This window comes from Natrix helvetica, assembly GCF_964273705.1.
Source record: "Natrix helvetica genome assembly, chromosome: 5".
Lineage (NCBI taxonomy): Eukaryota > Metazoa > Chordata > Lepidosauria > Squamata > Natricidae > Natrix > Natrix helvetica.
In genome coordinates this window covers 106,474,198-106,545,826 of record NC_138551.1, presented here as the reverse complement: position 1 = coordinate 106,545,826, position 71,629 = coordinate 106,474,198, and the positions used below count along the sequence as shown (strand labels likewise).

Below are 71,629 nucleotides of genomic sequence, written 5' to 3'. Positions count from 1 at the left end.
CCAAGGGAGAACACATGACTACAGTATATGGCCCTTTCCATTTAGCTTTTAGAGGTTCATTTTTCCAATGCTTTACCCATACTCTGCCCCCTGGCTTAAAGGGATGGCATTTGGTAGCAAGTAAAGGTGGTGTTTGTTCTCCTACATATTTCTTTATGACCTCTAGTTGCGTATTCAAACCCTGCAATTGTTTGATTAATTCCCTATTACCTATTCCCCCCTTACGGGATAATTCCGGAATATATAGGAACTGGTGTTTCAGAACAGTATTCCCTAATTGACATATCGTGGGCTTAAGAATTGTTCTCCCTAAAAACCCTTCCTGAGACCCCTTGGATTTGAATTTGTCTGCCCATTGGCGGTGCAATTGGCTTATTCACCACCAAATGGCTAGCCCCTGTATCTAAAAGGAAGGTTGTTTCTGTATTCTCCACCCATATCTTAACCAAGGGCTCAGGGGGTGGGTCCTCTGAGCCCTGTCCCCTTCAGTCAGACCAATTCATCTCCGCTAATCCTATTATCTCTCCTCCCTCCTGCGGTAGCATTCCTCTTCTGTCTGTCTCATATTGTCCCCTTCCTCTGAATCCACGTCCACTAAATCCTCAACCCCTAGAGCCGGGGGGAGGCAACGCCCTGCCTCTTCCCCTGAACGACCCGCGATTCCGGGATCCCAAATGCCGAGGGCATTCCCATTGCCAATGTCCCTCTTCTTTACAGAGAGCACATTGATTGGATCCGAGTGTGACCCCTCCTATGGCTGCTGCTAAAAGTTCCACTTTTTTTTGATGGAAAGGCATTGAGAGAAACAGCAGAAGGATTACTTCAGTGGCTCCCAGAGAGCTTTCAACCATGAAGGTCTAGCAACCAGGGCACAATTTCTGGAAAGAAATTTACAATATCCGATGTAAATTACATGGAACATGACATTCCCACTGCCTCTATGATTGAAACACTTTTGCAGTAAAGGGACAACAACTTGTGTTGCAAACAAACAAACAAAATATCATAGGGTAGAGCACCTTGACTCATAAGCATCTAAAAATGCACTCAAGCATAAAAGAGGGAGGGAAGAATAACAGCTTTAAAAAAATTGCAATTAAAAAAAGAGGTACTTTGAGTCAACACTCCAAAATATCAGATTCCATTCAGATGGAAGCAAATTCTCATTAAGTATGTGAAAACATTTACAAATGTAAACAAAATATCTCAAAATCATTTCTTTTTATAGGTTTAATTAAACATTTTAAACCTCAAAAATTTCCAGAAGAAAAAAAAATCAAAATTGTATTCAGAGCAGACAAAGAACTGTAACTGCATAATTTTTATATGCATATGAAAAGATCACAACAGTGAAAGGTAAAGGTGCAGGAGCAGGTCACCCATTTACTCCAAATTTCTCAGAAGAGAGAGAAAAAAGTGGTTAAAGTGAGCAGAAAAACCCGCCTTTAATGACCCAAAAGGAAGAAGGGAAAGAAGGGGGGATGCAGAGAGGCATTCACAGGTATCACTGGGGGCATCTCATACATACACTCATGGTAAAAATGAGCAAACACTCATTCTCCCCGCCTTTCCTGCTTCCCTCCAAAGAATGATCCAGAAGGAAGAGGGTGGGGGAGAGTCACGCAAGCAATCACAGGTCTCTGGATCCCTTCACTTATCACTCCCTGGGGCATTGGGGACACATACTTACATTCATACTGCAATCAGATTGTCAGGCCTGTAGTTATGTTTCTTTTAGGATCTTTGGCCTGCCACACTTTCTATTAACTTCCTATGTGTTTCATTAGTGTAGTAGTTGGGAGGGGGGAATAGAAAGGAGTAGTATTGTGGAATGTATTGTTGTCATTCTTTTCTAGAAGCTCAAGGTCATCTTTTGTCTCCGCACCTCGACACCTGACCGGAAGCAGAGGGGTGTAGATGCCAGCGTGAAAGATGATGATTGGAACATGTGATGGATTATGGGATGTGGGGATAGATCATGAACTTTCAACTGGGTGGAATTCCAGGAAGAAGATGAGAGTTGGAATTTGATAGCAAAGTGCTAACTTGCCTGTATGATTAAATTGGAACTTTAAGGATGATTCTGCCTTGGTCTCTGATTGATTTCATACATGGTATTTAGAACGCTGACACAGATCTTCATGCTTGCTCATGCCAACCAATCATATAAAGTATTTCACGGAGCTTTTTTTTCACAAGCCACCAAGCTTCATTTTCTTTTATTAGAGGATCTCACCCTCCCTTCAGGTTTGGAAATGATAACACACATGCATACACACACATACCATTAAACAACCTTGCAACTTACTGTTTCTTTATATGAAAGGGAATCAGAGTACATTCACACCAACTTTTACCATCAACATACTCACATTTGCACTGCAATCAGACTGCTTGTGTAAATTAATTTCACATAAAAATATCCCATTTCATTCTTTCTTCATGCAAAGCAATTATTACAATTATTTCAGGGAGCTGTACATAAGCCAATGAGCTCCATTATCTATTATTAAAGGATCTCAACTTCCCTCCAGGTCTGGAAATGATTACACACACACACACACACACACACACACACTTGCACAAATACCATGGAACAACACTTTCAGGCCTGGAGGAAGTCCTGTCCCTTTAAATCTACAATTTTCTTTTATTGGGAAACATGGCTCCTTCTCCAAGCATGGGAAAACTCAGAGAGCGGTTTAAATCCTAACTACACTCCCCTTCCCCATAGCTTCAAGCCCAAGTTGAGAAGCTTACTTATTTTGCCAGCTGGTAATCAATTCAACGCCATTCAATTCTACATGTTATTAGTATAGATACACACCTAAGAATTTCAACAGACATTACATCAAATTAATCAAGTTCAATTAGCTAGGTCTTCCCATTCAATAGGTTTTACCTTTTTATGACCTGCTAAATTTCTTACTTTTGCTCGAAGTTACGCCTGTTGTTCTATCTCCTTAAGCACTAGATTGTTAATACCTGTCTCTGGGGTGTTCTGTTTCTAATTTGGATCTGCCAGCAGACGCTGGCTAATTTTTAAAGATCCAAATTCGTCTATCTTGATCTCCCAGCAAGTGTGGGCATATTTTTAAAGATAAAGATGTATAGAGACAATGTATAGAGATGTTTGTCCACACATTGTTTGCATTCGGCCAGGGTTCTAGGTTGGACCTCCCAGCACGCGCTGGCATATTTTTAAAGATCCAGCTGTATGGAGACTTTAATTAACACATCGTTTGCATCTGGTGGGGCTCTTGATTCATCTGATGGTGGCCAGAAATCAGCAATTTTGTTGACAGAATCTAAATCAAAACTGCCTTCTGGAGGCCAGGTTTCTACTTTAGGTCAATAGAGTAGGTTGGCCAGATAAATATGCAGAGGGTTTTTACTCAGGTTGAAGGCAAACCTTTAGTAGGAATTTCCTTCATCTAATACATGCACACACAAGGCAACACTCTCCTCCTCCCGCCAAAAGGGAAAAAAAATCTATACTCACCTCGAAGAGTACAATCTTCCAGGGCTGAAAGACATGAGAACAAGGTTCCCTCTCTCACCCATGTTCTAAAATCTCTACCACTGACCTACGGTGCCAGACACTTGACGGTCACTCAACAGGAACTGCAGTGGTTTAACCTCCCACACAACCTAACACAGACTTATTTAGGATCAACCTCCCGAGTCCAGGGTGGTGATCAGGCACCCTCTTCTACTCTCAAGCAGAGTAGGTACACAACACTATATTATACTCGCCTGCCAGCAGGTTTTCCTCACCCTCTCATCCTGGCCAGGATTCGTTCAGATTCTCTCCTTTCCCTTTACACAAAGGGTCCTTGGAGTGACTGGAGGGGCCCTCGGTGGCAGAAGACGTCCTTTCCCCGTTCCTCAAAAGCAAAGAGCCTCGTGGCGCCTGAGGTACCCGGGCCTCGGATTTCTTCACCGGTGCGGGCCAGGGGAAGGATACTGCAAAATCCCCATTCCCTCCCCACTCCAGGGGAAGGATACTGCAAAAGCCCCATTCCTTCCACACTCCAGGGGAAGGATACTGCAAAAGCCCCATTCTCTCCCCACTCCGGGGGAAGGATACTGCAAAAGCCCCATTCTCTCACCACTCCGGGGGAAGGATACTGCAAAAGCCCCATTCTGTCCCCACTCCAGGGGAAGGATACTGCAAAATCCCCATTCCTTCCACACTCCAGGAAAAGGATACTGCAAAAGCTCCATTCCTTCCACACTCCAGGGGAAGGATACTGCCAAATCTCCATTCCCTCCACGCTCCAGGGGAAGGATACTGCAAAAGCCCCATTCCTTCCACACTCCAGGGGAAGGATACTGCAAAAGCCCCATTCTCTCCCCACTCCAGGGGAAGGATACTGCAAAATCCCCATTCCTTCCACACTCCAGGGGAAGGATACTGCCAAATCTCCATTCCCTCCCCACTCCAGGGGAAGGATACTGCAAAAGCCCCATTCCTTCCACACTCCAGGGGAAGGATACTGCAAAAGCCCCATTCTCTCCCCACTCCAGGGGAAGGATACTGCAAAAGCCCCATTCCTTCCACACTCCAGGGGAAGGATACTGCAAAAGCCCCATTCCTTCCACACTCCAGGGGAAGGATACTGCAAAAGCCCCATTCTCTCCCCACTCCAGGGGAAGGATACTGCAAAAGCCCCATTCCTTCCACACTCCAGGGGAAGGATACTGCAAAAGCCCCATTCTCTCCCCACTCCGGGGGAAGGATACTGCAAAAGCCCCATTCTCTCCCCACTCCAGGGGAAGGATACTGCAAAATCCCCATTCCTTCCACACTCCAGGGGAAGGATACTGCAAAAGCCCCATTCTCTCCCCACTCCGGGGGAAGGATACTGCAAAAGCCCCATTCTCTCCCCACTCCAGGGGAAGGATACTGCAAAATCCCCATTCCTTCCACACTCCAGGGGAAGGATACTGCAAAAGCCCCATTCCTTCCACACTCCAGGGGAAGGATACTGCCAAATCTCCATTCCCTCCACACTCCAGGGGAAGGATACTGCAAAAGCCCCATTCTCTCCCCACTCCAGGGGAAGGATACTGCAAAAGCCCCATTCCTTCCACACTCCAGGGGAAGGATATTGCAAAATCCCCATTCCTTCCACACTCCAGGGGAAGGATACTGCCAAATCTCCATTCCCTCCCCACTCCAGGGGAAGGATACTGCAAAAGCCCCATTCCTTCCACACTCCAGGGGAAGGATACTGCAAAAGCCCCATTCTCTCCCCACTCCAGGGGAAGGATACTGCAAAATCCCCATTCCTTCCACACTCCAGGGGAAGGATAATGCAAAATCCCCATTCCTTCCACACTCCAGGGGAAGGATACTGCCAAATCTCCATTCCCTCCACACTCCAGGGGAAGGATACTGCAAAAGCCCCATTCCTTCCACACTCCAGGGGAAGGATACTGCAAAAGCCCCATTCTCTCCCCACTCCAGGGGAAGGATACTGCAAAATCCCCATTCCTTCCACACTCCAGGGGAAGGATACTGCCAAATCTCCATTCCCTCCACACTCCAGGGGAAGGATAATGCAAAATCCCCATTCCTTCCACACTCCAGGGGAAGGATACTGCCAAATCTCCATTCCCTCCACACTCCAGGGGAAGGATACTGCAAAAGCCCCATTCCTTCCACACTCCAGGGGAAGGATACTGCAAAAGCCCCATTCTCTCCCCACTCCAGGGGAAGGATACTGCCAAATCTCCCTTCCCTCCCCACTCCAGGTGAAGGATACTGCAAAAGCCCCATTCCTTCCACACACTGGGGCCAGCTGGAGGTGGCTTTTGCCGATTCTCCGAACTACTCAAAATTTCCGCTACTGATTCTCTAGAACCTGTCAGAACCTGCTGGATTTCACTCCTGATAATGAGGCAACCAGGAGCAAAGTTGCAGCTTACGTGCCCTGAATGGACCAGCCCCAAATGCTCTCCAGAATTATCAACAACTCACAATGAACAACACACACACAACAGAAATCTTGCAGAAAAAAGCTCATGAGAAAATGGAAGGTGCCTAAAACACCTGATGACCTCCACTGCAGGCAGAGCATTGAGTTCACTCTGAGGTACTGCAGATTGGCCTTTAAAAAGAAGGGTGACCGGACACGGAGACAAAATGTCCCTCCAGCCCTCTGAGGAATGAGATGTATAGATAGCAGGAACCGATATGGAGCCAGGAATCAAATCACAGTGGAGAATTTCTGTCATTCTGCCCTGGAGGGAATAAATCATCTTTCATGGCAACCAGCAAACTTGGTTGCCTGTTAGTATAAAAGGGGCCCCAGATGCTTCTCTTGAAATGCAACCGGTTGCTCATTTACCTGGCCAGCCTCCTGGCAAAGAAATCAGCTGGGATGCAGCCAAAGACAATTGTATGTTGCGATGAACTCTACTGCTGCCCAGGTGTGGATTTTCTTCCCCATCAGATAAGTCTTCAGAGCTGGCTTTGAATGTGGAAACCTAGAGTGAAAATCATCATGCGAGGTTCATGGATTTGGGGTTTGGGGGATGGGAAGGCCAACCAGCCAGAAGTCAAGAGCTAACCTTGGCCAGCAGCCCTGAGAAAAGGGGGCCAAGTCAACTCTGTGGCTGAGCTGTTCCTCAAAGGATTGGGAACAGGGGTGAAATTCAGCAGGTTCTGACAGGTTCTGGAGAACCGGTAGCAGAAAGTTTGAGTAGTTTGGAGAACCAGCAAATACCACCTCTGGCTGGCCCCAAAGTGGGGTAGGAATGAGGATTTTGCAGTATCCTTCCCCTGCCATGCCCACCAAGCCACGCCCACAGAACCTGTAGTAAAAAATAATGAATTTCACCACTAATTGGGAATGGCATAGAGCTGTGATGACACACAGAGCCCTCTCTATGGGCACGCACAACATTGTCAGCTGCTCTTCTGGGTTCCAGCATGCTCATGCGCACTGGCCAGCTGGTCTTCGCGGGTGCTGGAAAACGGCCTGAAAATCGCCCCCCAAAATAGGCTGTTTCCGGGCTGTTTTCTGAACAGCCTGAAAATGCCCAAAAAGCAGGCATGCACGTGACAGTCAGCTGGTCTTTGGGTTTTCGGTGCCCCGGCGTGCAAATATGCACACGGATGCATGCACATTCCAGTTTGGGCACTCAGTGCCAAAAAAGTTCACCATCACTGGCACAGAGCCACAGTCCAATGGGGTGTCTCAAGGCAGTTACCCCAGCATAGCGTGGCGGGCAAGGGGATTTTCATAACTAAGTCATGGAGATCTGAAAATCTGTTACAATCAAACCATTACTTAACCATTACAGTAACTGCTGGCAAGGATGGGCTGTGTGTTTCTCCATAGAGTTTTAGGGTAGACAGGAGCCATTTAAAATCATTCGGTCCATCCAGGACAGGGCTGTGAATAAAGCTAGTCCAGTTAATGGCTGACCAATCCTTTGCCTGCACACATTCAATGACAGGGAGTCGCTCCCCCGCTTCTCTGCTGACTAGCTTTTGCCTTTTGAAAAATGCTCCTCACTTCATCCCACATCAGGCCACCTTCAGTGTGGAATGAGGGACTGTGGATGGTCAAGAGAAAACAGCATCCTGCTACTTCCTAATTATTGTAGTTCCTGTCTTTTGTGGGACTGCAATTATCAGCCTTCCTGCAGGAAAGACAAATTGTTAGTAAATCATTCAGACCCAGAAAGGCATTGCAAAGCATCTTTGTGAATGAGAAAAAGGGCAAGAGAGTGAGACATTCAGTTCAGTGTCAATCGTTGCATTCTGATGAAGATTGCTGTGGAAGAAACCTAACTTCCAGTGACGTGCGGTCAGGGGAGGCAAGGGAGGCAGAGCCTCACCTCTCTTCATGAAATAATAGTATATAATATTATATACTATATATATATCATATTATAATATTATACATGCGGAGGCAGAAATGTTGTCGGCGCTCCCGGATGACGAAGGCACGAAAGCGACAGGCAACAGTCGCTTTTGTGCCTTCATCATCCGGAAACGCCGACATTTCTGCCTCCGCAGCTCCCGGGCGCGCACGGACGGAGGTAGGCAGAATGGCGCCGAGCTGATCCGGCGGGCGAGCGACCGAGGATCGGGCTGCCTCGCTCGCTCTTTCGTCCGCCCGGATCGCCTCGGTGTCGCTGTGGCTACCTCCATCCGTGCGTGCCCGGGAGCTGCGGAGGGCGGAGGCAGAAATGTCGGCGTTTTCTGCCTCCGCCCTCCGCAGCTCCCGGGCGTGCACGGACGGAGGTAGCCACAGCGACACCGAGGCGATCCGGGTGGACGAAAGAGCGAGCGAGGCAGCCCGATCCTCGGTCGCTCGCCCGCCGGATCGGCTCGGCGCCATTCTGCCTACCTCCGTCCGTGCGCGCCCGGGAGCTGCGGAGGGCGGAGGCAGAAATGTGTGCCTCCAGCACACGTGGTCCCATTCCCCGCCTTCCTGATGACGTCACCAGCCTCCCCAGCCATTAACCTCACCGCACGTCACTGCTAACTTCACACATCTACTGGTAGAAACTTGTAAGGAGTGACCAAGAAAGAGACTATAAATTGCGCCAAAAGTTCAGGTTAGGGGATGGCAGCTGAAAAAGGAAAATTCTATCTGGGAATCATTAACAAAGGGATCAAGATTAAAGCCGCATTACATCCCTATGAATTTGTGACAATGTAGGGTTCTTAAATGTCTCTCTACACTGGTACATGAAAATATGCGCATCCAAGAGATTATCCAAGTTTAATGTGCATTTATTTCCTGTTGGAAGAAATGTCCTTCTAGGTTCAGCTCCAAGTGGGGAAAAAGACACTGGAAACATGGAGGCTGCTTGGAAAGATGGTTTTAATGGTGGACAGGATCACATGGTTTGAGCTCCTGAACAGAAAAGGGGGATCAGATGCTTCCAGATGTTGAGTGAAGAAGAAAAAGAGACCGAGATGCTGAAAGACCCTGGTTTTATGCCCTCGCTGGCCTTTGATCTTGATCTTGTATTCTGATTGGTTGTCAGACTCCCATGGGGCCGTGCAGGGGCAACACTTTAGGTTGTGCTTTGAGTCCAGGTTTGGTTGAGCATTGCTTCTTCCCAGGTACCCTATGGTGAGTTTCTATAGAAGGCTAATCCTATCTTTGTTATGTAGAGTAGACTAGCTCAGGGTTGACAAAGTTGGGGGCTAGTAAGAGTGAGTCTGTTTCCTGCCTAAAAACATGTTTCTCCATTTCTGATCCAGGGAAATATAATATTCTGCCTTTTCAATGTTTCCCAGGATATTTCATTTTTCTAGGAGAGGGGTGGGGTTTAACCACCTACATTCCTTTGGTGCTTACAGCAGGGAGAGCAAAGCAACCAACCAACTAATGAATTAATGAATGAATCAATCAAACATATGCTTTTTATTATATTTCATAAACAAACATTAAAATAAAAACTAATATAAAGAGGAAAATGGGAGAGGAATGACAAGACGTTGAAAAGTGACCAAAATGACATCAAACAAATATAGAATAACATATAATATCCAGCCAACTAAAGCCTTGAAATTTACAAGGAGGAAACAGAGTATTTGAAATTTTGCAGTGGGCCACCCCTGATTTGCTGCCAATGTTTTGTGAACCGGTCTGTGTGTGCAAACATGCCATTCCAGTTACGCAGGAGGCTCAAGGGGGAAAGTGGTGAGGGTGGCCACCACTTCAGATGGCTTCCAAAGGGGATTAGATGATTGATGTTGGGTAGTAGTGAGATTTGTCACATGGCTAAATATTATCGTCCTGCTATGGACTGAGAGCCTCCTCAGATCATCTGGTGAGAAATATGAGCTGAACAAATCCCGCAGAGGTCTTTGCTTGCTCTGGTGAGGAGCAGAAGAACGCCAGGCGAGATGAGCTCTTGGTCTCATCCATCTTCTGAATGTTCTGCTTCCCTGGAGGGATAAATAAGTTTTGTGCACCTTTCCAAATGATGATATTATAATAAAAAAAAAATTCTGGAATGTGCAGAGATGGATAGGTTAACCCTAAAAATCAAAGGAGAATAAGACTTGGATTATTTAATAACATGGGAATTATTCTACAAATGGTTAAATGGCAGATGTTGAGGTTAGAGGAGTGGATTAAGGTGAAATATGGATTACATGAGAAAGAAAAACCGGTGAGTAAATATTCTGATGGTTCTATAATTGAAACTATAATGGTATACGTTGTAATAATCATTGATATTATTGCATATTTGTTTAGATAGATAGATAGATAGATAGATAGATAGATAGATAGATAGATAGATAGATAGATATAGATAGATAGATAGATAGATAGATGATAGAGATAGATAGATAGATAGATAGATAGATAGATAGATAGATAGATAGATAGATAGATAGATAGATGATAGAGATAGATAGATAGATAGATAGATAGATAGATAGATAGATAGATAGATAGATAGATAGATAGATAGATAGATAGATAGATAGATAGATAGAGATGGATGATAACAACAACAACAACAGCATCAGCGGAACTGCAAAAAACTGCGCTACTCGGAACATCTTATATTTTAAGAAGGTACTTGGTTGATACCTAGGATGCTGGCAGCAAACCGTATCAACCATTACCACCAGTCACTGATATTTGCAATGCATTTTTGAATATTCAGTTGGCTGAGTTTCATGCTTAATGAATAAAATAAATAATAACAATAACAACAACAATAATAATAAAAGTTGAGCCACTGTGGAAAAAGAAATCATGTGTTGTCCCGATTGTAATTGGAGCCCTTTGAGCAATACCTAAAGGGCTACCTCACTATTTGGAAATTCTAAATTTATTGGACATTCTGACTCTACAAAAAACCACCCTACTTGGAACAGCTTATATCCTCCTACGTTACCTTAACAGTTCCTAGGTCCTTGGTTAGGACTCGAGCTGTTGAGCTACCAACCAGCCTCAAAGACTGTGAGTCTCACCAAAGATTAACCGCATAATAATAATATCTGTTAAATATTAGGATGAGAGACCAGTAAAAAATCCTAGGACCAACCTCCTTGAGGTTTTTCCCATCCTGATCAAGCCATGTACCAATGGATATGCTGAGGAGTATTTGGCAGCATTGCCACAGCTAAAGAGAAAAGAGATTAGACACCCGCTTCAGATCGGCAAAAAGCAACTCAAAAGCCAAAGACCCCCGTGCAAGAGTTTTGTGGACATAAAAGTGTCGTCTCTCTTTCGACCTGTCATTGCTCTTAAGAAAAGGCCATCAGGAGACTGTTTTTAATCACCCTGATCTCGTGCATCCCAGAGCATAAGTAGATAAGAATAATTAAACATTAATGCAGGCCTGTCGTTTAAAGTCCACAGAACAATCTCATTAGCTTGTTGTTGGTTTTCTGCAAAGCAGCCCAGACTGAAGCAAGATTGTCTCCTTGTGCTCTGGGATTGACCCAGAGATAACCTGCAACAGCATCAGCTGCCTCCTTGGACTTGCCTAATTTCCCATGACAAAGGTGCACAGGGCAGCAGGCGGATGCCGAGTTGGTCCACTTTATCGTCAGAGCTCATGAAGTCCTGATCAGATCAGTTTTGTTATTTAAGCAAAGTTGGTGGGATTTGAATCATGCTGCTTTGCCTACTAATGTGGCCAAATGAGACTAAATTCATCGTTCCCAATAACATGGGTGTTTTGTTTTGTTTTTTGCATCACGATATGATGCAGCATGATTTCTTTAACTTACCACGAGAAAGGTCCAGCAACAAAACTGAACTGCTCACTACGCTTCTGTATGCCTGTGAAATGTGGATTGTGTATCTAAAGCATGGGGAACAACTCAACCACTTCCATGTGGCTTTGTCTTTGCAGAATATTAGGCATCCCAGATGAAGTTCCAGACACACTGAAGTTCTCTCTAGCACACGTCTGCCCCAGTGGTGGGTTTCAATTTTTTTTACTACCGGCTCTGTGGGCGTGGATTATTTTGTGGCTGTGGCTTGGCAGTCATGTGGTCGGGTGGGAGTGGCTTGGTGGTCACGTGACTGGTTGGGAGTGGCCAATTTAACAGTCCATTAAACAATACACAGCAGCCCCCTTTTCTATTCTTTTTAATACTGCATGAAGGTTTGCTCTAGGTCCGGAATGGTGAACCATGGCACGCTCCCCCCCCCCATTTTTTGCATGCTTTTTCGCTTTCACCAGGCTCCAAAGGCTTTGTTGGAGCCTGGGGAGGGCGAAAACAGCCTCCCCCACCCCCCAGGAGGCCCTCCAGAGGCTTCAGGAGCTTCCCTGAAGCCTCCGGAGTGCAAAAAACCACCCCTATGGGCAAACCGGAAGTTTGGGAACGGACATCCGGTTTGCTTGTAGGGTCTTTATTTGTCCTCTGGAGCCTCCAGTGAAGCCTCTGGAAGGCCCCGGAAGGCTCTGGAGGGCTTAAACTGGTCCTATGAGCAAACTGGAAGTCCATTCCCGAATTTCCGGTTTGCCTGTAGGGGCGGTGTTTTGCGCTCCGGAGGCTTTGGGGAAGCTCCTGAAGCCTCTGGATAGCCTCCTGCGGGGGGGGGGGCTGTTTTCGCCCTCCCCAGTCTCCTGTAAAGCCTCTGGAGCCTGAGGAGGGCGAAAAAAGCATGCAAAAAATGCGGGGGAGTGCCTGTCATGCACGCATGTGCGCTGGGGGGGTGTTGCACATTGCATTATGGGTGCGGCATGCCCACTCATGACTGCCCTGCGCTTATGGCACGTGAGCCAAAAAAGGTTCGCCATCGCTGCTCTAGGTTTTTTTTAACTGTGGGGGAGAGGTTGGCAGTGGCTGGGTATTTCTGGGAATTTCTCTTCTGTGTCAGAGGCACCAAAATAGCCAATATGATATAAGGTCTCCTGCTGGAGCGGCATGTTGGATTAGATGACCTCTAAGGTCCCTCCAAGCACTGGATTGCTGTGCTGTTTCAAAGCATCCTCTGAAGCTGTGTCTAGTGCCAGGTTTGTGGTCCGTCTTTCCTCTCCTTTTTCTCTCCCTCCCTCCCTCTATCCATCCATCCATCCATCCATCAATATCTCATTCACTTTCCCTGCCCTCTTTCTTCCTTCTCTCCCTCCCTCCCTTCCTTTCTCCCTTCCTGTGAAGAACCCCAGAAGGTCTTTGGTAGGAGGAAGAAAAGCCAGACGTTTTGAAACTGAGAACATGCTCACTGATCATCTGGCATTCTTAGAGCTCCACTATTGATTAGCTTAGCCTGAGCCTAAGGATAGCAGCTAGCAGAGATCTTCAAACTTGGCAACTTTAAGACTTATGGACCTCAACTCCCAGAATTTTCCAGCCAGCAGAGCTGAATTCTGGGAGTTGAAGTCCACAAGTCTTAAAATTGCCAAGTTTGCAGACCTCTGCCCCTGCTGACGAGAACACAGGCCCATTGGGCAGGTCAAAAGCCCTCCGTATGCCTAGCCAGCATCTCCTGCCTGGGGAAACCTGTGTGGGAAAAGGAGGGCTTCCATAGAGGGCCGAAGATTTTTTTGAAATTATTTAACACAGGTATGACCACCTGGAAAATGCTGGCAAAAAAAATGGTCTACCCTCATCCACAAGGGCTGACGAAATAGAGTGCACTGCAGTAGAACAACATCAGCACGGGCTGCACAAACCTGGAGGCATCAGTGCAACGATTGCGGTGTCTACACATGTTTGCCCAATGCGTACCAGGACATTCTGTGCCTGAATTGGCCTGGCCAATCATCTTCAGACACACCACCACTAAGTTTTGATGTGACTGATGATGTTGTGGTTTGCATCGCTGATGATGGACGAAGAACCACAACAATTATATTGTTGGAACTCTTGCTCAAAACAATTGACTCTGGATGCTCCGATGATAAAAGTTTATAGCCCTGATTTTTTTAAATTATTCTATTAATTATTAGTCTATTATTAATTAATTAATTTTATTAATCTTTTATTATGCACTGATTGTGAGACTACAATGAAATAATATGTCAAGGGCCAGAAAGATTATGGGCAACAATTGACAGGACAGTTAGGAAAAAATTGCGACTCATTTTATCCTCCAAATTTATGATCAGAGTCTTGTGATTTCATGACAATCTTGCTATTCCAAACATTTACTGTCCCGAAGCAATTCCCCTCCTAATGAAACTATGAGCAGAGGTCCTTCCTGCATGTTGTCTCCTCCGGAGGTTTACCTTGAGCTTATCTCTCAGATGCTTTTACGCAGGCAAGTTACCTTCTTCGTGACCATTGTGCGGGGTCACGGGTCCAGGAGGTCTGCGGAGGATGGATTATCTTATCTGGGGTGCTCAGTTCAAGCAGCCCCTCTGGGCAGCAAAGAGAGGCAGAAAATCCTAAGATTCTGGGATTTTTATGATCACATGCATGGGAGTTCACAGCCCGTCAGGCATACCATACGTTCAGTAATTCATGACTTTATTGTAGATAAATCACAGCAATAATGCTTTCATCCAGCAGGTGCCACCAACTCCTGAGAGACGGGGAGGGGGAATCAATTATGAGTTTTTCAGATTTTAAAAACTGCGGGGAAAAAATTGCAGACACTCTGAACTAAGCCCCATGAAAGGTTCATTTTCTCACAAAGGGGTACAGGATACAAGGCCTCATCTGTGCAGCCGCATCTCATTTTCCTTCTTAAATCTCACTGTCAGGGTTCCAAATAGCATCCAAAATTAAATCAGAGTCCATGGCAAAGTATTTCTCAAAGTTCCAATTTATTAAGAGAGCCATGTTGGCGCATGTGGGAAAAGCCGAATCTGAAAACTTCCCGGTTTTCCCCACCCAGTTGAAAGTTCAAGATCTTTCCCCCACACCCACAAGTCCATCACATGGTCCAATCTCCCACTGCCATGCTGGCCGTTCCACCTATCCAGTTCCGGTCAGGTGCAGAGGTGCAGAGACAAAGGATGACCTTGGCTTTCTGGAAAGAATTTTGTTACGGCTCCATAGTATCTCACTCCTTACAACCCCCCCTCCTATTTTCCCACAATAGAAAATGCATAGTAGAGTAATAGAAAGTGTGGCTGGTCTGAGATCCACAAGCAAATATGGCTGCAGGCCTGACACTCACTTTCCTGTAAGTTCCTCCCTTCTTCTGCCTTCATCCTCCCAGAGAAAGAGGGGACTCAGAGGTTAGCGGCTACACAAGCGCTAACCAAAAAGCTTAAAATAAGCCTAGTTGTCTCTTGGGTTTCTGATGTGACCTTCTCTTCCACAGACTTAGTTTGATTGCATCCAGAATCTCTGAAATGAATGAAAAAATTGCTAGGAGAAAATAAAGCATAAAGTATACTATGTTTTCTATACCCTTTCTCTGATGTTTTGTTCTTAAGGACTCTCAGCTATGTTGAAATGGATGGGAGCAGGGTTTTTGAAAGCGATTTCTCCCTCCAGACTGATCAAATTGCGTTTCCTCTTGAAGTCATTTCCGAGTGTGCCATTACAGGATTCTGCTGTGGATGAGCTGAGGAGTCTAAAGACAATGCGGTGCAATCTTATACCTGTCTATTCAGAAGTCAGTCCTATTGAGTTTAGAGGAGCTTGTGTCCGGCTGGACAAGGAGACTGCAGTCTAATTGCTTTCAAATTTGGGGCAGGGAATTAAATATTAATAAGCACACTGAAAGAAATAACAGTGCAAGTAAATGGATAGTGGAAAAAATAAATTGAATTAGGGACCGTTCTTCCTAGGTTAAATAGCAGGTAAACATTTACAGAAAATTCTGTTCTAACCGTAGCCGTATTGGGTGACTTTATAAGCTAAATGTCTGATCCTAAGAATATTTGTCTCAAACATTTTTAAGGAAAAAAAACATTGCACTATTGTAAAGATGTAGCATTGTAGAAGAATGTCAAACTTAGACCAAATCAGCAACACAATATATTTGTGATGGTATATCTGTATGGCACCTGTGTCAGAGGTGGCATGCACAGCCCTCTCTGTAGCTGGTCTTCACAGGCACTGGAAAACGGACTGAAAACAGCCCTAAAAATGACCAAAAATGGCCAAAGCAGGCCATTTTTCAGGCCATTTTTCGAACTGTTTTTTGGCTTTTGGGGGGCTGTTATTGGCCACGCGTTCCTGTTTGGGCATTCAGTGCCAAAAAGGTTCGCTATCATATATGCAATATATACAAATAATATGCATAAAAAATATGCCTATGATATTTAAACATGGTACATGCTGGAAAAGGCCAAGAAAGCAAGGTAAGAATGCCCAGCATATGAAGGAGGAATTCTGGGAATGCCAGGAAAGGTAGCCAGTGATGGTAAATATAAGCCTCTTCATGGGGGAACATTCTAGATTTCTTGGGATCTCAAAAAATGAAGATGGCTGAAAAGTTTAATTTGGACCATGAACAAAGAGAAGCAGGCACAAGGTCACGGAAAAGTTATAGAGGCATTAAAATGGGTCCCATGCATTGATGATACTAGAACGCCTTCAATCTCTTCCAGCTGGAATTTATTCACAAATATTTCAGCTTTAGAGAAAATACGTATTTTCAAATCAATGGCATTGCCTGGCTCCACCATCTACCAACATTTTCATAGCTGATATAGAAGGTTGCTACTTTGGATCCATTTCTCGGTGGATAAGAAAAACCCCAGAAGCTTTTGCCCCACCATCTATCTGAAATGAAGAATGTTTTCTGGACACAACCACAGCCCAGATGGATGCACTCCCATTTGCTGGTCAGGAATCAGATGTCGATTCAACTGTCCCATCCAGGAGTGCTTCTAGCCTCTGCCTAGAGAGCAATCTACAGGACAATCACTTAAATATGAGCCAGCCATGTGCAGCAGCTGCCAAAAAAGCCAACACAGTTCTAGGCTGCATCAACAGAGGGATAGAATCAAGATCACGTGAAGTGTTAATACCACTTTATAATGCCTTGGTAAGGCCACACTTGGAATACTGCATTCAGTTCTGGTCACCGCGATGGAGAAAAGATGTGGAGACTCTAGAAAGAGTGCAGAGAAGAGCAACAAAGATGATTAGGGGACTGGAGGCTAAAATATATGAAGAACAGTTGCAGGAACTGGGTATGTCTACTCTGATGAAAAGAAGCAGTCTTCCAATATCTCAGGCAATATCTGCCACCAAGAAGAAGGCAACAACCTATTTTCCAAAGCATCTGAAGGCAGGACAAGAAGCAATGAGTGGAAACTAATCAAGGAGAGAAGCAACCTAGAACTAAGGAGAAAGTTCCTGAGAGTTAGAACAATGAATCAGTGGAAAAGCTTGCCTCCAGAAGTTGTAAATGCTCCAACACTGGAAATTTTTAAGATGTTGGATAACCATTTGTCTGAAGTGGTGTAGGGTTTCCTGCCTAGGCAGGAGGTTGGACTAGAAGACCTCCAAGGTCCCTTCCAACTCTGTTATTCTATATTTCTAAATCTCCAGAATTTAAGTCCTGTCCAGAATTCACTAGACCGATCAGAACTTGCTAGTTCTATATGTTCAATATTTCCAAGGCAGAGAACCTTTTTCTCTTCCATAACTTGCTGGAAATGAAACTAGCTCAAACAACACCTGCTTCCACAGTGGCCAGATGTGGTTAAAGTAACCCACGATTGGTGATTCACTTCTTCTCCCCCCCCCAAAAAAAAGCCATGCCAGCTGCTTTTCCCTTTGGGAGATGGATGAGAAGACAGCAATAACGGGGGAACTAGAAGAGGAACCTCATCAGAACTCTGGACAATTCTACCCTGTTAAAAGGAAGGGGGAAAAGCTGGCAGCCAGGATTTTGTGGTTCTGCTACTGAACCTGGAAGAAGGGAAGGAGGGAGGGAAAGGGAAGGAAGGGAAGGGAAGGGAAGGAAGGAAGGAAGGAAGGGAAAGGGAAGGAAGGGAAGGAAGGGAAGGGAAGGGAAGGAAGGAAGGGAAAGAAAAGGGAAGGGAGGAAATAAGGGAAGGGAAGGAAGAAAAGAAAGAAAAGGGAAGGAAGGGAAAGGGAAGGAAGGAATGAAAGAAGAAAGAAGAAAGAAGAAAGAAGAAAGGAAGGGAAGGGAAGTAAGGAAAGAAATGGGAAGGAAGGAAGGAAGGAAGGAAGGAAGGAAGGAAGGAAGGAAGGAAGGAAGAAGGAAGGAAATCCCAAATCTTTTGTGGCATGGGGCCTTTTCACAGGTGTCCCAGGCAGAGAGCAGGCAGGGTGTGCCTGTCCTCGGAGCAGCCTGAGAACGGATGCCCTTTTGCAGAGTGGAGTGACTGCCTGGTGCTGAGAGAGAAAGGCTCGTGGGGGAGATTTGCCTTCCCCAAAGTCTGGGAGCAGCCTGAGGTCAACATTTGCCGCTCTTGCCCTCCAGAAAGAGCGGGGAACCTGTCTTGAGTTGGAAAGCCTGAGTAATAAATGGGCCACATCAAATGGCTGCGACTAACATCATCTCCCTCATTAGCTTATCATCAAGGCTTTTAGTTTGCGTTCCCTCCTAGCACCTGCTCTTTTCTCATTTCCTCCGCCTTGCACTCCCCCCCCCCAATCAGTTCACTCTGTTCCCCTCTGGAGTTTGGCTCTTCCTTTAAAAGAAACACAAAGGAAGAAAATCTGCTTTTAAAACTTCCCTCCTTATGTGCCCAATTGAGAAGTCTTGGCCTTTCAGGTGCCACAGCTGCCATCCCATGCCTCCCTCTCCCCCCAGTGGCCTCCTCTGCCCAGGGGAGCCACACACACACCCTTGGGTGTTCCTGACTGCCAGGGAGGCTTCCCGGTGACCGGAGGGGCTCTAAACGAAGGCAGGAGAGCAAATCGTTTGGTTAATGACTAACGACTGGAGAGAACCAGCCAAGCAGGATCAGGGATCAGGCTGGACTTCTGCTTCCTGAAAACCAGGCTGTTTTCCAGCATGTGACACCCCCCACACACACAATCCCTTGGAGACAAACAGAAAGCGGCTGAGAGGGTGACCCCCTCCATGGTGGATTAAAATAAAGGACAGGTAGAGTTTAGGAGGGGGGGCATGTCCATTGTCTCCGTAGACTGCTTATCCGAATAAATCCCTTGAATTGAATGTGTGTGCATGCAAATGCATGTGACAGCAGGGCCATCTGTGGACCCTTTGGATTTTTGAAAAAAAAAAAGAAGAAGACAAGACTTTTCTTTCTTCAGCAGGTGGTTTGCAGGCTAAGATGCCCATATGGAGCCCATATGGGCCTCATCCGCAAGGAGAAAATTCTGGGGCTCTTGCAGAACAAGAAGACAGATGCCCATTGCAACGTTATGCAAACTGGCCAACTGCGTTTTAAACAACCTGCATTGCATGGCTGTATAAATGTCAGCTTGATTTCAGTTTTTTTATCTTTATTTATTTGCATTGTTCATTAGATTTACATCCTGTCTTTGGGCTCAACCCTGGACATTCCAATAAACATGGAGATAAAAATAAAATGGGGGAGGAGGGGGAATTACAAATTGAATGGATGGATAAATGGATCCTGGTGATGTAGGAAGTTAGCGCCCAACCCTCTCCTAGAAGAATGAAATATCCTAGGAAATATTGAAAAGGCAGAATATTAAATTTCCCTGGATCAGAAATGGAGAAACATGTTTTTTGGCAGGAAACAGACTCACTCTTAATAGCCCCCACCTTTATCAATGGGTCTATTCTATATAACAAAGATCTCCCCCATTCAGCTCCAGGGTCATGGGATTAAAGCATGATAGGATTAGCCCTTTACCCATCTCAAGACAAGGCACCTGGGAAAAAGTAATCCTCAACCAAACATGGACTCCAAACACAGCCTAGAAAGTTGCTTGTGCAACTCCTGGCCCCATGGGAGTCTGACAACCAATCAGAATACATTTCTTACACAGGAACAGGAAACAGAGAGATGGGGCCAAACAGAGAGTATAAAAAACTCAGGAACTCTCAGGAAGCCCCTTCTTTCTCTTTTTCTTCTTCATCCAACATCTGGAAGCGTGATCCCCCTTTTCTGTTCAGGAGCTTAAATCATGTTGTCCTGTCCACCATTAAAATCATCTTTCCAAGCAGCCTCCATTACCGGGTGTTGTAATCAATGGGAAGGATCTCCTTACCTCCCCGCCTAACTAGGGGGATGAGGTGGAAGTAAAATGCTCTGCCTCTTCCTTGGCCTTCAGGAGGTGGATGGACAGAAGAGCAAAACAAATATCCGGAGAGATAAAGCCAGGGCAACATGTCACACACACAAGATATTTTCCCCTAAGTTCAAGAATGTGTAGGGGGAAAACTCAAATTCTTTGGAATGTTTCCAAGGTCAGTTGACCGAAAACAAGTTTCATACTGATATATGTTGGAAGCCAAAATGCACCTTCTGAACTCTGCAAACCAAAAGTAAGGCTACTGCAATTCACATTATTTTATTAGTACATCAGGCTTTGTCTCTTTTTGGGGTTTTTTGCCTGCGAAAACATTTTGGGTGATAAATAAGCACTCTGGACATTAAAATACTGTACCCAAAACTCTGGGAAATCAGCAAAAGGGAAGGAGCTGCATACAACCCAAAGGACCTTTGGATGGGCCTCCAAAAGACCCAGCTGATTGTGTTTTACTGCTGTGTTATCTTTGTTATGTCTGTTTGCAGAGTAAGCTGTTTTTTTACAAGGCTGTCCTGCAAAGATTAACAGGGGCTAGATTAAGAAATTCTTGATTTTACCATTTAAATCCAGCCCATTTTAGCCCTTTGAAGATGACAAAATAAAAAGGCATCTCTTTCCTCTTCTCTAGACCACGTTGGACCACATTAACCATCTGTTGTCAGCTGGGATCTTGAAAGCCAATGCCTTGCCCTAAAGTCATTGAATAATTTTAGATGCTGCCTGAGTCTATAAGGAGAGCAGTCCACTCGCCAGATATTCTGTGTTGGATCGGGCAATGGATAGGCAGACACAGGCTAACGGTAACAACAGCTCTTTATTTAATACAAGAAGTGTGAACAATCCAGCAAAGTCTGGGTCTGACAGCAGCCTTTTATAGGGAGCTGTCAGACCTCTCAACCAATAGAATCAAACCTCTGTTCCTGTTGGAACAGAGGACCTTGATGGAAACCATAGTGCTATTGTAGATATCTAACACCCCTCCCCTCTTAGATGGAACAATCTACTGGTGATGTAGTCATGCAGGTAGGCGGGCTTTTGTGTAGCTCTGCCTGACCTGCGCAGTTCAGTAGGAGGGGTTTCCTTGGGCAGGTCGGACGGACCTGTTTGCTCCGCAGCTCCGCTTGGTGGAAACTCCTGGAATCTTCCACAGCCCGCAGCTGGAGCTTCTAGAGCCGGTTCGCTCGGAGCTCGCTGCGGGCCTGCAACACCACCAGATAAGTATTCCAGAAACCTCGGGCTTGAGCTGACTGTAGGAGGAGTGAGCGGTTGCTCCATTTGGGTAGGGCTTTGGCTAACTCGTGCAGGAGTTACCTCTGGTGGTCTAAGTGTGGAGTTGGAGAGGTGGCCACAGAGTTGGTCAATGTGCCTTCTCTAATTTAAACCGTCCTCGAGCTCTAGGAGGTCAGAGCGAGGGCTGGTGATGCCTATCACTGTGGCAGGAATCAACAGTTTCCCCAGTGTAGTTGTGGGCGTATACTGAATCACCTATGCTAAAATTCCAAATTTTGCTTGTGGAGTCTGGGGGCGATGAGGCAGAATATTTCGGGTGTAGCCGGTCTAAGTGGGACCTTAGCCGGTGACCCATTAGAAGCTCAGAGGGTGGCACAGGGTGTGATGTGTTGAATTAAGAGGTAACGGTCAACCTGTGTCTGCCAATCTCCCGGGCCCATCTCCCTCTTTTGCAAATCTCACCATTCTCTCCGCCTGACCATTGGAGGCCCGATGGAATGGCGCGACCAGGGCATGCCAAATTCCCTGGGCTGCTAGGAAGGTCTTGAATGGCATGGCCATGAATTGACAATGGCATGGCCCATTGTCAGAGACCAAGACATTGGGCAGGCTGTGCATGGAGAAAAGTCTCCGTAGTACCTTGATGACCGCTTCTGCTGTTGTGGAGGTCATCAGGACTACTTCTAGCCACTTCGAGTAGGCGTCCACAACTACTAGGAAAGTCTGGCCATGAACTGGGCCAGCAAAATCTATGTGCACCCTAGACCATGGTGCTTGAGGATGCTCCCACTCCTTAGCGGGCACCTCTGGGGGAGCTGGTCTGGATTCCTGGCATGGTCTTCTATCTCCCTTCTATCTCCACCACACATAACTCCTAGCCAAGGACTTCATCCTGACAATTCCAGGATGTCCTACATGTAAAGTCTCTAATACTGCAATGTGCAGTTTGGGTGGAACAATGACCCGGTCCCCCCACAGTAAACAGCCATTAACAACAGACAATTCATCATGCTAACAATAGTACATTTTGAACTCAGACCCAACAGGCCCCTTGGGCCACCCTCTCCACACCCAGTTCATAATTTGTTTAACAGTGGAGTCTTTTGCGAAGTAGCGGGCAACATCACTTGACAAGACAGGACCAGTCTCTAGACAGTCAATAAGCAGGACTAGCGTCTTGGGGGGTAGGGTCTGCAAGAAGTTCTGGCAGCGGGCAGCGACTCAACGTGTCGGCATGCCCCAAAGTGGAGCCAGGTCGTTGAACAAGCCGGTAAGAATAGGCAGCTAGGAAAATGGTCCATCTTGTCATTCGTGGTGATAATGACACAGGAGTTGGTCGGTCTCCAGCCAGCAAGCCCAAAAGCAGTTTGTGATCTATAATTAGTTCAAAGTCCCGCCCATAGAGGTATTCATGAAATCTGTTTACTCCAGCCACAGCAGCCAAAGCCTCACGGTCTAACTGGCTGTAGTTCCATTCTGCGGCGGATAGGGTCCTGGAGTAAAATGCTATGGGGGTTTCAGCTCCATTGGGCATGCAGTGGCTGAGGACGGCGCCAACGCCAAATGGTGAAGCGTCACAGGTCAGCACCAATGGCCGGGTCTGGCTGTACTGGACGAGGAAAGAATCAGCCAACAGGAGTTGTTCTACCACGGCAAATGCGGCAGCCTCGGCTTTTCCCCAGGTCCACTTTGTGTTCTTTGCCAGGAGACAGTGTAGGGGTTCAGGAACGGTGGCTTTCTGTTTTAGAAAGACGCTGTAAAAGTTAAGGAGCCCGAGGAACGCCTGCAGCTCGGTTTGATTGCATGGTTGTAGGGGCGTCCTGAATGGCTTTGATTTTTTGTGGGTCGGGTGAATCCCAGAGCTGTCGATAGGTACCCTAGGAATTCAACCCTAGGCACATTTATTTGACATTTTTCTTTTTTAAGACGGAGGCCTTTTTCTCTAATTCTGGCCAAAACTGTTTGTACTTGTTTCAAAAGTTGCACCTCATTTGCAGCCGATACCAAGATGTCATCAAAATGGGGGATGACTCCTGGAATCCCCTGCAAAAGCCGTTCCATGATGCTTTTGAACAGTCCAGGGGCGATACTAACGCCGAATTGCAGGCGGTGACATTTGAATTATTATTTATTTTATTTATTTTATTTATTTTATTTGACTTATCAGTCGCCCCCTCTCCGCAAAGGGACTCGGGGCGATGTACAATCAAAACAGATATACAGATGTGGCATGGAGGAGGTGACATCAGTGTTTAACAAATAAGATTCAAATAAAAAGCCACTAGATTAAAATAAATAGCAATAAATTAAACAGTTAAAATAGTTTAAAACCCCAAAATTTACATTTACCATAATTAAAATTGCCAGGGAGGTTAGAAAGTTCTAGTTAAGCCAGGCCGGCTAGTTGGAACAGGTGGGTCTTGAGTTTCGTGCGGAAGGAGCGGAGATTGGTCGTTATCCTGATGTCTGGGGGGAGGTCATTCCAGAGGGCTGGGCCCATCACAGAGAAGGCCCTACTCCTGGGCGCTGCCCTCTGACACTGCCTGGTGGATGGCACCCGGAGGAGTCCCTCTCTGTGAGAGCGAATTGGTCGCAGGGATGTATGGGGCAGAATGCGATCCCGCAAATAGCTAGGTCCTGTGCCATGGAGCGCTTTAAAGATGGTAACTAACACCTTGAAGCGCACCCGGTAGACCACAGGGAGCCAGTGCAGCTCGCGCAGGAGAGGTGTTATATGGGAGAACCTCGTTCTCCCCATGATTGCCCGCGCGGCCGCATTCTGGACCAGTTGCAGTCTCCGGGTGCATCTCAAGGGGAGCCCCATGTCGAGAGCATTACAGTAGTCCAGGCGGGACGTCACCAGCGCGTGAGTGACTGTGCGGAGGGCATCCCGGTCCAATAGGGGGCGCAATTGGCGCACCAGGCGAACCTGGTAGAACACTCCCCTTGCCACGCTGCCACATGGTCTTCCATAGACAGTCAGGCGTCTAGGAGGACGCCCAAATTGCGTGCCCGCTCCAAGGGGGCCAGTTGCTCACCCCCGATGGCCAGCGATGGAATACACTGGTTGAACCGGGGGGCCGGTAGCCACAGCCACTCCGTCTTGGAGGGGTTGAGTCTGAGTCTGTTGTCTCCCATCCAGACCCGTACGGCTTCCAAACACCGGGACATCACTTCGACGGCCTCATTGGGGTGGTTTGGGGTAGAAATGTACAGCTGTGTATCATCAGCGTACAGATGGTATCCCACCCCAAAACCACGGATGATCTCGCCCAGCGGCTTCATATATGTGTTGAACAGGAGAGGCGAGAGGACCGACCCCTGTGGCACCCCACAAGTGAGCGGCCTCAGGGTCGACCACTGCTCCCCTGCCAACACACATTGCGTCCGGTCGGAGAGGTAGGAGCAGAACCACCGCAACACGGTGCCTCCTACCTCCAGCCCATCCAGCCGGCGCAGTAGGATACCATGGTTGATGGTATCGAAAGCCGCTGAGAGGTCTAATAGGACCAGGATAGAGGAACAACCCCTATCTCTGGCCCTCCAGAGATCATCCACCAACGCGACCAAGGCCGTCTCTGTGCTGTGCCCGGGCCGGAAGCCGGACTGGCGCGGGTCTAGATAATCAGATTCCTCCAGGTGACAAGGGAACTGCTGAGCCACCACGCTCTCTACAACCTTCGTTAAAAAAGGAAGGTTGGAGACAGGGTGATAATTTGCTAGCTCCATTGGGTCCAGAGAAGGCTTCTTGAGCAAGGGCCTCACAACCGCCTCTTTCAAGGCGGCTGGTAGGAAACCCTCACTCAATGAAGCGTTCACAAGTCCCAATAGCCAGCCTCGTGTAACCTCCCAGGATGCCAGTACAAGCCAGGAGGGACACGGGTCCAATAAACACGTGGTGGCTCGCAGTCGCCCATGCAGCCTGTCCAAATCCTCGGTGGCAACAGAGTCAAAATCCTCCCAGCATGGTCTCTCAAGACTCGCCTCGGATGTCCCCCCTGGAACACTGAAGGGGGCCCATTCCCTCCGGATTTGAGCGATTTTATCCTGCAGGTATTCCCCAAATTCCTCTGCCCTGCCCTGCAAAGGGGGCTCCCGCTGCCTCTGTGACAAGAGGGAGCGGGTCACCCGAAACAGGGCGGCAGGGCGGTTCTCTGCGGATGCAATAAGAGTGGCGCAATATCGACGTTTGGCCACTCTTAATGCCACAAGGTAAGTCCTTGAGTAGGTTCTTACTTGTGTTCGGTCAAATTCGGAGCGAGAGGATCTCCATCTGCTCTCTAGGCGTCTCTTGTGGCGTTTCATCGCCCTTAGCTCCTCGTTAAACCAGGGAGCCAGGGCGGTTCATTGCCACCGGAGAGGCCGCAAAGGCGCAACCCGGTCTAAGGCCCCGGCAGCCGCACTGTTCCATGCAGCCACCAAGTCCTCCATCCGGGAGCGGGTCAGGTCCACAGGATGCAGCCACCTATCCGGTTCCATCAGACGCCTGGGGCGGAACCATCTAGGACAATCTGGTTCCGCCTCCCCGTGGCGGGGGGTAGCGCCAGGGAAATCGAGCCGGAGAAGTGAGTGATCTGACCATGACAGGGGCGTGATGGCTAGATCCCCTACTCCTAGATCACTCGTCCACTGGTCGGAGACAAACACAAGATCCAGTGTGTGGCCTCCCTCGTGCGTGGGGCCCTGAATTACTTGAGTCAGATCCATGGCTGCCATGGAAGCCATGAACTCCCGAACTGCCTCGGATGCTTCTCCCATCGATGGCAGGTTGAAATCTCCCATAACTAAAAGTTTGGGGGTCTCAACCGCCATCTCAGTGATCCGCTCGAGGAGTTCGGGCAGGGCCGCTGATGTATAGCGAGGAGCCAAGTTCACAATCAGCAGGCCCATCTGTCTCCCTGGGCCCCATCTCACACCCAGAGACTCACACCCGGATATCTGTGGCACAGTGAATTCTCTCGGTTCCAGATTCTCCCGTATAATTACCGCTACCCCACCACCCCTGCCCTGGGCCCGTGGCTGGTGGAATACACGGTAGCCTGGTGGGCACATTTCCACGAGGGGCAAACCTCCCTCATGGCCCAACCAGGTTTCCGTTATTCCCACGAGATCCGGCTCCCCCTCTGAAATCAGATCGTTGATGAGGGGGGCCTTGTTAACCACGGACCTCCCGTTACACAACCTCAGCCTGAGGCCCTGGCTCTGTAGAACCTGACCACCTAGAATGCGGGGGTTGGTACAAATGACCGGGCGTGTCCAACGACCACGGTCTCCCAACCGACTACACGTTCTTCGACTGTCCTCGCACCTGCCCCTCCCTACGACCGTAGGTATCACAGAGCCCTCTATAGGAATGTTATTTTCCCTCCCCTCCCCCGCTCCGCTCACTTCCCTCCTGACCACACCTGTTCGCCTGGCTCTAACCACACTCCTGGCCTGTATAGCCCTCCCCCCACCCTGGAACCCCCTAAAATATTTAAAAAACATTTAACTAAAAAACCCCTAATTCCCCGCTTCCTCCACCTCTCTGGGTTAATGAACCCGTCATCAAGGTGGGCCCTGGAAAGGGCAAGGGGGCATACCTGCGAGAGGGGGGACTCTCGCAGTCGTAGCAGGTCTGACTTCGGGTAAATCGTGATCTTTCGGCTGTAACAGGGTTTAGCTCATAATAGGGTAATGCAGTGCTGGTATAAGTTTATAACTCAGGGCTCCCATAAGAAAGAGGGGAGAAAACGAACGCACTCCTGTGCGTCACAATGGTTTGGGCCTCCGCTGTAGTGCCATCTACAGGCAATTGTTGGTATGCCTGCACCATGTCCAATTTTGCGAAAATTTTCCCCGGGCCTAGTGAATGGAGAAGATGCTCTACAATGGGTACAGGGTAGGCGCTTTGTTGTAGCGCTTTATTGATTGTGCATTTGTAGTCTGCGCAGATGTGGACTGACCTGTCAGATTTGACAGGTGTTACTGCAGGGGTCTCCCAGTGTGCATGATCGACGGCTCTAGTATTTCCTGGCCCACGAGCTTGTCAATTTCCCTGTCAATTTTAGGGCGGAGAGCGAAAGGCACTCTCCTGGGTTTTAGCCTTATTGGAGCTATGTTGGGGTCCCCACATACTTACCCAGACCGATGCCGAAGACATCCTTGAACTCCTTAAATATGGTCTCAGCGCCGTTGTCCTTCGGAGCGTGCGATGTGGGAGCATTTGTCATGGTGTTGATATCGGTTACCTCGAGGCCCAGGGCTTGGAACCAATCTAGCCCTAGGAGGCTTTGCAGGTTGCCGCTGACCACTGTCACTGGGAGTTTTCCGCTGAACTGCTTGAGGTTTATGCGGAACATGCCTTGGCCTACAATGGGGACTCGGTTCCCCTGGTAGTCTCTTAGGCGGATGTCAGGGATGCAAAGGTGTTGCTTTGTTAGGCTAGGGATAGCCTTCTTGAGGGTCGACCATGGAATAATAGTCAGAGAGGACCCTGTGTCTATCTTCATTTCACATGGAGCCTCCTCTATGAGGACAGTGACCCTCAGCTTTTTTGGCCGCCTGGTGTGGACCTGTCCGATCGATGTGTAGTTGGTGACTCTGTTGTCCCCCTCAGAACGCCTTGGTGGCTTCTGCCAGGCCCCTTGGCTGGGCTTCAGCTGGCGGTGTGGTACGCTTCTAGGCTGCCAGGATGTGGCAGGGAATTTGCTCCGGCACACCTTGGCGATGTGCCCTGTCCGTCCACAGTGCTGACAGGTCACGTCTCTGAAATGGCACCTCAATCTGGCGTGACCTCCACCACAGCTAGCACAAAGTGGGAGATGTTGCCTGAATTTGCGCGCTGGCTGGGTGCGGCTACTGCGCATGCGGCAGCTGTCATCGTCTTCCCCCTCAGAACTCTCAGGCTCTGCGACCTCACGATGAACGCATGTGTTCTTCCGTGCTTCTGGGACCACGCTCTGGCGCTGCAATGCCTCGGTCGATTTGACGGCTGATTCTGACGCCCTGGATGAAGCTTTGCAGAGTGATGTTTGACCGTGCCAGCAACCTCCTCTGTAAACTAATGTCCCATACGCCACATATTATGCGATCCAGAATCATCTCATCCAGGTCTTTGAACTCGCAGTATGGGGCAGCCTTACGGAGTGTCACCACATACTCGTTTATCATTTCGCCCTCTCTCTGGTTTCTGATATTGAATTCATGCCGGCGAACGTGCTTGGATGGCTTCAGTGCATAATGGTTTTTTTGCGTTTGCTGTAGCACGGACCAGGTGACCGATTGCAGCGGTGTCGGTTCTGACAGGTTCTTTGCCGTCTCGAACACTTCCCAGCCACAGTACCCAAGGAACATGGTCCTTTTTCGTCCATCAGGCAGGCCCGTGAGGTCATTTGCCTCTAGGAAACAGTCAAATCGAAGCATGTACGATTCCCAGTGCTTGGTGACTGCGTCATACGGAGTCAGTGGGGCGTGTATAGCCATTTTTCCATATAGAGAGCGATTCAAGTTTGCCGCTCAAAAAATGCCGCTTGAAGCTGCGTCGAGCTCCGAACTGGATATACTTGCTGGATTTTCTGCGCTCTTTTTGGTTCGCCTAGTTGCCTTCCAATCCCATCCTCATCACCAGTGTTGGATCGGGCAATGGATAGGCAGACACAGGCTAACAGTAACAAAAGCTCTTTATTTAATACAAGAAGTGTGAACAATCCAGCAAAGTCTGGGTCTGACAGCAGCCCTTTTATAGGGAGCTGTCAGATCTCTCAACCAATAGAATCAAACCTCTGTTCTGGTGGGAACCTTGGTGGAAACCATAGTTGCTATTGTAGATATCTAACATTCTGTGCTAGAGAAAGCTTCCTTCAATAATGTACAGTATATATAACATTGGAGTAATTGTAGAATGCATGACTGCTATTAGACTTTCAGACCTTCAGCTGTTACTGAAGTTTCTGTAATCTACCAAAATGTACCTTCCTTGTAATCATCTACCAAAATGTGCGGAACCAGGAAGAGCCTCCCATCAAACATACAAAGTCCCATTGGCTGTTGCTCGGATTTACATGGGCTCTTGTTTCCATAACATCCATGGTTCACTTAAACCAATGAAAACTGGCACTTTCACATAGGAAACGTGAAATTATCATGCTTAGACCCACCCAGTCTTCTGCAGTAAAATACTTGAGGCTGCTGCCCATTAAAGATTAGTGTCAGGCCTGCAGCAATCTTTTCTTTTGGATCTTTGGCTTACCACACTTTCTATTATTCTACTATGCCGTTCCTATTGTGGGAAAATGGGAGGGGGGATTGTATGGAGTTAGATGCTATGTAGCCATAACAAAATTCCTTCTAGAAAGCCAAGGTCAACCTTCGTCTCTGCACCTCTTCACCTGACCGGAATTGGATGGGTGGAACTGCCAGCATGGCAGTGGGAGATTGGACCATGTGATGGACTTGTGGGTGTGGGGGCAAGATATTGAACTTTCAATTGGGTGGGGAAAACTGGGAAGCTTTCAAATTCGGGTTTTCCCAGATGTGCCAACATGGCTCTCTTAATACATTGGAACTTTGAGCAATATTTTGCCTTGGACTCTGATTTAATTTTGGATGCTATTTGGAACCCTGACAGTCTGTGACTTAAGCAAAGCAGTGAATAAGGGAGAGGTCTCCAGGATGTTGCTGGTTCTTCTTCTTCTTTTTCCCAATCTCACACCACAGTACATGCCTGGGCTGCTCTTTGAAATATCTTGATCTCCTACTTGCCCTCCCACCCACATCCCTACCCATAATAATAGAAGATGTTGTCTAGCTGTCTGGAGGAAACCAGCTTGGTGTACCACAACTATCACAAGGGTTTTGAAGAAGATTCTGTTAAGCTGCAGCCTGACTTTCTTTTCTTTTTTAAATTTTTTGTTACACATTTTAACTTCTTTTATAAACAAAGCTGCCCTTTTACATCTTCTCTTATGCATAGTTCATTTTACATCATATTTCCATTTCAAACTTCAGCCATCTTATTTCCTTTCCATTTTGTCTAACTGGGAAAGAATTGGGGAAAGTTACTAAAACAATGGAACTAAAGGGGAGAAAAAAGAGTGGGATGAAAAAAACATAGAAATTACAAAAACAAGTAAAAGAAAAACTAGGTGAATGGGTGGAAATAAAAGAATATAAGAGAAGTGGAGTTTCTGAAAGACTTAAGAGAAAATGGTTGAAAAGAGGAAAGAAAGAATTTACTGGCAGAATAGAATGGAATACGGTAATATTCAATGGTATATGATGTGAGGGAAACAGAGTAATATTATTAATTGTGGATAATTAAGTCAAATGTTTACTATATAAAATTAAATTTGAGGATATATGTTATCGATAGTAAAACAGAATAACAGATGGAAATTTCATGTTAAATTTGATTAACTTGGAGGGGCAAATAATATTGTTTGTATATTAAGCTGCAGCCTGACTTTCGTGGAAAGCTTTTCCAGGTTGGATGCCTGTGGAAGAGATGCCATTTTCCAAGCTACACACACCTTCCATTTCAAATAAATTGACAAAAGGTGAAAGTCATTACTGGTGTTTGGAAAGATCCTAGCTGGTTGCAAGAGTAGAGCAATCTTCAGTTAGGCTGGCCTAACGTGCAAAACACGTCAATTTCATCTGATAGTTTTATAGTCCACTATTGTTTGCAATGTCACAAGGATATTGTAGCCAAGCTCCCAAATCATTTTACTAAACTCGCTTGTGATCAATATTACCCATGTGCAGAGCATTTTGAGATGCATCTCCCAGGGCCATCACTTACGTTTTAAGCTTCCATTTCAGAGAACAGCATTAATTTTAAATATCCCTCTGTGAGGAAGATGGGCAAGCTCTGGCAGAACAAAACCAGAGCTAGGTAGTTCTCAGAACATAAAATATGCCTTATTTTCAAGATGCTGAGTAACTGCATGTAAATTGCATGTTGTAGGATGCTTATCTTTTGAGAGGCATCTGTGATTACAAGAAAATAGTAGGATTGGTGAGTGAAAACAGCCACTGTCTAGACAGATCTTGTTTTAAATGTGGCACCAAGTTCTGTACATACTAATATTCTCTATGAATTTGCAACGGCTCCTATGTTCTCCCTTAAATACAAACACATGTGGAAAGAAAACACATCTCTAGAATAATTATAAGGTAAAGGTTCCCCTCACATATATGTGCTCGCCGTTCCTGACTCTAGGGGGCAGTGCTCATCTCCGTCTCAAAGCCGAAGAACCAGCGGTCATGTGGCCATGTGGTTTCTGTGGTCATGTGGCCGGCATGACTGGACACCAAAGGCGAACGGAACGCTGTTACCTTCCCACCAAAGGTGGTCCTTATTTTTCTACTTGCATTTTTATATGCTTTCGAACTGCTAGGTTGGCAGAAGCTGGGACAAGTAACGGGAGCTCACTCCGTTACACGGCGCTAGGGATTCAAACCGCTGAACTGCCGACCTTTCTGATTGACAGGCTCAGTATCTTAGCCACTGAGCCACCACGTCCCTTATTAGAATAATTATAATTGTATATAAGCGTGAAAATCATTTTGGAAAAGGATGGTTCATCTCAGATTAGAAAGAAATCTGACATAGTTTAAGAAGGGAACCTCTGTTAGCTACAACAGCATCAACATTAATAAGGAAAGCACCAAAGTTATTTCTTTAGTGCTTCTTGCCAGTTTACCCTTGAAACTTTAAAAGTTGTGATCCCTCAACCTGGAAGCTCCTTTCCTGGTGTTTTGATTTGGAAATCATTTCTTGGAAAACATGATACCTCTTCAGGCAATGTTGAGGATGGCTGTCCAGAAGGGGTGGAGAAGAAGAGAAGAGAAAGGGCAGCACCTATAACTGTCCAATTTTTGGTCTATGATAATTTACAGACAAATGATATTTTTGCTTCTTTAAATATTTGCACCAGCTGCTTTGAGAGTCATGTTAGCATAAAAATACAAAAATATTCTAGAAAAAACTCTTATGCTAACTGCCTTTGGAGAAAATAGGTCAGGGAACAATGCTCTTCTTTTCCTCTTCTTATAGCGTGATGCAGACCTTTTCCAGCATAGAGTTGCAGGAAAATATCTATCTATCTGTCTGTCTGTCTGTCTCTCTGCCTGCCTGCCTGCCTGTTTGTTTAAAAACTGCCTATCTCCCTCGCAGAGGGACTCTGGGTGGGTATACAATCATTTGCTGGATTTCTGCCCCCCCCCCCGCCTCCCCATGTCCTAAACCAGTAGGGCACGTCTAGATGAAATTAGGTGACTACCTCTGATGTATTGCTAGAGCTGGGATAGCATCTGCTTTGGCACCTGCACTCTTCTTGCTCTTCAAGAAAAGACTCCGACTGGTCCTCTTGGGCCATTCATTCATTCATTCATTTGTTCGTTCGTTCATTCATTCATTCACGGGAGCGGGGGCTCCCATGATTTTAGCATAATCGGTCACAGCGATGATGTCAGACGGACGGAGGGCTCAAGCAGGGGCTGGGAGAAGTCCCTCCTGGCTCCGCGTTGCCCAACCTGGCTCCCGCCTTCCAGATGTGCGCCCGGCCTTTCAGCCAGAGTCTCCCGAGAGGGGCGGCCTCCAGCCCGCCAAAGCTCTGCGGAGCGAGCGCCACGCCCGGGCACCGGACAGCCTCTTTTGCCTCAATGAACCGCCAGGCTGGGGTATAAATAGCGCGAGGAGGAGGCGGCGACGTCACCTCCAGAGGAGCCGCTCCGGAGCTGAGCTGCCCGCGGGGAGGAGGAGGAGGCGGCGGAGAAGGAGGAGGAGCTGGCCGGCCGGTCGGCGAGCGAGCGAGCACCTCGGCTGCTGCTGCTGCTGTTGCGGAAGGGGCAGCTGGAAGGGCGGCTGGGCACCTCGCCATGCAGCCTGGCCGGCTGCAGAGCTGACGGCTGCACCCGCGCCCCGCCGCCCTGCCAGACGCGCGGTCGCCGCGCCGGTTGCCAGGGTCGCTGGGTGCCGGTAAGTGCCCGGGAACGGCCCGCCACGTGCTGCCTCCCACAATCCGCGGGGCAGAAAGTTGTGGCGCGGGGGGCGGCGCTCGTCCCCGGGACCTTCGGCAAATGCGCCCGGGGGCCGGTTGTGGCCGGAACCCTTCCTTGCTAAGGCGCCGCGGGGATGGGCTTGCGAGAGCCGAGAAGCGCGGCGAGCAGAGAGAAGAGCTCCGCGGGGCTGGCGTGGGTGCTGAAAGCCTGGCAGCCCGGCCCGGTCCCGGCAGCCACGTCCGGCGCTGCCGCTTCTGGGCGACGCTTAGCGAGGGACGGAACGGTCCGGGCGGTTGGATGCTCCGTTTCTTGGCGAGAGGTGCTCTGAGCAAAGACTCGGGAGCTGCGCGCTTTCCCCGCCGCGGAGCTTTTCCCGGAGCCAGGAAACTTCCAATGTGGCTTCCGGGGCTCCCCGCGTGAGACGGAGCAGAGCCCTTTTGCAGCGGGGACGCATCTGGTCCCCGTTCGGCGGCGCCCTGCCCGGCGGCGGCGGTGCCAGGACGCGTCCGTGACTGACAGGCGCTCCCGCGGTCTGTTTTCTGTTCCTGGATGTTCTGTTGAACGGCAGCCAGACATGTAGCGCTGGAGGCTGGGGGCCTCGGTCGAGGTGGGCGGGCCGGGGCCGTTCGGAAAAAGCCGAAAGCAGGAGAAGCGGATCTGGGTCATTTGCTCGGTGGCGGAGGTTTGGATCCCGCAGCCCTTATGGGGCCTTTCCATAATTCATCCTCGCTCTGTCCGTGATTTGCAGGGCGCTCTGGTGACATACCTGGCTTGGCTACGTTGAATCCCAAAGAAGGATGGTTTCCTTAGCCTTAAAAGTTCTGTAACTTTTCTTTCTTTGTTGGTCTAAGTGAGCAAAAGTCTTCTACGTGTGTTCCCCCTTTGGTGAACTCCAAGCAGGAAGAGGGACTTGTTTTAAGTCTTATTTCAATCTGCAAGAGCATAATCGGGTGAGAGTTTTGCAATGACTAGTTGCTATGAGCACCGCAGCCCCTCCGGAAAACTCTGATGTCTTAGCAGTTATTGGGGGTTCTTGAATTAAAAGACCTCCGTTTCTGCACAGCCCTTATCCGCCAGGTCTTTTAACAGTTGGCCATGACAGCAACTAGTCACATTAACTGGGTCAAAAGCATCAATTGTGGAAGTCTGGGCTCTAGGAAATGCCAACTCTGTCATGATGCCCAGGAAAGGCTTCAGGGCATTAGTAGCCCCATTGGCAGCGGGATGGACAAGCCCCACCCACCGCTGCTTCGCTGGCCAATCGGTGTGTGGGACACGTTCCCATCGATAACGGAGAGGGTTTTCTTCAGTCATGAGCGCTTATATCTCGAAAGGGTCAGGCGGCTGAGTGTAGGTCTTCCTGCAATACAACCATTAGAATTAATTTCGTGTATTTTTGCTGATAAATAAATAAAGGGAGACTAGTATGGATCCATTTCAAGCTATTTAGCTCTCATCAGCTAGCCATACCCTTACTGGGATTTGAACCTGGGATGTGTTACATATTAGGCAGACTTGCTAGCCATTACACCACCGGTTCTCCTCCTTTATCAGCTAATCCAGGGAAATAGGTATGTATTTGTGTTATATATATATAACACCAGACATTTGTTCTTCTCCTGGACTCAGTTAAACATATGACGGGGCCAAAAGGCATGGTTAGTGCACCTTTTCTGATTACTGGGGACAGTTAAAATTAGACAGCCAGGAGATTAACTTAGCCAGAACCAAAGGGATGCCTGGACGCTCAGCTTGTGCTGGCCCTTTGCCAACTTTGGCTGATCTTGGAAAACTAGGCAGAGTTGGACCTGGTGAATTCTTGGCTAAAGGTCTCAGGGAAGAGCTCAGGACAGGAAGAAAGAGAAGGCACACCTCTTCCAGTCTGTTGCCAAGAGAATCAGGTACAGCCGTACACTATCTGTGACATCTCCAGGAGTTGATCTCAGCTCTGAGGAGATTTTACAATTTGAGGCAAGTCCTCTAAGGAAGAAGAGTTGTGTGTGCTTTCATATCTGTAGCATATCCCTGGATGCCAGAGTATTTGTCTAAGCCAGTGGCCATTGACCTCCATGGCAGAATGAGCTGTTTTAAGAATGTTTACATTGGACTGAAGAGCCCGTTCATATGGGAGAGGAACGATTTACAGCAGGGATCAAATACATACTCGGACAATGAGGAAGAGAGGCTGTTTGTAGGGCTGACAAAGAGATCCTAAAACACAGTTTTTGTAGGGCATTTCCTTCTTCATGGCATCTTTGGGGCCAGTTTTTCAAACGTTGCTATTGTCCATGGGCAGGGCAGAGGGTTGCAGGAAGGAGGGAGTAAACAGAAGTTGCTTGGAGGGGGTGAAGGTCACCATCTCACTCTCTCACTAGCCACAAGCATTGCTGTCCATGCATCTATGTCCTGTGGCCACCCCAATATCCCAGAGGGGACAATGCCAACAATTTTTCTTCTCATTTGGATTGGGGTGGACTTTTTGACTGCTTAGCCTTTCAAAATTGAGGCAGGTTTTTTTTTTCAAAATAAGCAAAATACACTTTAAAAAGTAATGTACTGTTATCTTAACCCATAAAGGGTTCAAATATTTTTGCCCTACACAATACGGTGACCTCATCAGATCACAAATCATGGGACTTGGATGGGAGTATGTGTCTAACCCAGATTTATGTCACCCCAAGGAAATATGGTTCACCCTAATATTGGGATAGGGGCAGCATTTATTTTATTTATAAGTTTTTTGGTTGCTTTTCATCAGATGATATTAAAATAGAGATTCAAATTCCAGTTGATTAAAATTGACGAAAAAGGACAAAAGCATAGTGACAATAGTTACCAGTATCACAGTTTCAGATATTCAACCAAAGAACTGGGTTGGTGGCATGTTGAACACCCACAAAAATGCTTAAAGGGTACAAAACATCCTATCTTTGAATATCCACTTGATAATCTTGTAATTTTGCAAATTGTTGTAATCTTGTGAGTTTGAGCCTTTAAAATTGTTTTAGGTCTGTGGATGTTGCTTAGGGTTTTCAGAGATATTAGTTTTTCACTCATGTTGTGTTACCTCTCCCTGGCTGATAATTTCATGCGCTTTTAAGTATTGTAACAATCTTTAGTCAAGCCTATGGTTTTCCCAGGTGCAATGGATGGCTGTGAATGTTGGACCATAAGGAAGGCTGAGCGCCAAAGAATGGAGGCCTTTGAATTATACTCCCTTGGACTGCAAGGCGATCCAACCGGTCAGTCCTAGAGGAGATCAACCCTGACTGGTCTTTAGAAGGCCAGATCCTGAAGAGGAGACTCAAATACTTTGGCCACCTAATGAGAAGGAAGGACTCCCTGGAGAAGAGCCTCATGCTGGCAACGATTGAGGGCAAAAGAAGAAAGGGACGACGGAAAATGAGGTGGCTGGATGGAGTCACCAAAGCAGTCGGCCTGAGCTTAAATGGACTCCAGAGGATGGTAGAGGACAGGAAGGCCTAGAAGAACGTTGTCCATGGGGTCACGATGGGTCGGACACGACTTCGCAACTAACAACAATATTTACTCAACAGGGAACATGTGCACATAAGTTAAGGTGCCACCACTGAAAGGACCTTGTTTGACCAGCAGATGAGAAGGAGCATGTCCTTGTAAGAACGGTTACCATAGCTCCCAACAACCTCAATACACTAGGCACCAACTGTTGCGAGACTTCTTCAGATGACTTTTTGGCAGCACTTTTCAAGAAGTGAAAAGAAACTGCAAAAGGGCTGCTTGAAATGTTTCCCCACATTTCAGACCCCACAGCTAGACTCAGCCGAGGAGTGTGAAAATCTTCTGCAGTCTTTCTAAGAAGGCTTCCATGTAGAAGTGACCCTTGCAGTGATGACTTAGAACTAGATGGTCTCTTCTAGTGGGGCTCCAGTGACAGCCTCCTTTGAAATGAGCCTGTTGGGCTCATTTTGTGAATTTTACAAAGGGAGCGGGGCTTTCCAGGCCAAGGATGTGCAGGCTAGGATCTCTCTCTCTCTCTCTCTCTCTCTCTCTCTCTCTCTCTCTCTCTCTCTCTCTCTCTCTCTCTCTCTCTCTCTCCTCCCTCCCTCCCTCCCTCCCTCCCTCCCTCCCTCCCTCCCTCCCCCACTCTCCCCCTCCCTCTCTCTTTCCCCACCTTCACCCAATGGATTGAGGACCTGATTAAACTTGCCACTTACAAGTCGATTACTTATAGAGTTAGTAGAAGCAAGTATAATGAAATATTTATACAGAATAGAGCAGGTTAATAAATACATTTATATAGTAAATGTATATAACCAGAAACATCACTAGAAGCTAAAATCACAAGACTACATCTGATTTACTCTGGCCACGTCATGAATGCAAGTTAATTGGAGAAGTCAGTGATGTTAGGAAAGGTTAGTGGAACCAGAAGAAGGGGCAAGCAAAGGACATGTTGGCTTGATCCCATCAAAGCTGATACAAAGGTGAACATCCAACAACTGAAAGAAGCTGTGCTTGACCTGGTAGCAATCCTGGAACCGGTTCCTTAAAATTTGAAAAGTTCAAATAAAGCACATTCCATCATCTAAGTCATGTCACCAGGAAGATGACTCTAGCCATGGCCATGAAGTACTAACCCTGGGCAACTTTCCCTCATAGATGGGAGCCTCTTCCCACTGGTCTCCACCACAGATGATAATGGAGGAGTGATTCTTTCAGATGTTTGGGTTTAGACCTTTCTGCCTTTGAATTAAGACCATTGTGGCTGGCAGGCAATCGGAGCAGGTCTTTTGAGATTCTTGTTACCTGATCGTTTTGCTTCGCTGGGCTCTTAGCAACTTGGCAGCTGCCCTCTTTAGAGTAATTGGCAGCCAGAGTCCCATGTGTGAAAGACTGGAAGGAGGCTCTCTCAGGCTGGGAAAGTGGCAAAGGATGGACCAGTGGAAACCCACCATACTGTCAGAGCACCCTCCTTTCTGTGTACCCATCAGCTTGAATGTGGGAAGGAATGCCCACCTCCATTAGAAAGGAGTGAAGGTCTGGATATGATGCTCTCTGGGTCCCAGGGAAGACTGTGGCTTTACTAGCAATGTCTCCTTCCCCTACTAATACCAGTCTTGGGTGAGGTAGCAGCGGCACCTTGTTGTATCATGTCTATTGCTTTGAGATCACTGTGGGTATGTATGTATGTATGTATGTATGTATGTATGTATGTATGTATGTATGTATGTATGTATGTATTCATTCATTCATTCATTCATTCATTCATTCATTCATTCATTCATTCATTCATTCATTCATTCATTGCTTGTTCAGAAACACAGAGAAGCATCTGTAAGGGACCCAAAGAGGCATCCATATTATTTCCCCATCATTCTCCTTCAATCTGCTTATTCTGCCCTCCAACCTGCTACTTTTCTGAAGTTTTATTTTTTATTGCTTGAAACGAGTAACCTTATCAGTTCTGGCAAAGACACACAATCTTTTGGCCTGGTGAATTTTTTAAAAGCTCAGCCTTTGAATGTAGTTATTCTTCCCAATGTCATTTATTTATTTACTTTCTGGAATGCTTTCTGCAGGAGGGGAATCCTGAAATATTTTATGCATTTGGGCTGCATCCATACTGCCTGTTTTCACAACTGATGCTGTGCTGCACAGCAAAAATACATAATGATTAACTCCATTTGCCTCCCTTTGCCAGTTGTCATTCTGTACAGCTAGACTCCACTTGTGACCACAAGTTCTGTTGCTAAGTAAGGCAGTTGTTAAATAAATCATCCCCGATTTTACAACTTTTTTTTGCCATGTTGTTAAGAGACACACTGCAGTTTTTAAGTGAATCATGTGGTCATTAAGGCTGAGCTTTTAAAAAATTCACCAGGCCAAACGATTGTGTGTCTTTGCAAGAACTAATAAGCTTACTCGTTTCAAGACATGAAAAATCAACTTTGTCAGAAGCTGGATGGGATGGGAAAGTCCCAAATTGTGATCATGTGACACCAGAATGCGGCAACCATTGTGAATGCAGATGGGTTGCCAAGTGTCCAAATTTTGATTACTTGACTGTAGGATGTTGCGACCATCGCTAAGTGCAGGAACCAGTTGTTAGTCACTTTTTCAGTGACATTGTTATTTCAGTCATTAAACAAATGGTTATTAGCCAAGGACCATCTGTAGTTGGAGGCCTCTAAGTGCTGCCTGGTATCCAGCTGTCTTATAGTCTTATGGGAAGAAAATCCCCCTCTTAGATATCCCCTCTCTGCTCCTCCTGGGTAGCCCTGCTTTCCATTCCCTAGTCAGATTATGTGGCTTTGTGACAAAGAAGAAAGGAGGATTAGGCTGTTGATTGAAATAACTCATCCATTGGTTCAGCCTTCTTTCTCCTCTTTGTGGTGACTTTCTTTCAGAAGACTAGGTTGCTTTATCATCGCTTTTTCTCTCTCCGGTGAAACCCTGCATGAACTGTGCAGGTATAAAGAATGCAATAAAAGGAGGTAATGTCCAGGAAAAGAGGGGGGGAGGGAGGGAGGGAGATGATATAAACCAGGCACACCAGAGAATGTGTTGCCTGGATCTGTATTGGATGTCTGGCTCCTTGTTACAGTTTTAATCAGAAAGTCAGCTCCTTTGAGAATTAAAAATAGAAAATCCAGAGATAAATATATATTCTGTGGGTGTGAATGCAGATTCTGCTGTGGCATACGGCTATTAATCATGAGCTCTTTTTCCTCTACATCACCGAATGCTATATCAGTTTTCTAAGGAAAGGTGAAGAATTAAACGTGTTATACTTTCATAATATTCTCCAGTTAATAATAAGAACCATCCAAGCAGAGGGGCTTTTTGTTTTGGTAAGTCAAAGCCTTTATTGAATTATTGCATTTGAGTGTGGTTGCACACCTCTTATTTTCAAGTCATATTTTGTGTTTTCTATTGGCTGACAACAGCCAGAAAGTTTATGTAATTTTAAAGGCAATTTATTGTGCATTTGAAATTAAGGCAACCAAATATTGCAGGAGAAAGAATCGTAACTGCAAAACATTTCCCAACTACTAGAGCTCAAACAGACCCTCTGTCAAAAGAGATGGATTTTTTTTCCTTTGTGAATCTCTAGGGTTCACCTTTTGGGACAGGAGCACTTGTGACTCTCTTCACCCCACCCCACCCGGTCTGTCTGACTCTCAGTAACACTGAATGTATGCAAGTTTTAACTCTCTTGAAAACAAACTAATGTGTGCCCACCCCATTTTCCTGAGCTGTGAAAATAAGAGAAAATGAAAGCCAAGAAGGTGTGATAATAGCAGTCCCCTTCAGTGATAGGTGTACAATATAAAATGAGCTTGGTTTTGTGGTGTTGCTAGTCCCTTGTTTATGAGAGTTGACAGCCATGTCTGGATCCTTATGCCAGTTTCCAAGGGAAGCCAAACCACCGAAGGGCAGAGATGTCGGGAGGTCATCACAAGGGCCAGTTGCATCAGCCTCTCAGCTCCCCGAGGAAACGATGCTAGAAGAAAGGTGTGTTTGTGTACAAATCTATGATAACAAAGAGTTGCAGGTGGAACCCTAGCCAGACACGTATCCATGTAGGGAGTTCCCCCTCTTAAGAGCTCAAGCCAGAAACTCTGTGGGCTAAACCTTCTGAAGTTTGGGCAAAGTCCTCCAAAGTGGGTGTTTCCCATTATGATCTCAGAGCTTGCCAGGAGCTTTTCAAGTCAACTCCCAGAAAAATACGCTGAGAATACCCGTGCACGACTTTACACTCGAGACCAAGCAAGGCTAAGTCGGAGAATTTCACAGCTTCTTCTCCGGGTTGTGTTTTCATGCGGGTAAGATTGTGCACATATTAGCTTGGAGCTAGACTGGAACTTAAGGCTCAGAGCTGCTGCGGAATTACTCTTCCACGGAATCAAGTAGAAGCTAACTTTGTCAAGCTTTTAATATGAAGTAATTGTCTGCTAGGAGAATTGTCGATGAGCCTCAGAAATCACCCAAATGATAACTCAGGTTGTTGTTAGATATGCAAAAGAGAAAGGAGATATTTATTGTTAAGATATTTAATTGAATAGCTGGAATAGTGAAGTTTGTAATGAGACAGAACATACAGTTATAATTGATTGGTTGGTGAGAGCTAACTCTTGCATGAGGAAATCTAAGCTGTGATTGGTTGCTGTGGGTATAAAGGGGAAGTTTCCATATTTCCCGCCTTTTTACCTCAGTTTGCTCTGTGATTTACCTCATGAGGTTCCTGCAGTGTTGATTTACCTGTCGATGCTCCTGTTTGCAATACTCTTATTTACTCTAAATATATTTATTTACATAAAACAACAAGTGCGTGTCGGCGTTTCTGCCTTCTTTTGGTCACCAGCTGCACAGTTCCCTGACATTTATCTTGTGTTGCTTGACTTGAATAAATTCTTTGTGCTTTCTTAAACCTCTTGGTGGCAAGTCAGGAAATATCATTAATTTTCTCCAGCAATGTCCTGAGTTGTTGCTTTCCTGTATAGTTGCACAACGTGATTATGTCTGGATCTTAAAAAAAAAAACTACCACATGACAAGGTGTTTAAGCTTTATGTAAACTCCAACAGTTGTGTCAACAAAATCACCATACTCCTGTTGAAACGTCTCTTGAAAATATTTCTCCTTGGCAGCTGCCAGCGAGTCTGTGTGCATTCTCAAGGAAAGAGAGGCTCAACACACTGTATCTTTTTCTGACATGCTTGGCCTTGGATTTCATCCAGGCTCTCTTGGCAGGCGGTCAATTCAGTCAACAGCTGTCCTCGTGCTCTGTAAAGGCTGGGTTATCTTGCATTTGGTGTGGTTGAATCACCACTCCCATCTGGTTGTCATTGTTCTCATTGTTATGAATCTGCTTTGCAACTGCCTTGTTCAAACTCCTTCTTCACTGATAACAACATTGTCATATGAAGAGTCATAAGCCACCCTTTCACCTGCCTTAATTATTTCTCAAGTGTGGTGGAGTGTTCAGCCCAACAACTCTATCTGCAGACTGAAATGGCATGTCCCAAATATAAGCTTACTAGATAATGTTAGTCCCAGTCTGGTCCATGTAACTTGCAGGGTTATTTTCTTCTGCTGTTGAGTGTACTTTGGCTCTTAAACATTCCCTGGTATTTGTGTGGGTTCTGTAACAAATTAGCCTTCCATGACTTGATGTTTCCTAAATGTTTGGGATACTACTTTCAGAAGTAGGAATTTTAGACCTACGGTCTAGCACCGCATCAGGTTGGAGAACATTGTGGAAGATTAAGTCTTCTACAGTTGAGTCACTGCAAATCATATTCAGCAGCGTTTCCCCGTCAACTTTTCTGTGGTCAGGCTAAGGCAAAGATATTGCTCCAACAAAGACTAAAATTAATTATAGATCAAAACCCTTAATGTCACTTCATTCTTCTTGACCAGTTCAGTAATGTTTAACTGTTCAGTATCTCAAAAGTCATGGCAAATAAAGAGAAGATGTAAGTAAAATCACAGTCCGTCAATTTTTAGAACATTCATATGTACCTTAGAAAATATATTTGATGAGACACAGCAAATATTAAGAGCAGAATAGTGCTTAAAGCTACTTGAGGAATGCTTTTTCCATATCCCTGATAAGTGGGAAAAAATGTGATTATACGCCACCAATAAAACATAAATTTCTCAACTCTGCAATTATATCTGTTACTTAATTTTGAAATTGATTGTCTGTGTAGGAAAATAAATTTTAACAGTAAAAAGTTCAGACACCCATCAAAAATTTCCAAAAGTATTCCCGTTTAAGAAAATTTTAACATTAGTGTATTGTACAATATAGTAGATTGGATTTCCCCTGATCTTAAATAGATGTGAATCTTTGTTGATTTCTTTCTGCTCTTTCAAAAGACTAGAGGTGAACCCTCCCGATTTTATATTTGCGTATTAATTTTCATTGACCCAAATTCAGAGCAGTGCAGCCTTGTAGCCAAAATGCTTGACTTGGGCCAGGAAAAGCTCTTGGGGGGCTCTTGGGGGGAAGGGGCCTCTAGATCACTCAGAGGCACATTGGATTATTTTTTGAATCACCAGTTTGGGGCTTATTCAGAATCTTGTGCTAATGAAGACTCTTGATTTGTTTTCTCTGGTAATATGCAGCTGTTTTGTTTTGTAACTTTCTAGCTTTGCCTTTTGATTTTGCCTTGGAGGCATGTTCCTGAGGACTGGTATAAACATGATTGAAACTTCAAGCGTCAAGCAGCTTGCAGGCTGAGACTTCTGCTGTCCGGCCAGTAACCTGTACTTGGTCCTGTTTTCTCTTCTCTAAGCAAGCTTGTGTTTATGGGAAACTGAATGAAGGGATGGGCCTGCCTGGTTTATGAACTGGGTGAGGTTTATAAGTCAGCCTCAACAAGAGGCAGCTCCCATCCTGGTCTTCAAAAAGCCAAAGAGGCAGCTAGCCAAGTGAGAAGCTTGTCTGAGGTGGTAACCAGAGTTCTGGTTTTCTTGCAGCCCCCAGTAGATGGATATTGACATGGACTACGAAAGACCAAATGTTGAAACCATCAAATGCGTGGTTGTCGGGGATAACGCGGTAGGCAAAACTCGCCTGATCTGTGCAAGAGCCTGTAACACCACCCTGAACCAGTACCAGCTGCTGTCAACCCATGTCCCAACAGTCTGGGCAATTGATCAATATCGAGTCTGCCAAGAGGTAGGTATGGCTTTGGCATGGAAACACGTTTAATTCTGAGCCCGTCTAGAAGGGATGATGGAGAGAGTGGGCTGGAGGGAAGGAATTCCAGAGAGGGGAGTACAGTAGATTAGAGCAGGCCAGAGGAGGGCTCTTCTGTACTTAGAGAATATATGTGGAAATACTGCAAGTACTTAGCTTCTGCCTTTGCATGCTTATGTCATTGCTACCTGGTGAAAAGTGCATCGTATCCTTGCATATCTGCACTATTGAAGATTCAGATTTTCTGGCCAACGTATCCTCCCTTTTCCATCTTTTTAGCTGCCCACCTTTGCAGTTAACTGTCCAAAGAAATTCCCCTCAAATTGTTGCAAAAATAGTTGGTAAAGGAGGCATTCCAGCTCGTGTGATTTAAAAATGTGTAGGGTTGCATTTTCTGTGCAGCTGTTACAGTGCAGCAATTCTACCCCAGCTGATTTTCGTAACTATTGTACTCTTCTTCATAAACTCTCTGCTGGGTCTTAAATCTGCTAGCCTCCATCCTACTCTTTGCAACCGCATAGCTTCATGTACGACTTTAATGATGTATTTTTCTTTTGTGTCCCACCAGGATATATTAAAATGTTGCATAATTATTGTTCATTTCACTATTCATTTGTTGCACTAATTTCATCAGAGCCTTAGCTAGATTGCCTAAACATAAATCTTTTGTTAACAAATTGTGTTATGTACAAATACATGAAACCAGATTAAACCATGACTGCTGCTGACCACAGTTTAGATTGTATCCCAAAGCCAAGGTTTAATTCTGCATGTCTGCTCCCTCTAAGCTTTATACATTCTTCTGCATAGCACAGTAACCTCTAGAGCAGGGGTATTAAACTCACGTCCTCACGGCCACATCTAAACCGGGCGTGGCTGTGGCCAGTGCATGATGCATCCAGCCCGTGGGCCGGGAGTTTGACAGCCCTGCTCTAGAGGAAGGCTAATGGCCAAGCATTCAGGTGTTATACCAGACTATAATTAGCAAAATATTTACTTCAAATCATACTTGCTGGGGTTTGGCAGCTATCACAAATAATGATTTCTTGCTTCGGGCTCCTGTCCAATCAAAATTTGGTGGGTTATCTGAATTGAACATCTGATGGTCTCCAACCAGAAGTTGGCATCTTCTACCATCCCTGACTATAACTTGGCTTGCCTCAAATTTTTTGGGAATTAAGTCTGCTATCTGCTCAGGTTCCTCACACACACACACCCGGATCTCTGTCTGCTTTCACCGCAAACCTTTATCTTACAGACATCTCTCTCTGTTCCAGGTTCTTGAACGCTCCCGTGATGTAGTTGATGAAGTGAGTGTTTCTCTCAGGCTCTGGGACACATTTGGAGACCATCACAAAGACCGTCGTTTTGCTTATGGAAGGTCAGTCTAAGTTAGATGTCCCTTTTGTGGCAAGCAAGCTAACAGGAGAATAAGTACACCTTTGTTAACCCATAATGGGTTAACATCTGTACAAAAGACTATATATTTCATAGGTCATTCAAAAACAATGTGAAGAAGAAACAGCACTATTAAATGAATAATTAAAATTAACTATTACATAATTCAATTAATGACTACATTTATTATTTTTATTTGCTCGGCTGATCACAGAGAAGAGTTACTGCTGAATTGGGAAATGAGATCAGACTAATGAGGAAGGTGCAGCTCGGTTATTAATTCCATGTTGGTAGAAGTGGAGACTATTTGGTCATTCTAAATGCATTAGATGATGCAGTCTTTTAGGACCAGAAGTCAACGCTAGCTTAAAATTCCTGCAAACCATTTGAGATTCATTAAAACTCCTTCAGACTTTCTCTCCATTTTGGTTATTTTTTAATTTAAAAGTTACTAAAAAGAACAGACTTCATGGATGAGTATGAAACACCTTTATGCCATAATTGCATGCATGTCAAATACATTAACATCAATCCTGGCAACAGAAATTGAGATCCAGAAATTCTTTTTCCACAGGTCTCAAAAGTGATTTGTTATATGTCACACAAGAGGATGAAGCACAAAGGCTGATCAGATCGGCCTCATAGGCCTTTGTGCCCAAGCAGATGTTCCAGCTGCTGAAGCTTCATTGACATCAATACTTTTGGTTTAATAATAATAATAATAAATTTTTATTTGTTAGCCGCACCCTCTCCTAAAAGGACTCGGGGCGGCGTACAATAAAAACACATAAAATATACAAATGAACAATACATATACAATAAAAATAAACACATACACATACGTACACATATACATATACATGGAGGAGGTAACAAATATATAAAATAGAATTTAAAATTGACAATTTAAAACACCCTCAATTAAATTACAAAATTTAAAAACCCATCAGGAGCGGTAAGGTAAAACTATGGTTGAGCCAGGCCAGCTAATTGGAAGAGGTGGGTCTTGAGCTTTGCACGGAAGGAGCGGAGGTCAGAGGTAGTCCTGATATCAGGGGGGAGGTCATTCCACAGGGCTGGGCCCGTCACAGAGAAGGCTCTGCTCCTAGGCGTCGCCCCCCGACACTGTTTGGTGGACGGCACCTGGAGAAGTCCCTCTCTGTGCGAGCGAATTGGTCGTAGGGATGTATGGGGCAGGATGCGATCCCGCAGGTAGCTAGGTCCTGTGCCATGGAGCGCTTTAAAGATCGTAATCAGAACCTTGAAACGCACCCGATAGGCCACAGGAAGCCAGTGCAGCTCGCGCAGGAGAGGTGTCACATGGGAGTACCTTGTACTCCCCATAATCACCCGCGCGGCCGCATTCTGGACCAACTGCAGTCTCCGAGTGCATCTCAAGGGAAGCCCCATGTAGAGAGCATTGCAGTAGTCCAGGCGAGACGTCACCAGCGCATGAGTGACTGTACGCAAGGCATCTCGGTTCAATAGGCGCAATTGGCGCACCAGGTGAACCTAGTGGAACGCCACCCTTGCCACGGCTGTCACATGGTCATCCATGGACAGCCGGGCATCCAGGAGGACGCCCAAATTGCGCGCCCGCTCCACGGGGGCCAGTTGTACGCCCCCAATGGCCAAAGATGGAAGCAATTGGTTGAACCGGGGGGCCGGAACCCACAGCCACTCCGTCTTGGAGGGGTTGAGCTTGAGTCGGTTGCCATCCATCCAGACCCGTACGGCTTCCAAGCACCGGGACATCACTTCGACGGCCTCGTTGGGGTGGTTCGGGGTGGAAATGTACAGCTGGGTATCATCAGCGTACAGATGATATCCCACCTCGAAACCACGAATTATCTCGCCCAGCGGCTTCATGTATGTGTTGAACAGGAGTGGCGAGAGGACCGACCCCTGAGGCACCCCACAAGTGAGGGGGCTTAGGGTCGACCTCTGCTCCCCTGCCAACACACGTTGCGTCCGGCCGGAAAGGTAGGAGCCGAACCACCGCAAAACGGTGCCTCGAACCCCCAACCCCCCCCAGTCGGTGCAACAGGATACCATGGTCGATGGTATCAAAAGCCGCCGAGAGATCTAATAGGACCAGGATAGAGGAACAACCCCTATCTCTGGCCCTCCAGAGATCATCCACCAACGCGACCAAGGCCGTCTCCGTGCTGTGCCCGGGTCGGAAGCCAGACTGGCGCGGGTCTAGATAATCATTTTCCTCCAGATGTCGTGGAAACTGATAAGCTACCACACTCTCTACAACCTTCGCCAGAAAGGGAAGGTTGGAGACAGGACGATAATTGGCTAGCTCCGTAGGGTCCAGGGAAGGCTTCTTGAGTAAGGGTCTCACCACCGCCTCTTTCAAGGCGGCCGGAAGAGACCCCTCACCCAACGAAACGTTCACTAGGCCCAGGAGCCAGTCGCGTGTAACCTCCCAGGATGCCAGTACAAGCCAGGAGGGGCACGGGTCCAGTAAACATGTGGTAGGTCGCAGCCGTCCACGCAGTCTGTCCAAATCCTCGATGGCAACCAAGTCAAACTCCTCCCAGAATGGTCTCTCAAGACTCGCCTCGGACGTCTCCACTAGACCACTGAAAGGGACCCATTCCTTCCGGATTTGAGCGATTTTATCCTGCAGATATTTCCCAAATTCCTCTGCCCTGCCCTGTAAAGGGGCCTCTCGCGGCCTCTGAAACAGGAGGGAGCGGGATACCCGAAACAGGGTGGCAGGGCGGTTCTCTGCGGATGCAATGAGAGCGGCACAATATTGACGTTTGGCCGCTCTCAATGCCACAAGGTACGTCCTTAAATGGGTTCGTACCTGTACTCGGTCAAATTCGGAACGAGAGGATCTCCAACGACTCTCTAGGCGTCTCTTGCGGCGTTTCATCACCCTTAGCTCCTCGGTAAACCAAGGGGCCAGGGTGGATCGTTGCCGCCGGAGAGGCCGCAAAGGCGCCACTCGGTCTAAGGCCCCGGTAGTCGCATTATTCCACGCGACCACCAGGTCCTCTACCCGGGGGCGGGTCAGGGCTACAGGAGGTGGCCCAAGCTCTATCTGGAACCTATCTGGTTCCATCAGGCGCCTGGGGCGGAACCATCTAATATCTTCCGGCTCCGCCTCCCCGCAGCAGGAGGTAGCACCAGGGAAGTCAAGCCGGAGAAGTGAGTGATCTGACCATGACAGGGGAGTGATGGTTAAATCCCCTACTCCCAGATCACTCAACCACTGGCCAGAGACAAAAACAAGGTCCAGCGTGTGGCCTCCCTCGTGTGTCGGGCCCTGGATCAATTGAGTCAGGTCCATGGCTGTCATGGAAGCCATGAACTCCCGAACCCCCTCAGACGCTTCTCCCACCGATGGCAGGTTAAAATCCCCCATCACTAAAAGTTTGGGGGTCTCAACCGCCACCGATGCGATTAGCTCGAGGAGATCAGGCAGGGCCGCTGATGTATAGCGAGGAGCCAGGTATACTATCAGCAGGCCCAACTGTCTCCCAGGGCCCCACTTCACGACAAGGGACTCACACCCGGATGTCTGCGGTACAGTGGACTCCCTCGGCTCTAAGTCCTCCCGGATAATCACTGCTACCCCACCGCCCCTTCCCTGGGCCCGAGGCTGGTGAAATGCTCGGTAACCTGGTGGGCACATTTCCATGAGGGGTAAACCTCCCTCGTGGCCCAACCAGGTCTCCGTTATTCCTGCGAGGTCCGGCTCCCCCTCAAGAATTAGATCGAAAATGAGGGGGGGCTTGTTGACAATGGACCTCGCATTGCATAACAACAGCCTCAGGCCCTGGGTCTGCAGCTCCTGACCACCTAGTACGCGGGGGTTGGTACAAGCGACCGGGTGTAACCAACAACCACGGTCTCCCAACCGACTACGGGTTCTTAATCTGTCCTCGCACCTGCCCCTCCCTACGACCGTTGGAATCAAAGAGCCCTGTATTGGAACGATATCCTCCCTCTCCTCCTCCCTTCCACTCCCTCCCCTCGCGACCACACCTAGTGACCTGGCTCTATCATCACTCCTGACATCCACCCACCCCCCAACCCTGGAACCCCTATAAACTCTTTAAAAACTCTTTACTAAAAAAACCCTTAATTTACGCTTCCTCCACCTCTCTGGGTTAATAAACCCGTCCTCAAGGTGGGCCCTCGAGAGGGCAGGAGGCCAAACCTGCGAGAGAGGGGACTCCCGCAGCCGCAGTAACTCCGACTTCGTGTGCATAAGAATAAAATCATAGGGGCAAAAATTAGTTGGTTACAGGTGCTGAAGATATGTCATAGTATCATAGTTTGTCGTAGGTATTTTCCTTACCCTAGGTGGAAAGGGTAAGATAGTGGGCTGGTCGACTATCTGGGTTTCAATGGGGAGGGTCTCAAGATGATGTAGGAGCCAGCAAAGCAAGATGTTAAAAGATGTTAAAAGGCAAAGTCAAGGGAAGCGATGGTAAAGTTTAAAGCTCCAACCTAGATTTCAGGTTTGCCATTCCAGTTGTCATTGTTCTAAAGTGCTTTACTCAGCTCCCTCCTCCACCAGCCGCTTCGTTTAAGTCTCCCATCTTCTCCTCTCCACACAACGGGGCGGTCTTCCGGCTTTCCGACCAGCACCACGGCTAGCACGCCAGCACGCCAACACGCCAACATGTTAATCACCAACCATGGTTCCACGCATCTCTCCATCTTTCCATCTCAACGCCTCTCGCCTCTCGCCATTCATCTCTCAGCTCAGCGCCCGGCGTTCCGCTCAGCATCTGGCGCTCCCACCAGCCAGACGAGCGCCCACAACCAGACGAGCGCCCCACTGCATACCTCCGCTGGTCTCTTGCTCGTCTCTTGCCTCGCCTCCTGCCTCTACTCCTTCTCCGTTCTCCCTTTCTCCGCCCAGCGCCCAGTGAGAGGCGAATGGCATTCGGCGTTCGGCGCTCCCATCCTCAATCCGCGCTCAGCGTCCTCGGCATTCCCAGCTTCCCGCTAGCCAGCTGACCACCCGAATCCCCTGCCCGACCCATCATAACCAGGGCAGAGTCGGGGGGTGGTCACCGACAAAGCACGACCCTCGGAATGGCATTGAGGGTCAGCAGCACCTCTCCCAGCAGGGAGACCCCTCCGCAATTCTGCGGAGCTCACGCGAAAGCCGCCATTTGCCTCGGAAGCTCCTCCTCCTAATATTGATTACATTGTTCTAGATGGTGCTATAATCTGCAGAAGGTTAAACAGTGTCCTTGGACTTCGGCTCCCATAATTCCCAAGCAATAGGGCTGATTGCTGTGCCAGTTGGGAGTTGACATGTACAGTGTCAGGTTGGGAATTGAGTAGGAGGGAAATTGGGAGCATTTGTGGATTTCCTTCCAGAAGCAACTGAAATCCATTGAGTTCAGAGTGTGCATCACCTCTCTCATCAGTAACACATTTCCGGCTTCCTATTTCAAAAGTTGTTTTGGGAGAAGCCCCAGAATGAGATGCCTCTGCAAGGAATTCTCTGGGGCAGGGGTCTCCAACCTTGGCAACTTTAAGCCTGGGGGATCTCAACTCCCAGAATTCCCCAGGGGAATTTAAAAATGTGTAGGGTTGCATTTTCTGTGCAGCTGTTACAGTGCAGCAATTCTACCCCAGCTGATTTTCGTAACTATTGGTCTTCTTCATAAACTCTCTGCTGGGTCTTAAATATGCCAGCATCCATTCTACTCTTTGCAACCACATCTTACCTTCATGTCAAACTTTAATCATGTATTTTTCTTTTATGTCCCAGGGGAATTCTGGGAGTTGAAGTCCTCCAGGCTTAAAGTTGCCAAGCTTGGAGACCTCTGCTCTGATGCCACAGTCCTTGAGAACCCTACAACCAGAGCAGAACACAAAGGGATGGGGGACTTCTTGGTGCAGGGAGAGGTGGCCTCCAGCTGCTTCCAGCTGATCCCTTGGTATCTCCTGGAGAACAGGAAGAGTAGCCGAGGTCATAAAAGATTCAAAGGAATTTGGTGGAACAGACGGACTCAGGAATGTTGACCATTGGCTTCTCTTGCTGACTTCATAGTACCTTCTGGAGAATAAGTCATTTAACAGCCAGGTGCAACAGCCTTCCCAGGCTTGGTTAACAAATACAGTTAAATATTTAAACAACATTTAAATGCCTTTTCTAAAAATTGTAAAATAAATGGCAGGGGCATTGCCCCTTTGCCAAATATCTGCAGGCTTAAAATTCAGTGCTTATTGATTTGGCAGGGTTATTTGAATCCTTGCTTCTCCTTCTGGAGGCGCCTTCTGATACACAATGGAACAAGTTGTCCCTAAGCAGTTGGGCTGAGATATGAGGACAGAGCAAGGAGCGTCCGAGCACTTGCTGAAACAAAGCAGTTGGGAGAGGACTTATTTCCATCTCCCTGTGATATCTCTGCACGAGATCCTTGGGGATAATTACTTGAGTAGAACTGCTGAACTCTTCAACTCTCGGCTTATTGAAATCTGGATTATTTTAGGGTCAGAAGAATTGATTCAAAGCGACTTCATGCTACAAACCAGCAAAGCACCTGTCAATCTTGGGAGAGGTATACTTATAAAAAGCAGCCCTCTCTATCTTTTCAGCAACTTGTCTCCTTGCAGGCACCACCATTAAGCCAGGGCACCATCGTCCACTGGCCAACGCACTACTTTTCTTCCAAACAAGCTTTGTCCTGTCCTCACTTTAGCTCCTGCCAATCTCCCTCTCCATCTCACATCCCTTTGTGCCTCCTCTGGAAGGCTAGCCAAAAGCCACAAATGCCATTGCCCAAAAGACCCCTCCAGCCATTTCAGTTTGGAACCATGCAGAGGACACAGGACACCACTTTTTCTGTAGGTGGACAAGTACTTCAAACATACCTCTTTCTGGTTGGACATGCACAGTTTTTGGATCCTGCATGGTTCAAGCCAGAGATAGTTGGTGACTAGCAAGAATGTTGCTTTTAGGGAGTGGCTGATGACCCATCCAAAGTCAGATATGATGCTCCTGGGCTCAGATTTCAGGGGACAATGAGGACACTATTGTATGGTGGTTTTTGAGGACCATCAGCAAGCATTTCAAAACAAGGCCATGCCATTTGTTGCACAGCAATTTGTGTGTTGAGAGGAGGACCAAATCATATTCTTTCCCCAATTCCCTTTTCTCAGTTCAGGAAGGGAGGGAGGGAGTGACTCTAAAATATATTCCTAATGCACAAAGAATACTCGTCTCCATAAAGACACCTGAAGAGAGAGACACGATTGGCTGCAGCTTCCGACTGGGGGCATACAATTTAATTCCATGAGTCATATCTTGGGTTGGAAGGGGGGATAAGATTTATTAATTTCCCTCCCTGTGAACCATGAACCTTAAAGGGATCCTTGGTGTGCTGGATTTTCCTCCAGAAATTGTCTAGAATCATTATTCACAGATCCTCCTTGGTTTATCTCAAGACCTGTTTGATGCTTGCAGGTATTAACTGGCTGGCCCCACTTCCCCTTGCAAATTAGTCTTTGACCCACCATCAGGCGAGGGGGGAGCTGACCTGCTTGCTGCAACGTTGAGCCTTTATTCTGCCCCCACTTTACCCTGATATGCCACTTGGGAGTTGGATAAGAGAGGTCTTTGGTTGTTGTGGAGGAACATAGAATTGCGACAATGTTTATGCACTTCAGCATCACAATCCTGGTGTACTTCTAAATATACCAAGTCTTGATTATTCCCTCCTTCCACCCATTTTTGAACAAAGCGATTGAGGTATAAACTTTATTTAAAACAAATACTGTTTTGTTTTTCAGATCTGACGTTGTGGTGCTGTGCTTTTCCATTGCTAATCCTAACTCCCTGAATCATGTGAAGACAATGTGGTGTCAAGAGATCAAGCACTTCTGTCCTCGCACCCCTGTGATTCTGGTGGGCTGCCAACTGGACCTTCGCTATGCTGATCTGGAAGCTGTCAATCGAGCCAGGAGGCCTTTGGCAAGGTAGAGTTGAATGCAGATAAAACTTTGTTCCCCCATGGCAAAGCAACGCTGGACCTTTGCAGAAATGGCTTTAATGTGTCCAGGTTCTTTAGTTTATAATACAATACATAAAGATAAAAACAAAATGAATACCAAGTGAATTAACAATTCCATATCTGGAGAAGGGGCCTCTCAAATAAGCCTTCTCAGATGTTTGAGGACTTTGGGCATCAACACATGGGGTCTTCATGGTGCATCCAGAAAGGGAAAGCATGAAGGTCAAAGGATCCCAAGAATGAGCCCTTGATAGGTGGGGTCCGCTAGTGCTTTCCAGTGAGACTGACCAAAGACTGACCTCTTTTTTCGTTTTGTTTGCAGGCCTATCAAGAGGGGAGACATCCTGCCACCAGAAAGAGGCAGGGAAGTTGCTAAAGAGCTTGGAATACCCTATTATGAAACCAGCGTCTTTGATCAGTTTGGCATCAAGGATGTCTTTGATAATGCAATCCGAGCGGCCCTGATTTCCAGGAGACATTTGCAGTTCTGGAAATCCCATTTGAAGAAAGTCCAGAAGCCTTTGCTCCAAGCTCCATTTCTACCTCCAAAGGCTCCTCCCCCTGTTATAAAGATCCCAGAGTGTCCCATCCTCAAGATCAATGACGTGGGATACTTACTGGACAATCCCTTGTGTGCAGACGTGCTCTTTATTCTTCAGGAACAGACTCAGATTTTTGCTCACAAGATCTACTTAGCTACCTCTTCATCCAAGTTTTATGACCTTTTCTCAATGGAATGTGAAGAAACGCCAGACTTGACGGAAAGCTTTTGTAGTGAAGGTAGTAATCTCCCAACCAGAACCTCTAGCCTTGAAGTTGTTGACCAGGGAGCGGAAGGGACAGCTGCACCGTCTTCTGCTTCGACTGAGGGCCTCCAGGTAGAGCCTGAAGCAGGAGAAGCCACCTGCCCAAAAGGTTCAACTCTCTGGGGCAAAGGTTTCATTAGCCTACATCAAGAAATGCAGATCAATCCTGTTTCAAAGAGGGTCTGCGCAGTGACGGTTGTCAAGATGGAGGCCTCCATCCAAACGGGACCTTTTAAAACCGTCCTGCAGTTTTTATACACGGGACATCTGGATGAAAATGAAAGGGACCTCACCCAGGTAGCTCAGATTGCAGAGATCCTGGAAGTGTTTGACTTGAGGATGATGGTAGAAAACATCACCAACAAGGAAGCCTTCATGAATCAGGAAATCACAAAGGCTTTCCACGTCCGGAAAGCCAACAGGATAAAAGAATGCCTCTGTAAGGAGACGTTTTCTGGTGAGTCTACATGGAAATATCCCCCTGCCTTGCATTTGTTTCAGTGCTAATAAGAACACCTGGGATGGTTGTGTGCAAACCAAGATCCAATTGGGACACGAAGGGAAGCTTAGTGCCCACAGTCAATAATTGTGCCAGGTGACAGGTAATTCCACATTCCTTAATGTTAACATAATACATCTTTATGCAAAGGGGCACATCTGCCCCCCTGGCCAATCATTTTTGAAGCCTGGAGAGGGTTATCCTCCAGTTGTAGAATGGGGGAAAAGATGCAGATGCTGTTGAAAAAGAGATCCAAGTGGGGGTCCTCCCCTTTGCTTGGAAGACAGCCTGATCCAGTTGAGCATTGGGAAAAAGTCAGAATTCGCAGGGAGACGGAGAAATAGGAGGCCTCTTCCTGCTTTCCTTCCATGCTGGCCCTGTTGGCCCAGGAGATGTGGGTGCTTTTGACAGTCAGCTACCCAAGACATCTTGGGATCCTGGTAAATTTTAGCTCCTTTGGTGATAACTGGAAGAGGTTCCCTTTCTTTTCTGTCCAGTTTCTTCTTCTCTTGCTTCATCTTCATCCAGTTTTGCTTCCCTTCTTTTATTCATCCACCACCAGAATTTCAAGTCAAGTGTTTTTTGGGGGTGTGTGGAGGGAGGGATGCAAGCATTTTCCTCCCACCATTTACACGGGCTGTTTGTACACCAGTGTAACTCTCTGGTCCTTAGCTTTCAGTACATGGGAAATGACATTTCATCGTACAATTATGGTCCATCTCTAGCAGTAGTTCTTCAGACAGAAGACCTTGCCAGCTCTTCTGGGCTAGATCTGATTCTCTCTGCTGTGACACAGCTGCTCAACTGCCTTTCTCATCAACTAATTCTGTGACTTGGAGCTGTTTAAGTGGAGTATAGTGTATGAGTGTAATTTGGAAAATAATTAAATGACAAGTATTTTGGCCTACAGAAGAGCTGGGTTATTAAAGTTCCACTAGATGGCAGCCAAAGAATGTGGAAAATACAAGGTACATGTGCCATCTAGTGGCCATATGGAGTTTTGCAACTAAGCTTAAGAAGCTGTAATGTTAGAACCCGCAGTTGGGAAACTTGGACTGGGACTGGGGAGACCAGGATCAAGTCCATGAAGTTCTCCTGGGTGATTTTGGACCAGCCACCCTCCACTCAACCTACTTCACAGGGTTATTGCAGACAGGAACAAAGGGAGATTCCCATCTAAGTCACCTCAACACAGAATATGAATATTATTATTAGTAATACTACTGCCAATGTGTTGTGGCATTTACATGGCGTATGAAACTGATAAATTTGACCCATTTTAATTTTTGCCAGTGACATTCTTGATAACCTCAGCAAGTAGGAACCCCTGGTGTGGTTCCTCTGATGGAAGCTCAGAGTTTAATTGTTCTGTTACTCATTTAACCATTAATGTTTGTCCTCCGGGTGTCCTCAATGAAGGACCTTCTTTGCAGAAATTCTGGGAATTGTTAGCAGGTCATGTGTGCTGTCTTCCATGTTCTTTCTGATTCTCACATTTGGCTGCAAGCACAAGCAGTCACAGGTTGTTATTGTGTTTCTTTGATTCCTTAACAGATGTGACATTTGTGTTGGAAGATGGAAAGATAAATGCTCATAAACCGCTTCTAATCTGTAGCTGTGAATGGATGTCTGCCATGTTTGGAGGATACTTTGTGGAGAGCGCAAACAGCGAGGTATTTGTCCTCTTTGGCCTGACTTTGCTCTGGAGAAGGAACTTGCTTTGGGTTGCAAGGACTCCTTGGAGGGTGTGGGAATCCCTTGGTTATGTCTCTTTGGGGACCCCTCTTCTCCAGTCCGTCTTCTGCACTAGTTCTCAGACGATCCCTGTCTCCTGACTGTCAGGAGTTGGTGGGATGGGGAGGTTACAGGTGGAAAAGCTGTTCTCCATCCCCCATCAGATCTCAGCCCCACAAGAGGAATCAGGTGAACCCCATCTTCATTCAATTCTGCCTAATTTGTAGGGCTTCAAAACGCCATGTAAAATTGGCACAGCCTTAAGTGCGAAATGTTAGAAAGTCCAGTGGGTCACCAGGCTATCCAAGAGAACAATTTCCAATTCCTACCTTGACATGAAACATTGGGGTGGAACACTGAAAGACGAGGAACAGATGGAAAGAAGCTACAATTCTCATTTCTGGCGATACAGTATTGATGACCTCAAAGAACAGTGATAGCAGCTTTGATTATTTTTTTTAGCACCGTCTGAAATGATCTTCTTCTTATTCCTCATATTTTAACTGCTTTCTTTGCTTTTCACTTGATTGTCAAGGGGACTCTCCTGCCCATCAAGAGAAAATAATGTTGATCAGCAATGTTCCCCCTCCCCTTTCTCTCTCACACACACACGGGGAGAGGGAGAGAGAGACACACATTATACACTTAATATTCTGGAAGCTGTGTTCTACTAAAAAAAATTCTCATTACTTTTGAAACAGCAGTAAGCATAATTCCCTCCCTGGAGGCACCCCCAGCAGGTGGTTCATTAAAAATACATACCTTGATTCAGTAAGCTGTGTGCTACAAGAAGAAATTATATATATATATGGAGGGAGGGAGGGAGGGAGGGAGGGAGGGAGAGAGAGAGAGATGATAGATAGAGAGAGAGGGGGGGGAGGGAGGGAGGGAGGGAGGGAGGGAGGGAGGGAGGGAGAGAGAGAGAGAGAGAGAGAGAGAGAGAGAGAGAGAGAGAGAGAGAGAGAGAGAGAGAGATATTTATATATACACAATCTGGTTCCTAATTATAGCCACTAATAACGTGCATTCTTTTTGGTAATCTTAAATATTAATTGCAAAGCCCTATTTTTTTCATAGCACATGAAGCACTGGGTGCCCATCGTCTTTCACTGCCTTGTTCGGGGAGAATGATGGGAATGGAAGGAGCAGAGCCTGGTTCAAGATGTGGGTAGCATGTAAAGACTGAGGCAGATCCACATAAATATAATGAGCCCCTTCTAATTTATTTATTGTTCTGAAATTCTGGAGGAAGAACAGGTTATTTGCAGCAATAAGTCAGGCATTTGTGCTCAGTCTCTGTAACAGCCAGCCAAAAAAGAGGGGGAGAAATCTCCTCTCCTAAATCATTGCTGAGATGGTGGGTCTTTACCCTCCTCTAGTGGCAACTTTACATGTTCTCCCTGGCTTTGTGTGTTTTATAAAGCGGTTGTCATGGATACTTGTGCCTAGTAGAATGTTCTTTGAGAAGTTGCATGGGTAATGCAAGAACTTTGTGCGGGGGTCATCTCCACCAGAGGAGAAACCCTGGAGAAGGAGAAGTTGGCCTCAAAGCACACGTAACTCAGGGGCCTTGCGATTGCTTCTCATCCAAGATCTGAGCCTGCTCTCTTTTCCCAAAATCAGCCATAGACCATTTGTTGTGATGAGGACATACAGCTGTTCTTCTGCAGGAGAAGATCTAGTTGTTTAAACAGAACAGAAGCAATGAGCTACGGGACATTGAAGAACAAGTCCAGTCTTGATGATCTGAATTGGCCTTTACCAATACTTCCTCCTTGTTGGACTTTGACCTGTCTTTCTGGGTTTATGCTAGGAGGGAAGATGGGCAGCAAGTGTGGGAAATCTTGACAACCTGATGCACTGATGTGTTTTGAGGGAGCTTCTGCTCTTGCTTCACTCTGTTTTCCTCTATTCCCCAGTGTAAGCACCAGTGACGTGCGGTGAGGGTTATGGCTGGGGAGGCTGGTGACGTCATCAGGAAGGCGGGGAATGGGACCACGTGTGCAGACCACGTGTGCAGACCACGTGGTCTCGTTCTCCGCCTTCCTGAGTGAACATTAAGGGGACCGCGGCGTAGCATTACTTCCTCCACCGGCACCAGTCCCTTTCACCCCGCTCAAGCCTTGCCGCCTGCAGCCACCGCCCGCCCTCACTGCTCCTTTCGTTGCTTGCCCGCCCGCCTCTAAGGCACGCCAAAGCCTCCTTCGTCCCCCCCCAGCGCGCGCCCTTTTTATTTCCCGCGACACCCCCCCCATTTCGGGAAAGCTTTCCCCATTGCCTGGGGGTTGAGGGGGGCGGCTCCTCTCCCCCCACTCCCTCCGTCCCTGCCTCTCTCCTCAGCCCCAAAGCTCCGTCCGCGCGACTCACTTCCAAGGCGATGGCTGCTCCATCCCGCTCCGGCTCTGGAAGCAACCGAAGATCAGGCTGCGTCGCTCGCTCGCTCGCCGGACTGCTTCGGCGCCATTCTGGCTACCTTCGTCCATCCGCACCCGGGAGATGCGGAAGCAGTCCGGTGGACGAGTGACCGAAGATCTCGCTGCCTCGCTCGCTGCCTCACTCGCTCGCTCGCCGGACTGCTTCGGCGCCATTCTGGCTCCCTTCGTCCATCCGCGCCCGGGAGACGCGGAGGGAGAAATGTTGTCGGCGCCTCCAGATGACGAACCAGTCGCTTGCTTTCGTCATCGGGAGGCCGATAACATTTCTGCCTCCATGTCTCCCGGGCGCGGATGGACGAAGGGAGCCAGAATGGCGCCGAAGCAGTCCGGCGAGCGAGCGAGCAAGGCAGCAAGATCTTCGGTCACTCGTCCACCGGACTGCTTCCGCATCTCCCGGGCGTGGATGGACGAAGGGAGCCAGAATGGCGCCGAAGCAGTCCGGCGAGCGAGCGAGCGAGGCAGCGAGATCTTCGGTCACTCGTCCACCGGACTGCTTCCGCATCTCCCGGGCGCGGATGGACGAAGGGAGCCAGAATGGCGCCGAAGCAGTCCGGCGAGCGAGCGAGCGAGGCAGCGAGATCTTCGGTCACTCGTCCACCGGACTGCTTCCGCATCTCCTGGGCGCGGATGGACGAAGGGAGCCAGAATGGCGCCGAAGCAGTCCGGCGAGCGAGCGAGCGAGGCAGCGAGATCTTCGGTCACTCGTCCACCGGACTGCTTCCGCATCTCCCGGGCGCGGATGGACGAAGGGAGCCAGAATGGCGCCGAAGCAGTCCGGCGAGCGAGCGAGGCAGCGAGATCTTCGGTCACTCGTCCACCGGACTGCTTCCGCATCTCCCGGGCGCGGATGGACGAAGGGAGCCAGAATGGCGCCGAAGCAGTCCGGCGAGCGAGCGAGCGAGGCAGCGAGATCTTCGGTCACTCATCCACCGGACTGCTTCCGCATCTCCCGGGCGCGGATGGACGAAGGGAGCCAGAATGGCGCCAAGACAGTCCGGTGGACGAGTGACCGAAGATCTCGCTGCCTCACTCGCCGGACTGCTTCGGCGCCATTCTGGCTACCTTCGTCCATCCGCGCCCGGGAGATGCGGAAGCAGTCCGGTGGACGAGTGACCGAAGATCTCGCTGCCTCGCTCGCTCGCTCGCCGGACTGCTTCGGCGCCCGGGAGACGTGGAGGCAGAAATGTTGTCGGCCTCCCGATGACGAAAGCAAGCGACTGGTTCGTCATCCGGAGGCGCCGACAACATTGCTCCCTCCGCGTCTCCCGGGCGCGGCCGGACGGATGTATATAATATTATATATAGTATATAATATTATATACTATTATTCCATGAAGAGAGGTGAGGCCCTGCCTCCCCTGCCTCTACTGACCGCACGTCACTGGTAAGCACTGATTCTTAGGAGAACATGACTTTGAAAGTGAAAAGAACATTGCAGAATTATTGAAAGCAGTTGTCCTAGGAAAGGTAATACTGAGAAGGGCTGAAAAATAATCAGCATCCCAGAAAGCATCTCTGAATTATTTTTAGCTCTGTGGTGTTTATATTAAGGGCAGAAAATTGCTAACGCAGAGCCCCAAAATGAAGAGTCCTTGACCTTGTGTGTGCACACTGGGCCTATGTATTCTTCATCATTATCCAGCTTAGTCCCCTTTCTTGCAAGCCAGTTGACACAGATCCCTAATGTGTAAATACAGTATATGGGATGTGTGCCTGTGCACACATGACAAACAAAGGAAGGCTCTTTTCATTGTTGATTTTGGGGACTTAGCGATTGCCTCTCACTCACGATCTGAGCCTGCTCTGTTTTTCCACAATCAGCCATGCTTATGCTTCTGGTCCACAATCAACTTATGCTTCTGTTGCAGAAATCAGCAGTGGGCTGGCTCAGCTGTGCCACTCGGACACCTCTATGGGCACTTCTCAAGAGCTCCAGTGTTTTATTTACATTGCAGTAGTGTCAGTGGATGAGAACTTAGGGAGCTAAGAGGGTCCAGGGTTCCACTTTTCCAAGGCACAAATGACATATTGGCAGGGGGCTTCCATGCTGAAGGGAACTCATGGGTGACTTGCCCATCTTTACAATGATTTTGTTGTCCTTCCTGAAGCTGCAGCTTTCTAATAAAATGTATTGTTAGTGATGGAAGTCAGAGCACCGCTGCTCATAGTTTAGCCATCAAGTTGGGAGAATTGGGAAGGTAAGTTAGAAGTGAGTCATAAATTGAGCTCCGAGCCAGCCAAATCTCACAAAAATGAGAAGAAGGCATAGGAATGCAAGCCACCAAGGATAGCAGTTTAGGGTTTAGCAAAACCGAATTATCAAGAGAGTTTTGTTGCCCAGCTCCCTCCTTTGATGGATTTTCTTCTTCCATGAAACCTCAAGCTCCATCACTTGCTTTCAAATGTTGTTTCCTTTACTGTTGAAGAGCTGCAGGAAGGCCACCTCTTTCCCAAAGAGATGGCCTTCAGATTGCTCAGCTGATGTGTTTTGATGAGATGACTTATCTGAGCTTTAGGCAAAGCTGGGAGCATTTGGGATAGAATGACCAGGCATCTGAGGCAGATGTCCAGAGTTATTTCTCTCCTTCTCCTCTGAGAACTGGTTCATTAGGTGTTTCAGCCAAGGTTTGCCTCTAGCACAGCCATTTTGTTCTGGCGCCATGAGAGTTTCTCAGATTTTGAAATGTATCTATCAGCTCCCCCTGGGCTGGGTGCTTTAGTGTAGAGCTTTTCATAGACAACCTTCATCTATTCTGCCTATAGAAGCTCAGTCTCCTTGAGGTTCAGGTCAACTCTGCCTATTGCATGGAAATAACTGCGTTGTTTTCTTAGCAATCATATAGAACAGGGGTGTCATCACGATGCCGCCACGTGACGTATCAGGATTTCCCCAACTCGCTAAACTGGGTGTGGCCGTGGCCAGCGCCTGATGCATCTGGTCCGCGGCCCATGAGTTTGAAAGCCCTGATATTGAACATAGAATAACAGAGTTGGAAGGGACCATGGAGGACTTCTACTCCAACACCCTGCTCAAGCAGGAGACCCTATACCATTTCAGAGAAATGATTGTCTAGTAATCTCTTTTTGAAAGCCTCCAGTGATGGAGGACCCAAAACATCTGAAGGCAAGCTGCACCATTGGTTGATTGCCCTCATCATTAGGACATTTCTCTTTGGTTCTAGGTTGCTTCTCTCCTTGGTTAGTTTCCATCCATTGTTTCTAGCCTTGCCTTGTCTTTTGGTATTTTGGGAAAGTAGTTTGACTCTCTCATCTTTGTAGGAGCTGCCCAGATATTGGAACACTGCTTTTATGTCACCCCCTAATCCTTCTTTTCATTTGACTAAAGGTAAAAGTAAAGGGTCTCTTCGCACATATGTGCTAGTTGTTCCCAACTCTAGGGGGCGGTGCTCATCTCTGTTTCAAAGCGAAAAAGCCAGCGCTGTCCGAAGACGTCTCTGTGGTCATGTGGCCAGCATGACTAAATGCCGAAAGCACCGGAGCGCTGTTACCTTCCCACCAAAGGTGTTCCCTATTTTTCTACTTGCATGCAGTGACGTGCGGTGAGGTTTATGACTGGTGGGGCTGGTGACATCATCAAACCGCGTGGTTGCTCCGATCGCACGGGCGCAGCCCAAACGGAGAAGTTTCTCTTCTCAGAAATGTCAGAAAGGGACAGACAGGCTGCCGCAGCTCCACTGAGAAGACATTTCTGAGAAGAGAAACTTCTCCTTTCTCCTCCTCCCCCCCTCCCTTCTAGCACTGATGATGTTACCTAGGCATTTTTTGCATCGGGCGAGCCCGGGATCCTTGCAAGGGGAATGGGACAACATGTGCAGGCGGCTCTTCAGCAGCGTACAGCCTCAGATTAGCGCAGCCGCGATCCCCTTCCCCTGCACACGTGGTCCCATTCCCCTCCTTCCTAAGCCAACATGAAGGGGACTGTGGCTGCGCTGATTGAGGCTGGAGCTGAGGAGCCTCCTGCACACGTGGTCCCATTCCCCTTGCGAGGATCCCGGGCTCGCCCGATGCAAAAAATGGCGAGATCGGCACACTTGGGGCTGCTGCTGAGATGCCCAGGGAGGCTAAACCAAGCCGCGCGCCTCTCCCAGCCACTTTCGCCACTTCCCAGAGTAATTTTTTTTTTCATGATGAGAGCGGTGCGGCTCTGCCTCCCCTGCCTCCCCTGACTGCACGTCACTGCTTGCATGTTTTACGAGCTTTCGAACTGCTAGGTTGGCAGAAGCTGGGACAAGTAATGGGAGTTCACTCCGTTACGCGGTGCTAGGAATTCAAACTGCCGACCTTTCTGATCGACAAGCTCAGTGTCTTAGCTACTGAGCCACCACATCCCTTTCGTAAAATTAATTTCACTAATTTCATATTTTTCATATGTTTTAGTCTCCAACCCCACGTCATCTTTGTTGCTCTTCTCTCCATTCTTTCCAGAGTCTCTCAACCTCTTTTTTATATTGTGGTGGTGACCACAACTGGATGTAGTATTGCAAGTGTGGCCTTACTAAGGCTTTGTAAAGTGGTACCAGAACTTCACGTTATCTTGATTCTATCCTTCTGTTAATGTAGCCTAGGACTGCACTGGCTTTTTTGGCTGCTGATGCACACTGTTGGCTCATATTTAAATGAGTGTCTCCAAGATCCCTCCCACCTACTGGCATTAAGCCAAGTTTCATCTAGCCTGTTCATATACAGTTGGCTTTGGAAATGGCTTTCCTTTTGCCATTTGCAAATTTACCATTTACAAAGTTGCCATTTGCAAATGGTACAACTTCTGGGATGTCCAGTTTAGAGCTGTAGGTTTTCCCATGGTCTCTAGAAAATAATTTCACCATAGAGAACACAGAGAGGGTAAGATGTAGGTTAACATCTTGGATTTCGTCTTCTAAGACGAGATCCTGGTTAATGCATTGGCTTGATGAAGCAAATTTTTTGAAGAAGACAAAGATGACTCAATGAAGCAATAAATGGCTGAATTGCTGCCAAGATACTTTGCAAATTTTACTCCAACCACATGAAAGCAGAATTGTATGTAGGAGAAAGACTGTGAATGAATTTAATGTAAGGCTCCTCCTGATGGGATGGTAGATTTTTCATTCTAAGAATTGTAGATTTGGTAGTAGTAGAACAAGCTGCCAGTGGTGATGATGCGTTCCACCGAAAGTGAGATCCATTAATGAGAATCAGAACTTCGAGCAATGGCTTGGTAAATCAACTAAAAAGCAAGCATGCTGTAGCACAAATTTACAGTGGGAACTGTTTCTACAGCTCCAACCTTAAGCTGCAGACCATGTTTGAATGTGTGAGTGTGTGTATGTACAAATTCCATAAGAAGAGCTACGACTCACGAGGGAGCATCCTAGCATTCGGTCAGAGGTGCTTGTATTTTGTTGGTCTCCAACCTTAATGTATATTTTCATCCTGGGTAGTTTCCCACAGACCTAAGTAAATGGGCCGCATGTCTGAGATGCGATCTTTTTTAAGAATAATGATTTAATTAGCTCTGAAGTTGGATAAGGTATATTTCCAAGCTTATGGGGACTCTCAATCAGTACCCCACCTCCCAGAATGAAGATTGAGTTTGGTTTTCAGGGACTGGGAAGCCACAGGTTTTGTCCTCCTCTGTCCTCCCCTTCTCTTAGATTGGGAGTAGGCTGACCCTTCCCTTGCAATAAGGAGCCTCCTGTAGGGGAAGCAGTGGCAGAATTTGGGGGCAGCGTTAAAAGAAGGATTAGCCTAGAATTTCTATGTAGCCACAAACAAACAAACTAAGTCTAAGTCCTTGAGCAAGTCTGCTTGTGGCTACCTAGGTCAGGGGTCTCCAACCGTAGCAACTTTAAGACTTGTGGACTTCAACTCCCAGAATTCAGCTCTGCTGGCTGGAGAATTCTGGGAGTTGAAGTCCATAAGTCTTAAAGTTGCCAAGTTTGAAGACCTCTGGCATGGAGCTTGAGCTGAGAGCTTATTGAAAGTGCGGTTAGCTATCCTTGCTCAGGCTAAGCTAATCAATAGTGGTGCTCTAAGAATGCCAGATGATCAATGGGCAATTTCTCAGTTTCAAAACATCTGGCTTTTCTTCCTCCTACCAAAGACCTTCTGGGGTTCTTCACAGGAAGGGAGAAAGGGAGGGAGGGAGGGAAGAGAGAAAATAAGAAAGGGAGGGAAGGGAGAAAGAAAGAGGGAGGGAAGGGAGAAAGAAAGAGGGAGGGAGGGAAGAAAGAAAGAAGGGAAAGTGAATGAGATATGGATGGATCGATGGATCGAGCAAGGGAGGGAGGGGGAGAAAAAGGAGAGGAAGGAAGGACCAGAAACCTGGCACTAGACACAGTTTCAGAAGATGCTTTGAAACAGCACAGCAATCCAGGGCTGGAAGGGACCTCAGAGGTCATCTAGTCCAATTAGAAAACTGGGAGTTGAAGTCAAGAAAGTTGCCACGGTTGGAGACCCCTGCCCTTGAGTTTTGAGATTGATCCCTCTTTTAACTCCGTCCCCAGGTTCTGCCACTCCTTCCCCTCCCCCCTCCCCTCTTTTTATAGACATCTTACCACCTTGGTGGAAAATAGTGCAGCCCTCTTTCTCCTGGACTGGGTTACTTCTTGCTGTGAATATTTAAAACTGCCTTCCCCAATATTTCAGGTTGTTCTCCCCAGCATCACTAAGACTTCCATGCAAGCTATTCTGGATTACCTGTACACCAAGCAACTGTCCTGCAGCCAGGATTTGGACCCCCTTGAATTAATTGCCCTGACCAACCGATTCTGCCTGCCCCACTTGGCCGCGCTGGCAGGTGAGCCTCTCCAGCCTTTCGCCCTCTACCCCACCTCCAGGCATCCGGGAAGGATCAGCTTTTGGCCGCTTTGTTTTCTGAAATGCAATCAACATTTCCAATGAGGGAAACGTCATGTTCCCGCCATCCAATCTCTCTTTGCTGAATTAATTGAGCCCCCCCCCCCCCCCCCCCGGAAATGTGTGTGCCTGCTTAAGAGACCGAAAGCAAATAACAGGCTGCAGTTCATAATGCCCTTTAGGCAGCCTGGTTATTCTTAATTGAAAGAGTGTGAATATTAAAGTTTCCATTGTAAATCTCAACTTTGAGAGCCTAATAACATCCGAAGCAATTGAGTTTAAGTAAATCTTGCAGAAAGAAGGAGCCCGAGAGCCATGTATTACTCCAGCCTGGCTTTGTTAATTATGGTGTTAGTGTTCTTGGAATTAACTATCCTAACAGTTATCCCTCCGCTCCCCTGGCCTCAAAGAGAAAGGGCTGGATGGGAGAGAGCAGCCGCAGCCGCAGCCGCAGCAGACATGGCAAAGGGTTGGTGGGGAAGGAGGGCCACCTGCGACATGTACGGGAGTGATTTCACAAGTGCAGCTCACATCTGCTTCTCTCCCTCAACAGAGCAACACACGGTACAGGCACTCACCAGAACAGCCATGAGCGGTGTATGCATAGAGGGAGAAGTGTTGTATGTTTTGGAAATAGCCCAGGTTGGTGTCACTCTATTGAAAATGCTTTACATGCTTGCAACATTGTAAAAAAGGTGCACAGGTAGTCCTTGACTTAAAAAACCATTTGTTTACAACAGGACTCAAAAATGTGATTTACGAGTGGTAAATCGAGGACTATCTGGGCTTTCTTTTGGTGAAGAATTTGTGGATGGAGAGTTACTGTAGTCTTCCCCATGGATGAAAAGGATATTCTTTTTTCTTCAACGTTAGGATAACAATTGCAAATGGGCTGGGGATGTATAAGAGATGGCCCCAGCCGGTTTTTGTGCTTCTCATCCTGCTGTTCCTCTTGAAAAGCTGAGAATGCAAATTCTCGCCAACTTAAAAACCCCATTTTTCAATCTGCCCTTAATGTGTATCTTTGAGGGAGGTCAGCAGGCAGGATGAGAGCAGATTCCAGCTTTTCCACAGTGGGAGATGGAGGGGGGGGGGGGGGAGGGAGCCTGGCACTCTGGTCTACAAGAAGCAGCCTTCCAGATCAGCCTGGTTGAGATGACTATGAGCAGTGGAGGTTTCAGGACCAAATAACCAGGTGGCTGGGGGATGTTTTCCTGGGGACTGGCAGGGTGAAATCCCTCCCCCTTTGGCCCCTCAATCTTCTACTGCCAATATCTCCCTGTTTCCCCTGAGAGTGTCCCTTAGAACCACCCACTGGGCTATCAGGGTGGTTTGAGAACAGGTCCCTGCTCCAGTGAAATGTCCAGCCTGAATGCCTGCTTCCCAAGAGATGGCTACTTTCCCCCAGATGGCTACACCCTTAGAGATGTTCTCCTGCCTTGACTCCCCTCTGCTTCTTTTCCAGTTCCACAATGCTAAGCAGCTGGCAGCTTGGTGCTTGCATTACATCTGCACTAACTATAACAGTGTTTGTTCGAAGTTCCGAAAGGAAATTAAAATGAAATCTCCTGGTAAGAGATTCACCTTTTCACAATGTTTATATCTGCATTTGAAGTCCACCTATAGATACTTGTATGGTTTACTGCTTATTTTAACATAACTTATAAGACCCCCTTTTATAGCTGCAGAATCACTGAAATCTAACAATGTATAATATTCAGCTGCAGAAATGACACCCCCCCCCCATCCCTCCAAAACTTCCTATTCTGCCTTTGGGACGCTTCGATATCAAATATTTTGATGATCTTTTCTATAGACTAGGAAGGTCCATTTTGAGTTATGGCAGAGTAGCATTTTGTGTCTTTCATAAATGAACTTACTCTGAGTTTTCTATTTGAGAATATCCTAAAGTAGACACAGAGAGCTGCGCCCTCCACCACGAATAAGAAAACACAGATGTTCTCATCCCCATCCTATGACAACTTGAAGCTTGGTGGAGTTTTGAAAAGAGACTCCCCCCCCCCCGCAAGAAATCAGCACAAGATTTCAGATTCTGCATCCTGTGACTTTTGCCTGGCAGATAACACATTCCCTAGTTTGTTTGTTTTTTTATTGAAAAAGTTTTATACAAACAAATTTTCCCCCTTTTTACCCCCCCCCCGACATATAATGTAGATCACATACAAATACTGTACCTCCTCCCCTCCCCCCGTCTTAAAATAGATTTCTCATTCAAATATTGTACCCCCTCACCTCCCAACAATCATAATATAAGTTTCTCTTAAAGTAACAATAGCCCATTAACCCCATCTTCTAAGTTAATTAAACCTATATAAATCATAATATAGGTTTCTCTTAAAGTAACAATATCTCATTAATCCCATCTTCTAAGTTAATTATACATACATGTTTCCCCGCCCTCCACCCTAACCCTCCCCCACCTCCCAGTCAAACCCACCCTCCTGACTTCTGCTATACACCACTCTAACAATTCCAAGCATCCCATATATTATTTACTCTGATCATCTGTCAATCTAAACATTCTTACCTAAAGGCTACATAGTACTTCCTAGTCTGATATTTATTCTGTATGTAATCAATCCATTTTACCCATTCCTGTGTATAATTCTCCTGCTTCTGACCTTTTAAGAAAGCTGAAATGTTTGCCATTTTGGCAAACCCTGCCACTTTCTGAATCCATTGATCCACATTCCCTAGTTTTTTGTCCTTCAAGAAAATAGACAAGTTTCTGAGACTTTGCTGGTTCAAGATATTGTTAAACTTACTGGGTATTGTTTGTTCACCAGATAATCAGGAATATTTTGAAAAGCACCGTTGGCCTCCCATCTGGTACCTGAAGGAAGAAGACCATTTCCAGCGGGTCAAGAAGGAGCGAGAGAAGGAAGAACTGGCCCTCAATAAACACCATTCAAAAAGGAAGTGGTGCTTCTGGAGCTCCTCCACTGTAGTTGCCTGAGTCAAGAGAAGAAGGCCACCCCATCTTGGCTCAGCTGGGAAAAAGTTAGTTTCTAGCGTTGCTTCTGGGCACAGCTGGACTCGGTGGGAGCCGCAAAGACTTTTCTTCCTTTCATTTCAAAGGGTCTCTCCCCAGACCAAGGGCTTTAGCAGACTGGGCTGAAGAGACCCCTTGTATTCCACCTGAATTCAGGGATCACCAAAGATTAGGAAGCACAAGTCCACCTCAAGAGTGTGAATCTCTTTCTTAGACCCTCCTCACCCTGCCATTTTAATAAGCTAAAACTGGCACACGCACCCTTTTTATACTCAATAACAAGAAATTCAGCATCAGTGTTTTGATCTCTGAAGGGAGCCTATTTTTATACTTGTGAATGAGCGTTTCTGTGTGGGGTCTGCAGGGGACGGTCTTTAAATAATATGTCTGTGACATTTTCTCTCTCTGAGATTGCAAAGTTACCCAAGCCTTTAAATCATCTCTGTTTCTTCCCACCATCCTTCGGTCACCATAGTGCTGAAAACAAAGCAATGGCTTTAAAATCTCCCGGAAATTGCTAACCTAGCAACAAGTCCAATTTTGCTAGGTGAATGATGTTTTTCCTTCCCCCAAGGACTGTATTTGTAACAATTAAACCCTTGTTTCGTTCATCTGAAAAAAATGAGATCCACAAACAACAGAAGTAATTAGGATTGTAACTGTCAATCAGCCAAAGAACACAAAGTATACATTTTTTTTTCCAGCTAGGTGATCAAATATGTATGTTGAATGTTTGGCCTGTTAGGGCAGGAGGCAACTGCCATGTGTAATTCTCTCCTTTTTATCTAGTTCAGGAGTGAAATTAAGGAAAATATCTTTTTCTCTTTCAAATCCAACAGAAGGAACACTCTCTGCACCAAGTGGAAGATCCAACAGGTTCCTAACGAACCTAGCAGACAACTTTGTTTCCCAAAAAGTAGAGAAGGGAACAAGGGGATCGGCCATATTAGACTTAATTCTCACTAACAGAGAGGAAATGGTAGAAGGTGTTGAAGCCATAGACCATGCAATATTGGAATTCAACATTATGCAAACACAAGTAGTAGAACAAAGTCAAACTAGAATCTTTGATTTTAAGAGAGCTAATTTCAATAAACTTAGAGAGAGCTTGGGAAGAATTCCATGGATGGGAATCCTCAAGGGGAAAACAACTTAAGAAGCTTGGGAAATTCTGAAAAATGAGATTACAAAAGCTCAGTCTAGCACAATTCCAATGAAGAAGAAAAATAACAGCTCCCAAAAGAAACCAGCATGGCTGCATAAAGAACTCTCTGACAAATTGAAAGACAAAAAAGTTAAGTATAAAAAGTGGAAAGAGAGGGACATAACTAAGGCAGAATATCAGCAAATAGCCCGAGCCTGTAAAGATGAAGTAAGGAAAGCTAAGGCTCACAATGAAGAAAGGCTTGCCACAAAAGTAAAAAATAATAAAAAAAGCTTCTTCCAACATGTTAAAAACAAGAAAAAAGTTAAGGAAACAATTGGTCCATTGCTAGGAGAAAGTGGCAAGAAGGTGACAAGCAACAGGGGGAAAGCAGAACTATTGAATTTATTTTTTGCAACTGTCTTTACACAAAGGGATAAAACAGTCCAACCTATCAAAAACAGCACCACAAAAATCAGATTAGGAACACAAATTGAAATAGGGAAGAAAATGGTAAGTGAGCACCTATCTACCATAGACGAGTTCAAATCACCAGGACTGGATGGATTACACCCCAGGGTTCTGAAGGAACTGGCAGATGAGATCTCAGAACCACTGAACTATATCTTTCCGAGATCCTGGAGCACCGGGGAACTGCCAGAGGCCTGGAAAAGAGCTGATGTGGTTACCATCTTCAAAAAAGGAAAAAAAAAGTAGATCCAGAAACTATAGACCTATCAGCCTGACCTCAATACCAGGAAAGATTCTGGAAAAGATAATCAAGCAACGAATTAGCGAACACCTAGAAGTAAACAAAGTAATAACCACAAGCCAACATGGGTTTGTCAAAACAGATCATGCCAGACTAATCTTATTGCATTCTTTGACAAAGTGTCAAAATTAGTGGACCAGAGGAATGCTGTCGATATAGTTTACTTGGACTTCAGTAAGGCATTTGATAAGGTAGACTATAACCTACTACTAGATAAAGTAGAAGAATGTGGGTTAGACAGCATCACCACCAGATGGATACGTAACTGGCTGACCAACCGCACTCAACGTGTAGTCCTCAATGGAACTGCATCTACATGGAGGGAAGTATGCAGTGGAGTACCCCAAGGCTCTGTTTTAGGCCCAGTACTCTTCAACATCTTCATCAATGATTTGGATGAGGGAATAAATGGGGAACTCATCAAATTTGCAGATGACACCAAGCTGGCAGGAATAGCCAACACTCCAGAAGACAGGCTTAAGATACAGAAGGATCTTGACAAACTTGAACATTGGGCACTATCTAATAAAATGAAATTCAATGGTGAAAAGAGTAAGGTTCTACATTTAGGCAAGAAAAACGAAATGCACAGGTACAGTATAGGTGGTACCTTGCTCATTAGTAGTAACTTTGAGAGGGATCTTGGAGTCCTAGTGGACAACCATTTAAATATGAGCCAGCAGTGTGCAGCAGCTGCCAAAAAAGCCAACACAGTTCTAGGCTGCATCAACAGAGGGAGAGAATCAAGATCACGTGAAGTGTTAATACTACTTTATAATGCCTTGGTAAGGCCACACTTGGAATACTGCATTCAGTTTTGGTCGCCACGATGTAAAAAAGATGTGGAGACTCTAGAAAGAGTGCAGAGAACAGCAACAAAGATGATTAGGGAACTGGAGACTAAAACATATGAAGAATAGTTGCAGGAAGTGGGTATGTTTAGTTTAATGAAAAGAAGGACTAGGGGAGAAATGATAGCAGTG

At 46.8% G+C, this 71,629-nt stretch overlaps 1 protein-coding gene across 4 annotated transcripts; it reads left to right on the top strand.

Annotated features, from left to right (window-relative positions):
* The first annotated feature begins 32,930 nt into the window (after positions 1–32,930).
* RHOBTB1 (Rho related BTB domain containing 1) lies at positions 32,931–71,415 on the top strand. Of its 4 annotated transcripts, none has more exons than XM_081954523.1 (10): positions 32,931–33,272; positions 43,765–43,966; positions 45,265–45,368; positions 53,165–53,350; positions 53,708–54,648; positions 56,245–56,363; positions 65,508–65,658; positions 66,271–66,359; positions 67,183–67,288; positions 68,525–71,414. In XM_081954523.1, the coding sequence occupies exons 2-10, from the start codon at positions 43,775–43,777 to the stop codon at positions 68,692–68,694; spliced, it is 2,058 nt and encodes a 685-aa protein (XP_081810649.1). In that variant the 5' UTR covers positions 32,931–33,272; positions 43,765–43,774; the 3' UTR covers positions 68,695–71,414. The 4 variants fall into 4 exon arrangements, with proteins under 4 accessions (XP_081810649.1, XP_081810648.1, XP_081810650.1 ...); XM_081954522.1 differs by lacking the exon at positions 32,931–33,272 and adding an exon at positions 40,963–41,103; XM_081954524.1 differs by lacking the exons at positions 32,931–33,272; positions 67,183–67,288; positions 68,525–71,414 and adding exons at positions 40,963–41,103; positions 66,458–66,808.
* The last annotated feature ends 214 nt before the right edge of the window (positions 71,416–71,629 follow it).

Coding starts and splice junctions, on each gene's coding strand:
- RHOBTB1 (XM_081954523.1), top strand. CDS start 43,775: ATGGATATTGACATGGACTACGAAAGACCAAATGTTGAAACCATCAAA. Junction 53,351..53,707: donor GCCAGGAGGCCTTTGGCAAG/GTAGAGTTGAAT, acceptor TTTTGTTTGCAG/GCCTATCAAGAGGGGAGACA. Junction 54,649..56,244: donor CTGTAAGGAGACGTTTTCTG/GTGAGTCTACAT, acceptor ATTCCTTAACAG/ATGTGACATTTGTGTTGGAA.